At 47.9% G+C, this 72089-nt stretch overlaps 2 protein-coding genes across 2 annotated transcripts in view; one reads left to right on the forward strand and one right to left on the reverse strand.

Annotated features, from left to right (window-relative positions):
* LOC119448056 (fibrillin-1-like) overlaps nucleotides 1-5927 on the forward strand; it is a 176793-nt gene extending 170866 nt beyond the window's left edge. The window contains exons 26-27 of the mRNA XM_037711550.2: nucleotides 5168-5248; nucleotides 5613-5927. Of these exons, the coding sequence (XP_037567478.1) occupies nucleotides 5168-5248; nucleotides 5613-5779 (248 nt within the window). The 3' untranslated portion in view covers nucleotides 5780-5927. The remainder of the gene's footprint in view (nucleotides 1-5167; nucleotides 5249-5612) is intronic.
* Nucleotides 5928-18710: 12783 nt separating this feature from the next.
* Nucleotides 18711-60016, reverse strand: LOC119449362 (uncharacterized). The gene is made up of 4 exons (XM_037712535.2): nucleotides 59794-60016; nucleotides 27363-27578; nucleotides 24370-26433; nucleotides 18711-20779 (listed from the first exon to the last, which is right to left on the reverse strand). Exons 1-4 carry the CDS (start codon nucleotides 59837-59839, stop codon nucleotides 20343-20345), a joined length of 2763 nt encoding a protein of 920 aa, XP_037568463.1. The 5' UTR covers nucleotides 59840-60016; the 3' UTR covers nucleotides 18711-20342.
* Between the last annotated feature and the right edge of the window lie 12073 nt (nucleotides 60017-72089).

Here is a 72089-nt window from a genome sequence, read left to right on the forward strand (position 1 = left end):
TAGCTATACTATAAAATTCTACGCATAGCGTTGATTCTCACAGTGCGTACGCAATCCTTCTTTTTTTTTTTCTTTCTTTTTGCACGAGTGAGCAATCAAGTAATCGTCATTTGACGGCAGACGTTCAACCTGCTTGGTCTATGCACACACGGTGCCGGATGCATCATTGCAAAAAGTAACAGTGAAACTAAAAATAAAGAGGGCAGTAAATTTTCACCGTGACATCTTTCAATGAAAACTACACATCATTCATTATCTAAAAAAATATATTTACGCTGAAACATCGTTTAACACGATTTTTACAGCATTGCTCTTTATAGGATGAATTTTTTTCGTTATTACTGCGAGCGAAGTTAATGTTCTTTTCATTACTGGCCTCAATTAGTACTCGTATGCAGCTTCACCACCCACGTAAGTGCAGGCAGATTGATCACATATGCAAAGTCAAATTAGCCCTAATTTCTGTAAAAGTTATAGCTGCTCAACAGGCCACTCGTGCAACTCAGCTGGGGAAGTGCTATAGCTATACTGTATTACTAGTAGAGTTCATGCTTGTATGCGTCATGCACGGCTGCATGCCTTATTACTTATATTTCCGGTTTCTTACACAAAACTTACACGACTAACACCGCGCTGCGCATAAACTTGCGTTCAAGTGAGTATGTGTGGACAACCATTAACACGCAAAGACAAGTTGCACTCGGACACACAGACGCGCACAGTGGTCGTCATCGGCCTGTTTTTATTTCCACTGCAGGGCCTTTCACAGCAATGTGCAAATATCCCGGTCTCGAGCTAGCTGGTTCCAAATTATGCCTAAAAATTTCCTAATTTCATCACAACACGTAATTCTCTGCCGTCCTCGATTGCGATTTCCCCTTTTTTTTTTTTTTTTGCATTCGTTCTGTGACTCTGATGGTCTGTCTGCCTGTTACCACCTGTCGTATGCATTGTGCATGCCCTGTCCAGCTTCATTTCTTTTTATCCTAATGTCAACTAGAATATTATCGTCTTACCCCGTTTGCTCTATAATCCACACCGCTGTCTTCCCGTCTCTTAACGTTGTGCCGAGCATTTTTGGTTCCATCGCTTGTCACGCGGACCTTAACTCTTTCTTGAGCTTATTAACCTCCAAGTTTCTGCCTCATGCCATATGGTTGTACGGCGCAGTGCGGTAGCGGTCAGCAAAATGTCCGATAGGTTACTAAAGTCACGCAACAATACTGCGCTGAGGAGAAGCCGACGCAACTCATCTAGGCAGCGGCCACCGAGACCGGAAGTACAAAACTGAATTTTTATGTGGACACACTGAAAGCAGTCGTATTTCGCAATTTCTTTATCCGTAAAGTATCATAAATATTGTTACCGTTGCTGGCACTCTTATTTATTTATTTATTTATTTATTTATTTATTTATTTATTTATTTATTTATTTATTTATTTATTTATTTATTTATTTATTTATTTATTTATTTATTTATTTATTTATTAGAATGACCCTCAAGGTCCACAGTACGTTACAAGGGGGATTGGCTACATGATCATTGTAACAGTTAAAAAAAAAAAAAAAACTCAAGCGCATCTAAGAAAAGAGGTTCGTAATGATAGTCTTGATGACTTGCTAAATTTTGTGGCAGCAACGGAGGGGGGAAGATGATTCCAACCTTTGATAGTCTTTGGCAAAAACGAATGCAAGAAAAGATTAGTGCTACAAAAAGGAAGTGCCAGTTTGTTTGGGGTGGTCCACGCACGGTGACAATTACGATGGTTCAAAAATGAATTCACGCTGAAGGGTTTGGTAGGGAAAAAAACATTCTGAAAACTAGAAAGACGAAAACATTTACTTCGTATTGCCAGGTCTGGAAGGCCACGGGAAGATTTCATTAAAGTGTCACTCTAAGGTCGCTTTTAATCCTCGAGATTAAATCTATCTTATCAGTTTTGGACAGATTCTAAAGCATCAATTAACACGTTTTGGGGAGGATCCCATATTACTGCAGCATATTCTGGCTTCGGGTGATTTATTGTTTTGTATAGCAATAGTTTAGGACATGGTTGGGTTTGGTTAAAAGTTCTACGAAGGTCTCTCAGTGCGCGATTAGCATTGTTGGTAACATAGGTTACGTGTTGATACCACGATAGGTTACTGGTTATCGTGTCTCAACCCATATTTATGGGTTCAGACACGCTGCAATTCAGCTCCGTTGATAAAATAATCTAACAAAACTATAAATGGTGGAGAGGTGAGAAATAGTCATGCTTTTGCATTTCCTTGTGTTAAGGGTCATTAGCCAATTTGTTGCACCAGTCCGGCCACAGCGGCCGCATTTCGATGGGGGCGAAATGCGAAAACATCCGTGTACTTGGATTTAGGTGCACGTTAAAGAACCCCAGGTGGTCCAAATTAATCCGGAGTCTCCCACTACGGCGTGCCTCACAATCAGAACTGGTTTTGGCACGTAAAACCCCATAATCTTGTTGCACCAGTCGGACAGGTTATTAAGATCAGATTGAAGAACAGAAAATTAATTTATACTGGTTATTTCGCTATAAAGATGACGGAGTAGTCAGCAAACAATTTTGTGGAGGAGGTAAAATTGTTTCCAAGGTCATTAATATAAATTAGAAACAGCAAAGGGCTGAGGACAGAGCCCTGATCGAACAACAGATTTAACAGCTCAGGGGGAAGAAGAACAAGTCTTAGCCGTCGTATATTGAGTGCGATTAGACAGGAAACACTTACTCCATTTTATGATATTCGGGTCCTTATGTAGTGCGCTCATTTTAAAGAATAGTAAAGGGTGGGACACTTTGTAGAATGCTTTGGCGAAATCAAGAAATACGCATTCGACCTCCAATTCCTTATCTGCAGCTGCAGTTAGGTTACGGGGGAAAGATAGAAGTTGTGCTTTACACACGTAGTTCCGGTGAAAATCGTGTTGAAATTTGCTAAGAAATGCGTGAGATTCTAGAAACCTTATTAGATGAGTAAATGTTACATGGTCGAGTAATTTACAGGGTGTACTAGTTATAGATATTGGCCTATAATTTAGGGGGAAATGTCGTTTACCAGATTTAAATATGTTATTAGATTGGGAAATAATGTTCAAATAATTTAGTGGCAATACTTGTTACAGGTAATGGCCTGAAATTTAGGGGAGAATGTGGTTTACGGGATCTAAATACAGGGGTAACCTTTCCCACCTTCGAGTCCAAAGGTACAGTGGAACTCCGGAGTGACTGTGTGAAAAGATGTGATAGGAATTTTGGACAGTGCACTGCAGTATTTTTGAGAAATTTCGAATGTATTTCATCAGTGCCGCAGGTGGAGGACAACATAAGTTTCTGGAATAAATTTCGAATGCCTACGGAGTCAATCACAAGGGGATCCTTTGGATATATAAACGGCTGTTGTGTAGCTGGGGCATTGAAACTGCTCATGATAAAGAAAAAGACATTGAAATAGCATCATTTAATGCAGAACAGTCTTCGTTGCGCACAACGTGATCATCATAATCAGTAAGCGATATGACATTTTGACCTTTATGCACCGTGCATTCGCCGCTCAGTTTCCGTTGAAGCGATAGACCGTACGTACCTTCGCCCGCTGCTGCGGCGTATGCGCTTGCTGCCAGCGTTTTGACAGTCGTTGTCTGCAGTCATTCAGTGTGATCTATTCATGTTTGTTTGTGCGCGCTCACACCACGCTTGTTCAATCAGTTAGTAATAGTCGGGCCACATTTTCCAACGCACGCTACACATGCAATGCTGCCCGGGTCGGCAGTGCAGCGCTACAGGTGTGTCCCTTCGCACGCGCTGCCCACGGGAAGCGCTTCTCATCAACACCACCGTTTCACACGCGCCTTCTCGTGGTCATCGAGTCTCTCTTCTTGTCGGTCTACTTACGCCGCAGCACACCTGCTTACTTAATCAGCTCATATTTACGACAATTCATATTGCTACCAAAGCCGCTCACCTTACTTCGTATGACATTACTGGGTTTGCTATCGCATTCATTGCTTCGCCCTTAGGGCGAAACTGTGACATTTTTTGGTCTTATAAACTGCAATGAGCATTCGCTTACTAATTACATTTTAAAGCATGGTGTCACGCGAGCACGGGCAAACATGAGCGGGGGGGGGGGGGGGGGGGGTATCCTGTAAGAGTCCACCTAGTGGACTGTCCACTTGGGCTGTCTCCGTTGGCTCAGACCTCACGAGCGCGAAGGTTCCAGCCAGTCTCCTTCGCGCTCGTGAAGCTGGAGCCAATGGCGACAGCCGAAGTGGACAGTCCCACTAGGTGGACTCTTGCAGCATAACCCCCCAGATCTCACTCGATGACCGTGAACACTCGCTATGACGACACTGGCGCTTTGAAGAGCTTCAGCAGCAGATAGCAAATTGCTCTTCGAGCTGCTTCAGCGAAACGCGGTAGAACACAGCACACACGAAGCCCTCGGTGAGCGTAGCTTTTCTTGTACTGATTTGCACCGAAAGCAGCTGCTGCTCAGCTGCGCCATTGGCAGCTGCACCCGTAGGTGACCGATCTTTACAGCGTCATTGCCCCGCTTTATGCAAGTGGCTCCGGTATACACGGAAGCATTGTCTCGAGTCTAGTGCAGTCTCATGCTCGAAAAGTGCTGCAGGGCTCCTTTAAAGCTTACATGACGACTAGCAGAACGGAGGAAAGCGTTTCCTGCCGGCACTGTTTTCCGCGTTTCGTTGGCAAAGCCTCCAGGTCCGTGGGACTGAAATGGTCCAAGTGATTTTAATATGCGTGCGAATAAAATGTCAAGTAGAACGACGGCCTTGTGCGGTTGGCAGTAAGTACGTATTTTGCTTATGTACGAGGAAGTGCATATTAAGCTTGATATCTTAGAAAAAAGGTTTTGGTGCTTACCGCTGCTTTGTTCAAATTTCGCAGAAGAATCGCATTTCATGGACTTGATTGTTAATTGTTCAATATCCATTGTTAAATATCAGATTGTTCACTATCCACGTCCGCCGGTAGGAGACTGTCGAGTATCGACGCACGACGGCTGCTTGTTTTGTCTCACGCGCTCTGAACGTACTTGATGGGGCAAATGCGCCTTTGCTGCAAACGTTAGCCACTGTGCCGCAGAAAATAATCGGTTCGTCTAACCCTTCAACACTGTTTCACTTGTGCAGCGTATACTCCATCCTCGGCGACGGGTTGCCTGCCGGGGTCCGAATTCTTCGATGAACTCGACGGGGAAGCCAACGTATGCGGTAGGCGTGGCCAAGGCCTCATTTTCACTCTCCCACTTTAGAGTACTACAGAGATGTTAGCTTAGATGCGGTGGTTCAACGGAAAAGCCGGACGAGCTTGCCCAACAGCTGAGGGATTGCAACTCGAGCATAAGTAAAACCTGTAGAAGCTATGTAAGCACTCAAGGCGACTCTTCACCGTTGAGAGAGCGAGACATGGGATGCGCAGACCAGACACGGATGTAGTGACAACGGATTACTTACTGACTTGGAAGCTTTATGGCGATACGCAGTCGCGTTATTCTTTTCCAACAGAGTTTAGAAATGTTAACACATCGCAGGGCTGCCTGACCAGTGATTCCTCTTGCCTCTTTGCATGGGACAGTGGAGTGCCCTGCGGGGATGTACTGGTCGCAGGACGTGGGCCAATGCTTTCTCTGCGAGCCGGGATTCTATCAAGACAAACCTGCTCAATCCTCTTGCAAACCATGCCCGGCAGCAAACACCACGGCGGAACTCTCCGACGTTTTGGAACAGCAGTGCTCCTCGTGATGCGAGCACCGACAGCACTCGCCACGCGAGTCTCGCTCGGCGATCGCAGTGAAACTCGAGCCTGCTTGTTTTTGCTCTGCTGTGCTTCACCGATAAATAAATTAATGAAAAAAAGCGAGCGACACGCATCGCGATCCTTTCTTTTGTAACTCATCGGTTCTGCGCTCTGTGGCCAATCACTTAACCCAGTTACACCAGGAATTCAAGCTCACGGTCGTGCCTGACGCCATAGAGCCTCGTGTACAGTGTTCGCTGCTGGAAGTAGAGCACTGCACGGGCCGATTTTTTCAGCCCGGGCCCGGCCCGGGCCCATTTTTACGTTGGGCGGCCCGCCCGAGCCCAATCAAAACATTTACGGCGAGACCAGGGCCCGGCCCAGGCCCGGAAATAATCTACGTTACCCGCCCGGCCCGGCCCGCCACCCCTTTACCTTAGGCCCGAGCCCGGCCCGAGCCCGACTCGAAACGGGCCCGAACCCGGCCCGAGACCGAAAAATAATGTTTTTCAGAGTTGAGACGCCCGAAAATAACTCGCTGCACGTTACATGCACACCACCAGAAAGCCCGAGCCCGGCCCGGGCCCGCGTCAAAAAACCCGAGCCCGGCCCGGGCCCGAGTCAAAAAGCACACGCTGTGACCGAGCCCGGCCCAAGCCCGTGAAAAAACTGTGCTACCCGGCCCGGCCCGGCCCACGGGCCGGGCCGGGCTCGGGCTTTCGGGTAAGCCCGAGCCCGTGCAGTGCTCTAGCTGGAAGTCAGGCCTGAAGCATATTCCTAGCCGAAGACCGACTGCGTGCATGGTTTACTGCGCAAAAAAAAAAAAAAAAAAAAGAATACGCTATAAGCTCCGAATCCCGGCTATGTAGTTAACATTTCGCTCGAAGACTTCGATTGGCAACATAAGTAAAATTTAAAAAATATTATCATCATTAGTTCGGTGCGAACAAGCATCCCACGAATAGGATGGACGCGCTCTTCTGCTACTATAAAATTGTACTAAATTGCCCGAAAAGAAATTTCGTTGTAGCCGGGCTCTTATATTTCACAACTGGTTTTAACAGGCGCTTCATTACAATACCATCAGAAAATATGAAATATTTTTTGTTGTGATAAGAAATATAAAGCTGCAAAGTGTTGCCTAGTAAACAAAAATTTGCTACGCTTCTGGTTTACGAGTGCCATGAAGCTGTGCGTTTAGAAGAGTGGAACACCAGTGCGGCCTCCGAAACCACAATCTCGGAGGCCACTGCTTGTGTCACGTGGGCATTTCGAAAGCATTCGAACCGATATGCTGTCTACTCAGTGGTGAAGAGTTTTAACACTCGTCGAGTCAACATTCTATCGAGTCGACTGAGTCGTGTGGAAATCTATGGAAATATCACTGGCCTGCGAGCGGCGGACACGAGCGCCCTTTTCAAAGACGTGTTTACACTGGCGCGCCGTAAGCAACACGTTTGAAGAAAATGAACAAGAAACTGTCTACCTCTTGTAAAAAAAGCATTTATTTTCGTGCATAAGCAGCGAACGCCAGTCCCACGTCATGAAAACGCGTTAGTAAGACCAATGTTGCCAAGTTTCTCGATGGCAGCCAACTACATCCGAACAATACGTGCGAACACGTATTTGTATGCGCCTTTTGTATACTTAGAATGATATTCAGAGCTAGTCATTTTAGAAGATAGAGAGTTGTCGCTGGCGACAGTGGGGCCACAACCCTTTGGTATCGATAATATCAGGAAAAAATTTCAACGCCAGTCACATTGGCTGCGAAGGAAGGTTACACTTTCTTCGAGTTTCATAATTTGGTAGCCGATAGAGTCGACAGCTGTTGAGATATGCCCACGGGACAGGACCATTGTCAATTCCCTGCAGGCTTGTACGTAATCACATGTAATTATTTATTGCATTCAATTACATTTCTGAAAGTTCTTGTAATTGGCCAATTATGTTTTGACTCGGTGACGATCACTCTATTTAAATTACTTTTTTCAGGAACCAATTACCCGTAGCCAGTTACTTTATTGACGAGACAAGCTATAACAGGCAACACAGCTCCGAGCACTTAAATTGACACTTGAAAATACAGTGGAACGCCCGCTGTCGTGCCATGCAGCACCCTCAAGAATGCGCATGTTCAGGCAAGAGAAAACCCACGCGTTCAGTATTTGTTTACTCATCTTAACAGGACACCACCTGATGAACCAATGCTGCTATGGCTTGATAGCGTTGCCCACTTCGGACTTTGATGCCATGTAGTCATTCACGCGTACAAGCTTTCTTTCAACTTCGCATTGGCACTACCGACGAGGCCTTCTTCGAGGCCCAGCAAAACTGAAGCATTAGGCCTGGTAGAGGACCCAGACGCGAGCGTCATGGCATTCAGTAAACACGCGAGATGTTAGGGCCCAGAAAAAAAATGAACGCAGAAAAAAAAAAGCGCAGCAGCGCAACGCCTTAGCTGACTGAGCTACCGCGGGGGGTGAGGTTAAGGAAATGGGCCAGAAATTAGATACCTCTGATATGCTACCAGATTAATGCACGGGGATGATTTTAGCAGTTTTCCACTCGGCAGGAAGTGAGCCAGTTATTAGTGATTTATTCAGATCGTTACAGTTCAGAAAGTTCTCGTCAAAACGAGGCGAACAGAATGCCGCGAATACCCTATTGTGCGTGGTGCCCAAATTGGAGCTACTCTTGAGCCACTCCACCAGCTTACGCAGTGACTGTGCTGCGTGTGCCGCGCAGGCGTGGGACTTTTATTGCGATAGCAATTATATGGACACTCCAAAGCAAATTTCTGCCGTCGGCGGCGCCATCGTCGTCGCCGTCGCCGTTGCCGTCGCCGTCGCCGTCACCGTGAGGTTCCGTATGACGTCAACGGCGATGAAATCGTCGCCGCGCTCCGGACGCCGTATGTGCGAGTGAAATGGGGCGAGGGACGCGCGCTTTCACGGGGAGCGAACGCACGTCGAAGAGCAAACGCGCGTTCTGCGCCGTGCTCCCTGAAGGGCTGCAGAATTAAGCGTCTCTTTCCTCCTTTCCATATATAGAGAGCAAACGCAACTTTTTCCGTCGCGCGAGAGGCTGTGGGGGACGGGAGTGAGGGAGGGGAGGCGACGTTTAGCTGCGGCACCAAACACGTATTTATATAAAAACGCCGCGCGCGTTCGGTGCGAACGCAGGCAAACGCCGACGGCGTCTACAACAGTTCTGCGCGTTGCTGGTGCTGCTGCATGTCGAAGTTTACACAGCTGATAAAACTACTATCCTTACTCCGTTTAGCTCTCTACTAATTTGATATCGCAATTGGTGCATCGCCTTTTGGGTGAAACTGCGACAAATTTTTTTCAAGCAACTGAAAAACAACTTGCGCTCTACAGTGTCTGAGGAACGCAAGATTGGGCTGGCGCTTCTATACGTTGGGCGAAGTTTGTCCTTTAGATAGTGAAGCAGCAAAAATCAATGCAAGTAATAAGCTCTGTTCCTTCAGGTCCATAAACGCGTAATTATAAAAACGTGTGACTGTTCATTAATTTTTAAAACCGCAGAAATTTTTGCGGTTTATTGTAACAGTTAGCTTCATGATCAAAATTATGCAAATCCGAAAATTACGAGGACATCATGCAATAACCAATTTTGGCCGACCTTGCTCATTGAAAGCCCGGCCCACGCGGCGTTTCCCAACAAACACGCTCGGGCAGTTCACCTTGCCGCATCATTTGTGGCGTTCGTTTGGCCTTTCCTTTTTGGCTAACTGCGTTTACTCCTTTATTGAACCAAACCAATATCCTTGTTTAATTTCTGGTGCACAATAATTGCTGTCGCTGTGCAGGAAGTTAAAATACACATTTTCGTATTGATTTCTGCATTATTCCTCTATTATTCTGTCCATATAGTGCTGTCGCGGCCGCAGCATGGCCCGAGTACATATAACGATTTCTGCGACCATATTTTTGTTCTTGCCTGGATCGTCTGTTTTTCTATGCGTAAAGTTTACTATCTGTGATTGCGCAACATGTTTATTTGCCTTGTTCGACGCATTATGTACAATGACTTTTGCTTAGATACGTAGATTTATAAGTATATTTAAATGTCTTGTTGCGAGGTTTTGTGTATACATGCAGTTAACTTTGTTTCCAGTGATAGTTTTTTTTTTGCCATTTATCAAGCTGTATCTTCGCATTCGTATATTCAATTTTATCTTCGCATTTCTAATGTATATTTTGCAGAACTTCTTTTTATGTGTGCTATCTGTTGCGACTATAATTTCGGTGCAATTACTCCCAATACATAGGAACCATTGTTAAAAGCGCAAAACCACACAACACAAGATAAGACCAGACGAGCACAGGCGCAAACTGACAACTGATTTATTGCAGGCCGATCTCCAGCTATATATACATACAGGCTGCGCAGGCGCATCGTCACAACAACCCTCCGGAAACATCAAACATATCGCGAAAGAAAATAAATTTCAGCTTTATACAGCGCAATAGAAGTGTCGCCGACACACTCTTCACCTGCCTTTCTGATTAAAAATGCTTCCAACGTTTCACGCGCCGTTTTTTGTCTGCTTCTGCCTACAATTTTTGCACATCGGAAACGTGGCTCACAATTCGGGCAGTTCATGCAGTGGTCGACAAGATGACTTCTCTCCTTGTTAATTAGATTTCTTGCGTGTTCCCTGAGCCGGTCATTGAGGCAGCGCCCCGTCTGGCCGATATATACTTTGCCGCAGGTCAGGGGAATCTCGTACACAACGTTGTTGGCACACTGAACGAAACGTCGTTCATGGTTCTTTTTACAGCCTCCCTTTTCCTCGGCACAGGTGGTGCAACGGCTAAGCTGAGCGAGCTTCTGGGGGGCCGAGAAAGCCAACGGCACGTTGAACCGGCTAGCCACTTTTTTCAGGCTATGTGTGACCTTGTGTATGTACGGCACCACTTCTGGCCTCTGGAAGCCCTCAGCGTAGCCGTCGCACCACCTGTGCCGAGGAAAAGGGAGGCTGTAAAAAACATGTGGTTCATCCCTCTTATATAGGAATCGGTATAGAACACGAAAGTGAAACGTGTCTTCACAGAAGTAGTGTAATGTTTATTGCACATTGATATATAATGTCTATTGGTGTTTTGTGGCTAAAGCGGCCTTAGGCGTTGATGCACCCACGCTGACGCCTGGTGGCACGTCTCCTCCATCACGACTACCAACGTCGATGACCATGAGCAACCGTCGTGCATATGGAAGCTGCACTACGCTGCACACGCTAGCACAACGCGAAAGACGAAGCACGTAACTGACACACTAATACAACGCGCAAGACAAAGCACGTAACTGAATCGTCACCGAGTCAAATCAGCGCGTACAGCGCGTCGTAATTGCAGCCTCCGCGATCAACTTCAGAAACATTTTCAGAGATAATTGCGGATGCCACGCTCCGCTGTGCTGAGTACGGTGAACGCCACCTAGGTGGCGTTGGTAGTGCTTCTTGATGCCAGCGTCCCTTCGAATGCTGGCATCGAGGCGTCGTAGTGCTGAGACCACCGAAGCGTTCACTGTCGGTGCGCGTTAGTGTCATAATGCAGTACTTCTCTTTTCTGCTCGTAGGCGGCGGCACCGCCCCGAGCAAGAGCGCGGGTACACGGAGGAGTGTTAGATATATAAGGCGCGTCTGTGTAGCTCTCTGCAAATGCATTTGTGGCGCAATGGGTTAAACGCTCGGCGATCTATCGTCGCGGACCGAGAAGTCGTGGGTTCGATTTCCAAATTTTGCATGTTTGTGGAACTTTTTCTTCTGGTTTCTTTCTTTGTATTATGTTCTATGACGTATTTCCGTGACGGAAATGCGTCAGTGAAGTCTTGGTGGACCCCGGCATAAAACACTTTCGTGTTAAAAGAACCATGAACGACGTTTCGTTCAGTGTGCCAACAACGTTGTGTACGAGATTCCCCTGACCTGCGGCAAAGTATATATCGGCCAGACGGGGCGCTGCCTCAATGACCGGCTCAGGGAACACGCAAGAAATCTAATTAACAAGGAGAGAAGTCATCTTGTCGACCACTGCATGAACTGCCCGAATTGTGAACCACGTTTCATGTGAACCACGATTTTCTCGGCCGCGGGCGCCAAAGCCGACGCCGGATTTTCTGCGGCACGGGGCCCTAACCGCTATAGCGTTCAAATACATATTTTACTTGACAGTGCGTAGCGTTCAAGAATTCGTTTGTATTATCTAATGCACAATAGCATTGGCAACGGCAATGCAGTTATTATACATGTATTTGATCCCTCGACAAATTCTAAAAGGAGGAGGCCATGCTGCAACGTAAACCGCCCCCCCCCCCCCCGAACAAAATTTTTGTTCGGCGGGGGCGGGGGGGGGGGGGGGAGGCCAGTGTCGTAACTGTCATGCCACAAGGTTTAAAAATATGCAAATGCCACGTATGGAGATACTCAGATTATTTTAACACGAAAGTGTTTTATGCCGGGGTCCACCCAGACTTCACTGACGTATTTCCGTCACGGAAATACGTCATAGAACATAATACAAAGAAAGAAACCAGAAGAAAAAGTTCCACAAACATGGAAAATTTGGAAATCGAACCCACGACCTCTCGGTCCGCGACGATAGATCGCCGAGCGTTTAACCCATTGCGCCACAAACGCATTTGCAGAGAGGTACAATACGTCAGTGAAGTCTTGGTGGACCCCGGCATAAAACACTTTCGTGTTAAAAGTTCCACAAACATGGAAAATTTGGAAATCGAACCCACGACCTCTCGGTCCGCGACGATAGATCGCCGAGCGTTTAACCCATTGCGCCACAAACGCACTTGCAGAGAGCTACACAGACGCGCTTTATATATCTAACACTCCTCCGTGTACCCGCGCTCTTGCTCGGGGCGGTGCCGCCGCCTACGAACAGAAAAGAGAAGTACTGCATTATGACACTAACGCGCACCGACAGTGAACGCTTCAGTGGTCTCAGCACTACGACGCCTCGATGCCAGCATTCGAAGGGACGCTGGCATCAAGAAGCACTACCAACGCCACCTAGGTGGCGTTCACCGTACTCAGCACAGCGGAGCGTGGCCTCCGCAATTAGCTCTGAAAATGTTTCTGAAGTTGATCGCGGAGGCTGCAATTACGACGCGCTGTACCCGCTGATTTGACTCGGTGACGATTCAGTTACGTGCTTTGTCTTGCGCGTTGTATTAGTGTGTCAGTTACGTGCTTCGTCTTTCGCGTTGTGCTAGCGTGTGCAGCGTAGTGCAGCTTCCATATGCACGACGGTTGCTCATGGTCATCGACGTTGGTAGTCGTGATGGAGGAGACGTGCCCCCAGGCGTCAGCGTGGGTGCATCAACGCCTAAGGGCGCTTTAGCCACAAAACACCAATAGACATTATATATCAATGTGCAATAAACATTACACTACTTCTGTGAAGACACGTTTCACTTTCGTGTTCTATACCGATTCCTATATAAGAGGGATCAACCACATTTTTTAACACGAAAGTGTTTTATGCCGGGGTCCACCCAGACTTCACTGACGTATTTCCGTCACGGAAATACGTCATAGAACATAATACAAAGAAAGAAACCAGAAGAAAAAGTTCCACAAACATGGAAAATTTGGAAATCGAACCCACGACCTCTCGGTCCGCGACGATAGATCGCCGAGCGTTTAACCCATTGCGCCACAAACGCATTTGCAGAGAGGTACAATACGTCAGTGAAGTCTTGGTGGACCCCGGCATAAAACACTTTCGTGTTAAAAGTTCCACAAACATGGAAAATTTGGAAATCGAACCCACGACCTCTCGGTCCGCGACGATAGATCGCCGAGCGTTTAACCCATTGCGCCACAAACGCACTTGCAGAGAGCTACACAGACGCGCTTTATATATCTAACACTCCTCCGTGTACCCGCGCTCTTGCTCGGGGCGGTGCCGCCGCCTACGAACAGAAAAGAGAAGTACTGCATTATGACACTAACGCGCACCGACAGTGAACGCTTCAGTGGTCTCAGCACTACGACGCCTCGATGCCAGCATTCGAAGGGACGCTGGCATCAAGAAGCACTACCAACGCCACCTAGGTGGCGTTCACCGTACTCAGCACAGCGGAGCGTGGCCTCCGCAATTAGCTCTGAAAATGTTTCTGAAGTTGATCGCGGAGGCTGCAATTACGACGCGCTGTACGCGCTGATTTGACTCGGTGACGATTCAGTTACGTGCTTTGTCTTGCGCGTTGTATTAGTGTGTCAGTTACGTGCTTCGTCTTTCGCGTTGTGCTAGCGTGTGCAGCGTAGTGCAGCTTCCATATGCACGACGGTTGCTCATGGTCATCGACGTTGGTAGTCGTGATGGAGGAGACGTGCCCCCAGGCGTCAGCGTGGGTGCATCAACGCCTAAGGGCGCTTTAGCCACAAAACACCAATAGACATTATATATCAATGTGCAATAAACATTACACTACTTCTGTGAAGACACGTTTCACTTTCGTGTTCTATACCGATTCCTATATAAGAGGGATCAACCACATTTTTTTTGCATTCCGCCTAATCACATAATTAGTCTTAATTATTGAATCAACTTCTCAAATGTTATAGTTACATAAAAACTGTCAATGAGAAAATTGTAGAACAACGTGAAAAACTCCAGATACAGCTTTCTGTTGCTCAACACCGTGCTACATAAAAGTGTTTTTCCGAGCGTGAAAGAAGCCTGCGAATACGCGCTAAATTGCCCCGCGACTTGCTCAACCTAGCAAGTTTCGAAAACTTGGCGCCAAAAACGGCTCGAACACGAGAAAGCCCGCAATATATGCAATTGACCATGTAGCAAACACTGCATCCGCAACCCGGAAAGCTAAAATTTTGGAAACTCTCAGGCAGTGCACCAACCTTAGAATGTGAACGTTTTGCCTTCAGTTTCCTGAAACAGATTTTTGCGTGGACCCCCGTTTGCAGTTTTTTTAGAGGTTCGTTTTGTTGTTCTTTTGATGGTTGCTTCAATGTCCTCGTTGCACAGCGCTCCTTCAATAATCTATACCTTCAAGATGAACGAGCTTCCCCAAATCAAGTTGTTGCTACTACATAGTTCTTTTTACTTCAGCATAATAAGAATGATGAGGACATTTTTCCATTGTGTCAGACTTTGCCGGAAGAAAATTGTCGTGCTTTCATTTATTTTTTCGCGCGTTGAAAGTTTTCGCAAATATTACATCTTCAGGGCTCAGTCTTGTGCACCAGGTATGTACAATACCGGCCTTCTCTCCAGAGCGCTTATCGAGCGGTTTCTCTCTATGGCTGGTGATTTCTCTACAATGAAAAGTGGAAAATTTACCGACGAAACTTTTGAGAAGCAATTGTTAGTGAAGATAAAGAACGCGTAAATGGTAGCAGAGGACGCACTGAAAAAGCCAGGCCAGCTCGTTATACCGGGTGATCCATTTTACCTGCAAAACATGTACATTATTTAAATTCTGTTATATTTCGTGTAAACACCAGGATTTGATTATGAGACACTCCGTGGTGGAGGACTCGTGTATTAATTTTCACCCCCCCCCCCCCCCCCCCGGGGCTCTTTATCGTGCGCCTAAATGTTAAGTGTACGAACAATGTTGCACTTCAAGCCCCATCTCGATGCGGCCGCCGCAGCTGAGACCGAACCCGAGAACTCGAGCTTCACGGCGTACAACGCCATAGTAAGATTCCGTGGCGTGTACCAGGCTGTAGATGGCGTACTATAAAAGGCGATTCGTAACACCTATAGCGTCCCAAGCCTATGGTTTCCTAGTTATCATGACTGAATCGCCCATTAATGAATTTTTATTTAATGTTACCCTTGATCACTAGTGACCCAAGTGCAGCCTATCACTTGGTAGTGATCCCCGACTAGATAACGTTGCATTGCGTATCCATGACGATATGGTGCTTCGAATTCTAATTTACTGAGCATAATCAGTATTGATGACTGAGGAGATGGCTTTTGCTTACTCGTAATACTTACCTTGTCTAATGACTCCTTGACATAGTATAGCAATGACAGCATGAATAGTAAGGCTGCTGGTGGTACAAACATGAGTGATTTATAATCAATGTTATTGCATGCCTGTCCATATATCATTTTTGACGTGAAACATCTTTCAGTTCGGTGAGAGGGGGTCGACTGCCAAAACCCAATGTAACGAAAACATGTTGCACTGGTATCGCTTATATGTTTGCCATCCACGCGCCTTATTCTGGCATCGTTGTGCAGAGGGAAGAGGCCGTTATGCACGTGTGGCCTGTGCAGACGGTCACGTCACGCATGACGCAATCCGAGCTTAATTCCGCCTCTCGCTCGTCGTTCAGGGAGGCAGCACTTTTCCCAATCCGAGTGGTCGCACGTAAGAGAGCTCACCCAGCCATAGAGCCATCAAAGCCAAACCTGTGCTCATCAAGTTGTGAGGCTTATAAATGTGCAATTTTTTGCGGAGATTTCGCGCTTTCTCGGCTAAGCCACCCCCGCGTTCGAGATGTCCAGGAATGGCGTGTACAGACTCGGGCAGGGATGCCAGCCGCCGTGGTAGCTTTGGTGCTGCACTGCTAAGCACGAGGTCACGGGATCGAATCCCGGCGGCCGCATTTTGATGGCGGTGAAATGCAAATAAGCCCGTGTACTGTGCACGTTAAAGAACCCCAGGTGGTCGAAATTAATCCAGAGTCCCCACTATGGCGTTCCTCACAATCAGATCTGGGTTTTCCACATAAAACTCTAGAATTAATTTATATTTTTTTAGAGAGAGACCCATTCGGCGCCACCACCTTTGACCACGGCGGGCCTGCTACGATTGTGCTGAGCGAGCACAATCGCTAGGTTACACTGACTGACGCCCACTAGCTGTAGCATGTTAAGCAGTTAAGCATGCCTACAGCGTGAATAAATGCCATGCGCTTTACTTTGGCATCGTTGTGTAGAGGATGCATTTGTCGCATGTGCAGATGGCGCCGTTGTCACGCCAAACATGACGCAATCGGGGATAAATTTAACATTACGCGCAGCGTTGAGAGAAGCGCAGCTCGGCAGTAAGTTTCTCCATTCGAGACGGAGTGGTCGCGTTCACTCAGCCATAGTAGGTACAATTAATATAACTCAAACTATTGCTCATCAGGAGTTATAGCGCCTACAAGTGTGCAATTTGTTGAAAACATTTCGCGCGTGCTCAGCACTGCGCTCCAGCAAATCTCTGCAGTATGCCGGGCCATAAGGGATCGTCACCAGGCCCCGTTGGCAATTTCATCGCTATTCGCGGCGTACATTGGTTTATAGCATTTATATGATAACACACCCTTCTGATTTACGTGCCACCGATCGGTTCTTTTCCAATGTCCGAACCTAGCGAGAAGACCTTTAACCGATAGGCCCGGTGGACTCGGCATTGTTTCCACCCTGCCACTGGTGACCAGCGTACCTGGTACGCGCGAAGGAGTCCGCCGCCGCATCTGTGGTGATGACGGTCATGTAACGGAGCACCAAATGTCCCCAACCTCGTTCTCTGGTGCATTTACATCCTTAAGCATCGCACGAGAAAACGCCAGCATTGCGCCATATCGTGTCAGCGTCATGCCGTCCTCGTCTGCTCGGGAGTCGCTGACGTCTGCTCTCGTGTCGGCCGCTCTCTGGTGTGTTCTCTCCTGGTCCCGGGGGAATATTTTACATATTCATGTCGCAGAAGCGCACTGTCGCCCTGTAATATGCCACCGCATTAAAATTAGGGCATGAAGGAGAAACTCCACTAAAAGGCGCCCCCCGTAATGCGCACCAATAAAACCATCTTGTCGTTCCTAAGTTAAGGAGCTTTATCTCTGGGCCAACTGCAATTTCCATATTTAAATAAATTCGAATACTTCGTGTTGTTTCTAATATATTCGAATATTTATTCTTTTAAATGCAACAACACATTGAAATCGGTGCAGCGCTTGCCAATGAAAACAATCAGTTCGTATGCCCATGTATTTAGATAGGAACTAACGAGATGAAAGAAGTACCAAAAATTATTTCAATGGCCTCCTAATTTCTTTGCCTCTCGCTGTCGCCACGCAGTTGCGGAGCTCCTTGGGCCACACGTTCCAGCGCTGACATTGAGTGTTGACGAGACACCGGGGATTTCATTCTTAAAAGCAATTAGGCAAAGGGAGTCCGCCGAGAGAGCTCAAACGTTTTCTTCGTTCTGGGCTTTTACGCGCCATAACCAGTTATGATTATGAGGCACGCCGTAGTGAAGGGCTCCGGAATAACCACCTGGGGTTCTTTAACGTGCACCACAACGCAAGCACACGGGCGTTTTCGCATTTCGCCTCCACCGAAATGCGGCCGCCGCGGCCGAGATTCGATCAAAATTTTTAATGAACATGAGGAAAACACTCGTGTCAACGCATGCTCCTTCTTTCCCGACGTATCTTTCCTGCTATGGTTTGATCAATTGTGCTTTTGCTGCAGTTTTTTTTTCTTATAGTTATTCTAGTCCGTGTCAATGTTCGCTGTCGAAAAGTGACATCCAACTAGCTGAACTTGGCAGTGTTCTGCACATTGTCTTTTTTTTTTTTTCAATCAGATTCGTCCTCTGGCAATCCAGCTTTTTTAGCTTCGCCGCCTTGTGCCTAATCTGATCCTGAAATGAGTGTTGCTTTTTAGGCAACACGGAAACGCCCTTAGCGAAACAGACGACCAGTGAGGAATAGACACACAGATGATACCTATGTAGTGGTCGCAATCTTTATTTATTGCTACGCGCCAACTAGCCGAGCGGTATGTTGTTAAGGATTCCCATGTTTGGCTAAAACGCTTGAGTTACCAACTTCTTTTGCTGCCCACACACCTGCGTTGCTCCCGCCCGACTTGTGATGCTTAATTGGTCAAGAAGACAAACTGCAGACTAACGGAGCCGTAGGGAATTACAAGCTCTTTATTTTTTCGCGAGACATATTATACATTTCTTGAGTGTAAATAAATACAAATTTTCGCATCGCTTGGCACATTGATACAAGGTAATGACAGGCACTTTTTGCTTCGATGAAAGAAAAAAGAAGAGCAAAACTAGACGTCAGCACATTTTAAAAACAGAAAAATATCAGGAAGTGACCCTGCGCTCGTTTATATACATGGAAGACGAGGACCCCGTATAAATAACACTTTTGCACTAATAAAACAACGGCACAGATTATGCACACACACTAACACGAACGCGCTACAAGATATCTGATGCCAGGCATGCATGAAAATGAAAGCGCTGCAATGTCAGAAAGGGCAATAAAATAAAGGTGGCATAAGAATGAGGAATGGCGCAATGGTATATCGCACTTGACGCAGCTTTCAGCAAAATGCTGTTAGCGAGAACTATTAATTTGTGCTGCTCACTCGCACTGCCTACGCAATGCAGCCAAGCAGAGTAGCTGAAGAGCTACAATCAGAGCACTGTGTTTGTTCCAAGTCGTAGTGCAGTTCTCACAGCTCGAGTAAGCTTTTCTTTTTACGCTGCACACTCCGCCTTGCGAAGGCCCAAACACAAGTTTGTACACATGCTGGATTTGTACCAAGGCACCAGTTCACTGTCGTCTTTTCAGTGTGAGCTCGTGAGTGTTGTGAGGGACTTCTTTAAAATGCTTCTGACGCACCGAACTCAACATGATATCAAGACAGGCATGAACTCATTTGTTTGTACTCGCTTAGTGTCAGGCATGAATTAAATTGTGTTGGACATAAAATGCGATAATCAGCTTAACATACGATCATACTTACTACAATTTCAACGCTAAGCTTCATTTGGCACAAAAAGCTTCCTCTATACGCCTCTCTGTGACAGTCGCTGGTGCGATAAGTGCTCGCCCTTTTGAGTTGGCGTATTAAAGGAAGCTGGGCTTTTTACAAAGTAACTACCAGGGCAATAAACAACGAGAGCTATCCACGTAGCTTTCTTTTGATTGTCGGCATAAAGTGCTCGAAATATGAGATGTTACCTGCTTGCAAAATGTAGGCTACAAATTCCCAGCGATGTTTTCGGAACACCATCGCGACGAAAGCACTCTACTTTTTCTGTGAAATTATTAAGCCACAAATCACTGCAACAGCTCAGGAGCTTTGAGTAGGATCTCGAGAGCGCGAGCGAATTCGGCTTCCTTTGTTTTTTTTTTTTCTTTCTTTTCTGTTTTATACTTTTCAGAAACTTGCATCCGTACTTCTGGCCGAGCGACGCGTAGCATCTACCACTAAGCACCGGGTGAATCCACCAAACACAATTCGTGTGGCATTTCACACGAGTCTAGGGCATGCGACGCGAACAGCAACGGCCAAAGTCCAGCTGGTTGTGTACAAGCACAGAGAAGGCCGGTTCTCTTTGGACAGCGGTGGTGCGTAAAGGCACAGAATAAGAAGCTCGTGTAACTCTGAGGCGTCTCAGGATGCGCTTACTCCCCAGTTTGAGGCAGTGAAGGCTAACGCAGTGACATCACGCCAGGAGCAGCCAACTGGTAACTGCTACAGTTACGAGGCACACCTGTGGTGATCGGGCGAGGTGTGCGGCCTAGCTCCGGACGCACGTCGGGTGCTCGCCAATCCACTGCCGTTGCCGGCAGTAGAGGGCGTCCGCCTTGGCGTACTTGAGCCCGTAGCCCAGCAGGCACTTGTAGCGGGCCAGCACGTAGTGGCTCTGCGGTGGTTTGCCGAGCACCTTGCGCTCGTACTTGTACACGTACGCGTGCTTCACCTTGGGTGCGCTGAGGAAGGAGCGGCCAAGCTTCCGGTCCTGCAGGCAGCTCTGGTCGTACGTCGCCTTGTTCGACGAGTGCTTGCTCGACGCGTTCTTGGACTCGGAAGACTCGGACGACGTGTCCTCGGTGCTCACCGTGGTGAGCGGGATGTCCTCCGAGGCTTGGTCGCCGAGCATCTCGTCGTCGTCGTCGTCGTCGTAGTCGTCGTCGCCGGGAGAGTCAGTGGTGCTGTCCTCCTCTGTCGATAGAGCTGCGTGTGAGAAGACATGTATGAATAGTTATCAATCGTGCGGCCACGAAAGTATGCACTCAGAAATGAGTACAATCAATCAGTCGGCATTTAATGTGCCGAGCACAGTACATCCGCGAAAATAAGGGAGGGAGGGAGTGGGATGCAGCAAATATTGTAGCTTGCAAAAATCACCTTTCACTTATTAAGGCCAATGAGAGTGGTAACTAGCTATGCCAAATACAGCTTCAATCAAATCAAAGTGCAGCTTAACTCTGACAGCAGTGGCAGTAACTGGAGTAATGGTAATCTTGGAAGCACGCCACCGCTGCTCGTGTTGCCGTTTCTTTTTCCCTTTGCCGCTCCTCGTATTCACGCTGCTCCTCGGGAGTCCTAACTATGCGCTGCGTACCCATAGTGGTGCTACAACAACAATCAAATCAGCTGCTAGGCTGGTTCTTTTATATACAAAAGGTTACAGACGTCACTCCCCACGTCGCAAGCTGCCATCGCCGCGGCACCTTGCGCAACCGTAATCTTTACCGGGAAACGTATGCGGGGAGCACTACGTGCTTGACATTGTTATCAGGAGCGCCTTATCATCATTTAGGTGGTTCGGGTGCTTGTTTTGTGCTCGTTCTTTATTGAAACGAATGCTGTTCTGTATGTTGCATGCGTTATATCCCAAAGAATGTATGCACTTTTCGCTTCACTTTGCCGAGTGCTTGAAGCCTCTGCCTTACGGGGGTACGAGCCACTGCTCCTGCCCTGCACTGCCGCCGGGGTCGGCGCACATATTTGTTAACGGGCGCGGACACAAAAAATGCCGACCGCCGAGAGGCTAACAGTTTCGCTGTAAAATTATAAAAAGGAGTGGTCCTAATACTGATCCTTGAGGGACGCCGCTAGTTGCAATGTAAAAAGAAGACGTTTGGCCATTGACGGTAACATAACAGGATATATCAAGAAGCTAACTGCGCAACAGATTGACAATTGACGAGTCAACACCAGCGTGAATAAGCTTGATCAGAAGCAGTGAGTGGCTGACTTCATCAAAAGTTTTGCTGAGGTCAGAGTAAATGGTGTCTGTCCACTTGCCCTTCTTTAAGTACGGTCGCGGAGACCTGTGTCATGAAACTTGCGAGATTTGTGATAGTGGTGCGGCCGGTGAGAAATCCATGCTGATTCGGAATCAATTAGTTTTTCACAGTAAAAGACAATATGTTGTAAAGTAGAAGTTCAAGAACTTTAGACGCTGCACGGAGAAGAGAAATCAGGCGATAATTCGAGACATCGGTTTTACAGCCAGACTTAAATACAGGGAAAACATGAGCAGTTTCTTTCCATGTAAGGGAAAGTGGAAGTATTCAAAGAGTTACTAAATATAGATGTCAATACTGGGGTAAATATACTGCCGTAAGCTTTTAGAATTGCCATCAGGGCCGCAGGATAGGGAAGGCTTCAAGTGCTTAAGGCATTCGCTGATGAACTTTTCATCAAACAACACAGCAATAGATGTAGGAACCGTCGTGTGCGGCTGACTGACACCAGTGTTGAAACCTTAAGTTTTATATAAGGATGAGAAATGGGCAGCAATACAATCCGCTACTGCTGGGACTTCTACTCCTCTAGAGTCGACCAGGCGAAAACACTGTCCAGGTTTACTATAGCGCTTGGGGATATATTTCCAAAATTCCAGCGGCCGGTCGTAGGCACTCTTTTCGAAGAACGCAGTACCAGTCGTGATCCCGCTTAAAGAGGCGTTTGCACAGAGCCCGAAAAAGGTGGAATTCTTCTGTCCACTCATTAGGCACAGGGCTTCTAGATTTACGGTGCGCGCGATCGTTATAGTTTAGGGTCGTTGTAAGTTCAGATGAGAACCAGTGGCCATATTTAGAGCGTTTAGGACTGTACTGGGGAATGTATTTGCACATACTGCTCAGCACAAGCTTCGTAAACTGATCTGCTGGGTCATCAACATTGGTTTTCTCTGTAACCAGTGACCAATCAGTGGTGGAAAAGAAATCATATAAACCAATATAATCATCACGCTTGAAAGCAAAGGGAATCATTTATGCCACTGGAGGAGCTCTGCATCAGTGATGATGCAGAGGCAGTTACCTTTAGTGACGGGTGAAACCTAGCGGGACGAGCAAGGAAAATGTCGGAACGAGAGACATCTATAACATGAGCTTGAAAATAATGATGATGATGATGATGATGATGATGATGATGATGAAACAGATACAAATACAGAAGAATTGCAGGAAACGCTGCAGTTTCAAGCTGCAGCCTAACAGCTGCAGCTAGATAAAAAAGGCTTTATCGCCCAAGCAACTATGCATTTTTACCAACTCACTCAGGTTTCTGTCTCTCTAAACGAAGAAATCAAGGACACGGGAATACGATGACTAGCACTGGGCAGGTTAAGCCCTGATAATAGATTTTGATTGGTGAGCTGCAAATGAGCTCGTGCAATTTAAGGAAACAAGTTTTGCTCGCATCGTTATTCACGCGGTACCAGTTGATTAGCTTCTAAACTAGTGACTTCCACACTTTTACACGCTGCAGAATTTTACAAAATAGGAATGTTCCGCACCACGAACTTAACAACCAAGCTGCACAAGACGAGGCAAGCGTATATCGACATCTGCTCGGATATTGCTGTTATTTTTTTTTTTTGGCTTCTTTAAGGGTGCTTGCATGCACTATTGAGGACTTCTTATTCCCTGGATCAGCGAAAGGAGCTGCTATACAAAAGAAGCCAGAACAACGCAAATCCCAGGTGAACCAGCCGGAGACACCAAGAGTCGAACAAGCAGAAAATACCCCAGCCACACTAGTAGTGCTTGTTGGGATATTCCTTGCGCACACTTGGTTCTCGGAGCATGGGTTCGCTGGCTGGCGTGACTCACAGATCAACCACGTCCCTGTGCCGCCTTATGCCGGAGCAGCGTCAACAAACATATGGTGGGGCGGCTTCTGAACAGGCAGGGTGTTTATTAAACAAGGACGACTCTTTCAGCACGCATCCCCTTCCCGGCGATAATGCGCATGGTTTCGCTTAGGCATAAAGACGAGCATTGTCCTAGGGCACGTTCCCGGTGTTATTTTTCCTCGCCTTGGCTACCGAGTGTAAGTGAACGGGCTCGTTGGTCTGCTAAGGCTTCAAGTGAGAAAAAAGAGCTGCGGCAGTATTGTGGTGACCCAGGCTTAAGCTAGAAAAGAACACGACGCTCTTGCATATCCTAACCGTTCACGTGAGCGCTGACTGTTCTAGCATGCTTGAACAAGGTCTTTAGTGTGGACGGGTGATTTGATCCCCTAACGCTCTTGAGCATCGAGTGCTGCTGTTGCGTGGCCGCTGTAAGGCGGTGACGACTTCTATATTACGGGTGTACGGAGCTTTTGCATTCAAGGTCAGTGACATTTGGTGCAAAGGGAGATACCGTTTTGGGGAAACTGTCCCTAACATCGGTAGCGTTGCATGATCTTTGATACAGGACGCGCTCCTGGCTTCTGACCCAGGTGCCGTTCAGTCGCACCGAACGTGCCAGCAACATCTTCCGCTACTAAGAGTCACGCGTCGCCACCCTATAGGGCGTACTTACACTTGGTATGAAGCGATGCGTGGCTGCGGTATCGGCTCAGGAACTGGTTGGCCCTCTCCGGGTCGGTCTCCTCCTTGATGCGCGCCTGACGCAGGTCCCTGAGAAAGCTGGCGCGCAGCTCCGGCGACAGCCGGCTCATGAGCTCCATGTCCTCTCGGCTCAGTCTCAGCGCTCCGCTCGTCCCCTGCTCGCTCCACTGGCCGTGGTGGTGCCGGTGCCGGTGGTGCACCTCCTCGGTCGGTCTGCTTCTCGCCTCCTGGAGCGAACCGGTACGCTGGGCCATCTCGTACTGTTGCCGCAGCAGCTCGGTCTGCTGGCCCGCCTTTTCGCCCGTGAGAACCTGCACGGGCCGGCCGAAGTGGTCGAACGGGGGCGAGCTCGATGGTCCGGGCTGCACGGGCCGGCGATCAAACTCCACCGGTCTGCCCTCGGCGTAGTCCGGCTCGCTGGGCCTCTTGTTGAGCCGTGCCTGGTACTCCTCGTACTGCCTCCGGAGCATGGCCTCGGCCTGGGCAGCTTTGTCTCCCGTAAGAACCTGCACTGGCCTGCCGAAGTAATCGACGGGCCTCGATGTGACCAGGTGCCTCGCAGGAGGCGGTGTGGGCTCCCTGTCTCCCCGTTGTCGAACGGCAATGTCGCCTCGCCGGTCGTCCTCGCTCACTCCCTGCCTCGGAAAGTACTCGGCGTCGGGACGCTTGCGGGCCTCCTCGAACTGGTTGTCCCGCATCCTCTGCTGGACCATCTCGTACTGGCGCTTGAGAAGCGCCTCGGCCTGCGCAGCCTTCTCGCCTGTGTGGACCTGCACGGGCCTGCCGAAGTAGTCGATTGGCCGTGACGTCACCGGCGCGTTGTTGGGTGGAGGGTCAAATCGCACCGTCGATTCCTGACGACCCCTGAACTCTTCGAGCTTAGCACGCTTGTGCTGCTGGGCCATCTCGTACTGGCGCCGCAACAGGGCGTCTTGCTGGTGCGCTTTCTCTCCGGTGAGCACTTGCACTGGACGACCGAAATAGTCTACCGGGGAGGACCTTGAGACGCCGGAATTCTGGTCGTACGGTTCCCGATCACCCTTGGGTCCCCTTTCAAAGGTCACGGTACGCGGAGGAAACCTGTTGCGGTCTTCCTCGTCGTCGTAAGGACTAAGGTCGCCTCTGTGCGTGGACCTGTACTGTGTAGTGTCGTGTCGGTCGTCCTCGTCTTCATCATCATCGTCATCCTCGACGTCGTAGTCATCGTCTGAGTGAAGATAGCTCCTCTTGAACGCACGGCTGACCGTCTTGTGAGTCGTCGTTTCCTCTTTATCGGAGCTGAGTGTGTGGCCACGATCTTGCCCCCGCCTCTCCGCACTATATCCTCCAGAGAGACTCCTCCAGTAATCAGATATGTCCGATTGCTTCCGCCAAGCTTCCCTGGGAGCAGACTCCGTCGCTGGGAGCGGAGTACCCGAAGATTCAGTGGATGTCTCGACGTCGTCGTCATCTTCACGATCGCCTTGCTCCGCCGACGTGGTGGACGACGCATGCTCTCCCGAGGAAGGGTGGCGGCCATGCGCCAGCCTTGACACGGAGTACCTTGCGCTGTGGTGCTTGGGGCTGTCTTCCTTCCACTTGTAATGTTTCTTCGAGTGCGGCGAGCTGTCGGCCGAATGCGACGTCGCGACGCTGTGATGCGAGATACCGTGCTTCTCGACTTGTCGAGGTTCGGGCGTCGGCACCTCGTTGTCCTCGTTTGCGGTGTTCGATTCCAGCGCGTCCCTTTCTGTGGACTCGCGACCGTCCTCGCCATCCTGCCTGCTGTCCCTGCGAACGTCCTGTTCCTGGCGGTGCCTCATCTCAGCGATCCTGAGTTCGTCGTCTATGAGCTGCTGCTCGGTGGCCGTCCTCTCGACCGCTTCCTTCGAAGACCCGCTCACAGAGAAGACGCGCTGATGCGGCCTCCTCCACTGGCCATTGATGAGCGGCAACTTGTCCTCCTTGTACATCGAGTCCCACTCGAACGGCTGCCTGTCACCATGACCGTCTTTCCCGTCGCCATGGTGAGGCAGCTTCGCGCCACGTCGCGTCGCTGCGAATTAAAAGAAGCAAACGTCACAACTTCGGAACAACTTGGACTTCACAAGCAAAATTTTCATCATACCAGTTTTAGCTACACATTCCATGTGCGTCGCGGTGTGGACAAATCTAAAGAATTAAAAAAAATCTTGATTCAGCATGTACCTCGGCGCCATCTCTAGCAGAATTGTAGAACCGCGAAAAAAAATTGGAGGACGCTTAAGCTTCGCTTTAAGAGTGGAACGCGATAGCATTCAAAGATCCCTGGCTGCTGATCAGGCTTTCCGGCAACTACAGCGTTCTTTTTTCTCCAACTTCGCCTCCGCGAGCGCCATCTGGATAATACTTTTGCGAGGAGTAAACCGCGGCGCGCCGCTATATCCAATGCTGGAAAAGGGACTTGCATTTGAGTTTCCGCGTGAGAGAATTATGTTTTCTGGTATATTCAAATTACAATCCGACGCTATCACGTCTGTGGATTGTGGTTACGTCGTACGTTGCGATTTTTATGACGCATTTTGCTTTGAGAAATTGCATTAATTTACCAGCGCCTCTGCGCCACGCGGAGGGCCTGCGTGGTCGGGGTGGTTCGGGATGATTTTTCGCGTCACGAACGCCGGCGCTTACGCCGAGACCGACGTAAGATTTTCTGCCACACGGGTCGCGTTAATACGGAGTTATTTCGGTTAAAGCCAAGGCATGGCTTTACGTGTTTATTGGCCATGGTGCGCAGATTGTGGTGCGACCATAGTGCAAAAGAGACACGCTTGCCCCCGCAGAGTGTTTTTCTCACTGCGGGTAGGGGTCTTTGGGGTTGGGCCAATACTGAGAGGGCGAAAGCGAGGCGCTTCACTGCCGGCCTTCGCTTGCGAAGACGTGACGCCTTCCTCAATGGTTGGCTGCCACGTACTTGCGTGCCATTGACAAGGGAGAGCGGCGTACCGTTCTTGGCGAGGCACAGGGGAGCAGGCCTGTTCCAGCTGTTGTGGTGGCACACCGCCTGGCTGTGACCACGCAGTGTGAATCCCGGGTGACACCGGTAGCGCACCAGGCGGCCCCTGTTGAAGATGAAGCTTAAGCCATTCTCGGGGGAACGGGGCGCCGGGCAGCCCACGTAGTGGTCCTGACTGCGACCAGACGACGGGCTCGCATGCAGGGCTGCGGGAAGGCACACACTTCACTATCCATCAACTGGCCTATTCTTCATTGGAGGATATTGGCATCATCGAGACAAAAAAAAAAAAAAACCTTTAAAGACATATTACGCCTGCCTTGAAAACTATGTGAAGCGAAGCTTTCGTCGAGCAGTTCATATAAATGCTGCCCATCTCTGTTTGGTGTAAAGAAAGCTGGCGTGCCCGCATATGCTCTCGCGCGTACCCGCGCTACGCACACGCGGCGATTATCTCAAAGCGCTAATTGCTATGATTGGAGCATCGGGCTGCTCTGCCGAGGCATTAAGGTCCGAACGTGTTTGAATTTGTTTATTAATTTTTTATTGCGATAGCAATTATATGGACACTTCAACCGGATTTATGTCATCGCCGTCGCCGTCACTGTGAGGTTCCGTATAAAGTCCAACGGCGATAAAATCGTCGCCGCTGCCGTATGCGCGAGTGAAAGCGCGCGGGGGACCCGCGCGCTATCACGGAGAGCGAACGCACGGCGGAAAGCAAACGCGACCGTCGCGCGAAAGGCCGTGGGGGAATGGGAGGGAGGGAGGCGGGGCGACGCTGTGCTGAGGCACCAAATGCGTATCTTGCAACCGGGCTTAAGGGGAACTAGTCACTATATCTCCAACGCGAAAGCAATAAAGCGGGAAGGCAGCACGGGAGGGAGGGAGGGAGGGAGGGAGGGAGGGAAGGGGGGCAGCTTCTACTCTGCCAACTACTGGGCTTGTACTTTGCCCGCTCGTGGCGGTCGCCCTTACCGTCTCTTATCTCCACACGGCTGTGACCTTTGTATGCGCTGTGCATTCGCCGCTCAGTTTCCGTTGAAGCGACAGACCGCACGAACCTTCGCCCGCTGCGGCGGCTGCGCTTGCTGCCAGCGTTTTGACAGTCGCTGTCAGTCGTTGTAACACCACGATTGTTAATTCAATTAGTAAGCGAATGTGTCCAAGTTTATGCAGCCGATAAAACTACTATCCCTACTCCGAATAGCTCTCTGCTAATTTGATATCGCAATTGATGCTTCGCCTTTCGGGCGAAACAGCGACATTTTTAAGAATTCCGCAAGACAGAAGCACCCAGTAGCCACTGCCGGGAAGCACAGAAATGTTCGCTTGAAAAATTATGCTAGATTCTCTTCCATGCTGCACTGAAGACAGTTATACGCAAGGTCTACGAACGTAATGTTTATATTACTGCGTTTTGGCTGCGCCATAGAAGCAGCTATTAAAGAAATCAAAGTGGAGTGTTTGGCTGAGGGATCATGAAATAGCCATCTAGTCGATGCTACAGTGGGGCGGGAGAGAATTTACACGGCCAAGTTGCGACACTGGGCAACAAAACAACCGCAGTGGCAGGAAGTGCTATGACAAGAGAATACGGACTAGTATAAACATTTTGTAAGCTCCTTCTGCGACTTAGCCATTTGGCCACGCTATCAGAAGGGTAGAATCAATGTTTTCTGAATAAAGATACCTGACAAGAAACGAGTCCAGTTAGCAAAAATAAACAGTGCAGAACTGACAATTACAAGTTTGCTCACGCTCAAGTTTTCGTCGTTTAGAGAACGTTTGCGAATACAGCTCCTGGTGGGGCTGTTATACTGCCATACATGCGTAAGAGACGATAAATGTACCTTCAATAGATAGGATCAAACGAAAAAATGTACAAACGAATGGCGAGTTAGTTGAAAGCTTGAGAAAGGCTTGCAGCCATGCTGAGGCGTTCGAAGTGGTCAGCCGGGTGTGCCAACTTTTGTACCACACAATTGTGCAGCCGGACTTTGACGCTTAGATTCTTTCACCAAAAGTCCTGCAAGAATGATAGCGGAGCGAAGCGGCACACTGTCCTCCGCGGACAGAGGGACGTGCGTGCGCGCATCAAGCTGCCGTCTACGTGAAACGACAGAACGGTCAACGATTCTGGCGCCGTCGGAGCGCCGTATTATTCCGCCTATATGCGGGAGTGCTTTGTGTGCGCCAGCATCTTTCATGGTGATGAATGAAAAATTGCGCACCAGGAAGTGATCCGTGCTGCGCAATATCGATGAACGTGAGGGCGATACAAATCGTCATTCTATCACGCTGTTTTTTAAAGGCAAGCGCGAACAGAAACCAACATGGAGCCAGGGTTATCAAGGCGAGCACAAAGCCAAACGTCAAAGAGCTCCAACGTGTCTCGCTTCGCATGCAGCTGGGAAACAAGCACTTGCGGTTGTTGCCTATACACGCGAATCCTTGGCAGCATACTTACAACACAGCCGATGCGTAATCATTGGCCCAGCTGCAAGCGCTATTGCTCAAAGGCATACACATATGTTGGTTGCTAAATAAGGCGTAGGGTTCGCGCGAGTTTGTATCACATGATTAACGCTGCCGCGCAGGTAAAGGGGCAAAACAGGAGCCGCCGTGTGGCGGAAAGCACTGACGCCAAACTGCCTCCCTTTTAGACCGGGATCCGACAATGAGTCAGCCCTTATACCCACCGTGTACTCTACAGGCACGATGGCTTCGTCCCGCCTTTTCTCTATCGAGCGCTTCCCCCGCAATACAGTTGCGCCATCTGTCCCTGACGTCGTGTCCACCCGTATCGCGGCAGATTTGGCTTCGAGAGGGCGACAGCACCATATGGGGACGTCGCCATTGCGCCACCGCGTCCGCTGCGAGTGAGCCCCCGCACAGCCTCATGATGCTGTCTTCGGAATTAAACAAATTCATTTCTCGAGAGTGCGACAGCAATGCCTCGACAGCGATGGCTCGCTGTTTGCGTGAGAACCCGTACGCGAGGACTCGTTCCACTGACTCGAGCTTGCAGCCGCGGGAAATTTATTTATTTATTTATTTATTTATTTATTTATTTATTTATTTATTTATTTATTTATTTATTTATTTATTTATTTATTTATTTACAATACCCTCAGGGCCAGTGAAGGCATTGAGAAGGGGAGTGGATTAACAAGCGAGATAAAATAAACATAACTGAATTGTTTACACGGATAAAAATAGCACAGAGAGAAAAAAAAGAACAATGCAGTAAGATTTCACACAGCAACGCTGTAATCCTGTCGTTATATAATATTAGCTAAAGCGCTACGAAAAAGTGAGTTGTCGTTGATGGACACAATATTGGCGGGAAGGTGGTTCCATTCAGTGGATCTTCGAGGCATGAAAGACTACAAGAAAGCGTAAGTGTTAGACCTATCGATGCCAATTTTATGATGGTGATCCATGCGATGTGATAAGTAATGAGGTCGAAGAACGAATTCGTTGCTCAGCGTAGAATTATGATGCAGCTTGTGAAACAGGACTAAACGTGATATTTTGCGGCGTGACGAAAATGATGGAAGCTGAAGGTCGCACTTCATGGCTGTAATGCTTACGGTTCGGCTATAGTTAGAATTAATAAAACGAACACTGTACAAGTTCAATGGCACTAATTCGTTTTTTGTGACATGGATCCCATACAATTGTCCAATTGTCCATTCGTCCAAATTGGACTCATACTCCAATTTTGGACGAATTAGAGTCTTGTACAGCAATAACTTCAAAGAATATGGAGCGCTGGAAAAGTTACGGCGTAGATAACCAAGCATGCGGTTTGCGTTTTTAATGACGTATTCTATATGGGTTGTCCAAGTGACGTTGGATGAAATAAATAAGCCCAGGTACTTATATGAACTTACTGATTCTAAAGGAACGGTATTCAAATAGTATACATGCGGAATACTATTAATCCTGGCGACATGCATAGTTTCACACTTACTAATGTTAAGTTTCATTAACCAAAGTTCACACCAGTTAGCAATCGCAGTAAGATTAGTCTGAAGAGAGTTAAAGTCGTCAGAACCTTTAATTTCGCGGAAAATAACACAGTCATCGGCAAAGAGGTGAATGCGAGAGGGGAGGTCATTAATGTAAATTAAAAAGAGTAATGGACCAAGTACAGATCCCTGAGGTACATCAGAATGCACCTCAGTAAGAGACCGTTAACTGAGACAAATTGCGAACGATTAGTAAGAAAGTATTCAATCCATTTTAAAACATTAGACTCAATGTTAAGATGACTAAGCTTATGAAGTAGTAGTTTATGGCAAACCTTGTCGAAAGCTTTGGCAAAATCTAAAAATATGCAATCGACGAGTGATGATCGGTCGAGAATGCGATGAAGTTTGTGTGTGAGAGATACGAGTTGAGTTTCACATGACTATGACGTACGGAATCCATGTTGTGCAGGTGTTAAAGAACAAGTTAGATTCAAGGAATTCTGTCAGCGCTTTAAAGATTATATGTTCTAGTAACTTACAGCATGTACGTGTTAGAGAGATGGGGCGATAATTAATGGCCATGGCTTTGTTACCTGACTTGTGAAGAGGAACCACCTTCCCAATCTTCCATTGTGAAGGTAAAGTACATGTGTCAAGAGATTGCTGGAATATCTTCGCTAATATGATGGAACAATATGCGGACGTATTTTTCAAAAATTTTGCATTGACAGAGTCAAAACCGGGAGAAGAGTGATAGTCAAGATTTTCAATAAGTTTAGCAACACCACCAACGTCTACGACAATAGGGAACATGATCGGGTAGTCATAATTCTGTGATTCAGAAAGGTGAGAACTAGGAGCAAGGGAAAAATTTTGCACGAAAGTATCGTTTCATAAAGTTGGGCATTCTTCGTTAGAAACATGTTCGCCAGAGGAGCCCTGTAAAGTACTTAAATTATCCGAAGAAGAGTTAACTACGCGCCAGAATTTACGGACTTTGTTTTCAACATAGATGGCAAGGAATTAGATAGGAAATAATGCTTTGCGCTTTTTAAAGCAGTTATGTACGCGGAAGAAGCTAGTTTGTATATCATCCAACGCGAGTTAGTAGCGCATGCCCTAGCTGCTCGATAGAAGCGTTTCTCGAAATGATAGAAGCGTTTCTCGATAGAAGCGTTTCTCGAAATTTTCTGCCCGACCGTCCTTGCGCTGCGACAACGTTTCTGAATTTTGTACAGCCTACATTGCTTGATGGGGATCGTCGAATATTTAGAGTGTACGCGTGCGTTTGTCGATGTGTGTGCCATTCGTGGGCTTGTGTGACCGCAATGCTCGTAGCATATTTCTCGCCCAACGCCTCAAGTGCCATGCCAAGCTCCTCTCTACTGTCAGCACCTTCGCTGCAGTAGCTGCAGCGCCACTCATTATTAAAATTAGCAGTCAATATAAGCTCTGCTTAGACAGACAGCAGCTGATGCGCAAGAAAGGGGAAGGGGACTTAGCCGTTACCCAATATACACCCCGTATTATATCTGAGGCCATGGAAAGCTTGGGCAAATATGCGAGTCTATGCGGTACAGCGTCTCCGCACCGTGTGCAGAGGCGAACGACGGGCAGATCGAGCGTATGTAAACTTGCCTTTTCCATCAGTCGAAGCTCAGCCCGAACGATGTCGCAAATTACGGCGCTAATGGCAGCTCAACTGTGGCAACGCCCAAATATCTCCAAGGGTCAGGGACATTACGAGGAAACGTCTGGCATGTACAACTATCGAAGCAACGTCACCGCGCAGGAAAAAGACAAAAAAAAAAACGGAAACAACAACAAAATTTGTAGGAAGGACAACACGAACTACCGGTCACAGAAAGAAAGCCTAACAGCACAGGCTAAAGGGAAGGCAGCTAGAGCGCCGACCCATCAATCACGGACACGGTGTGCGCACTCGGCGAAAGGTAAAGGCATGACAATTAATATTTTTACGAGATAATCGAAGGACTGGGCTTACGCACTTGTTCTGTGCCACGCCTCGACCATAAGGCGTACTCCTTCGCTGGACAGCTTTAGCTGAGCGTCGCTTACGCTCCGCTCCGATCAGATTTCACGCGCTGAGGCACTGCAAGGAACAGCGTGGATCTCGCATTGTGACAAGCATATCTTGCTGAGACAAGGTAGCGCTGGTGCCGTCGAAGCCCATACGTCCGGCAATGGCGGCTTGCGGAGGTACAGCAATGCCATCTACATTTCGCGGGGCCAACTTCTCGGCGGAAAAAAAATCTAGATTTACCCATTCGAGGCTTGTTACGCCAAGTACTCTACTGCGCCAGCTCACATCACATCGCTATGACATCGCATATACTGAGCACGCAACAATTCAAATGAAGCATAGTAAGTGAAAACATTCGCCACAACATCGCGTCACAATCCAACGTGAATATTCCCATCCATATTTATAGACCTCATTCTACAACCGAACACATTACACTGGTAAGCCTTGAGAGTTTTGCATGAATTCAGGGCAATGGGTTCACCAAGATTTTGAATGAAGTAGCATATCCATGTGTCTTTAGTACCAACACACATCTGTTATTTCGAAGTTACTTTGAATGATTACTTTGAAAATAAACATTACTTTGAAATGATTCACAAAAACGCACTTTATTCTCCTATAACATAGCACGCGTGCCGCCTGTAGCTTTTCTCGGGTACTGAAGACAGCTAAAACGTAATATTTAGTGAAAAGGCAGTTGAAAAATAATGTTACTGAATCAAATCTTATCAGGTTAACACTACACACACACACACACACACACACACACACACACACACACACACACATATATATATATATATATATATATATATATATATATATATATATATATATATATATATATATATATATAGTCATTACTTGTTATGGCTACGCATGAGAGAGTTTTGACGACATTACAGTGTTGAATACGGCAATGCAATCTCGGCATATCTCAGCACGCATCGCCACGAGCAAACTTCAGAAAGCCTGCACAGTTTCGTATTCATACTTATTCGTACATGGAAGCAAGCAGCCTGTGACTTCACATTTTCCTATTCTACTGGAATTGTCTGTACTTTTTCAAATGTTTCCATTGGAGATGCATAGTTTTCGACAACTCGTGTCCTGCCCCGCGAGATGTAGGCACGCTTCAATCGCACGACTATAATTGATGTCGCTGCTCACTGGAACCGTATTTGAGCCTCGCGACCATGTGAATTGACCTTGGCTGAGACGCGAGGGGCGACGCGCTGACTGCAACACGAAACGAGCCAAGCAATGGGATTTTGGCGATCTTCGTTGCGCTGCCGGCACGAGCGTTCTGCGCGAGGCGGTCGTGTGAAAATTGCTAGCACAAATGCCGTCGGTCTGAGCGGAATGCAGACGCTCAACTAAAACGCCTTTGTCTCAATAGAACTTTGCTGTCTGCAAATTTTACACTTCCAATCGCGATCGTGCATCGAACACGTAGACGGCGTTCGACCGGAGAACGATCGTTCACGCTAAATTAATATCCCATGCAACAGCCTGTCTGCCTTATGCATAAGAGCGACCGCAGCTACAAGGAACTTTATAAACTACGTACGTCTGTATGGGATCCTATATTCTAGAATTAGTGCTGGCCTGACGCCAACAGCGCAGCTGTGGTCATCGGAGCGACTTCAAGCCACTGGACTCGACGCACGACTCTAGAAAGACCCCAGCGCATAGAGTTTCTAAACAAAAAATAATATGAAACTCTATGCCCCAGCGTGATGGACATGTATATACGCACCTCTTTATCTTATCATCATCATTCATCGCTGTTTTTCTCCCCCCCTTCCCCAGTGTAGAGTAGCAGGCCAGCGCAAACTATCGCTCAAGCCTGCCTTTCCTCAAACAAACGCCTCTCTCTCCGTACAGTGTCTGAAAGGGTTTGTTTAAGCGCCAAGCTCTTGACTGCTAACCCTCCCTGACCATGGCTGCTGTCTTGCCGAATAGTTCTTACGTGGAAAAATTCAAGTACGGGCCCGAAGGTGGCATCGGTCCCCGAGCCCCATCCATTCGGCCATAATCGCACGTCGTGCCGACGCCAACTAACTGCGGATTATGCCGAGTTCGGTCTACAAAGTGACGCTGAACCATTCTTGAAGTAACCAGCTGCGGCATATCCCCTATTTCAGTCAGAATCTCTACACGACTGCCGGATTGGAATTCGTCGCCGCATCAACGTTCTTCCTGGGATCGGCCACGCATGACATGAATGGAATATGAAATGGAACGTCACAAAATACGGGCCCGGGTTATTTGTAACCTACGTGGAAGATGTCAACACATTGCGTGAATTTTTCTCCGTAAATAAATGACTTATTCGATAAACCCTGCAATAATGTGCATATTATTTTTGGTCCCCGCGTTATTGTCATCAAAAAATATATTTCTCTTGAAATGCGTTAAAGAAACACTAAATGGGAAAATTATTTGTTCTGTATCAGTAGATTACTCTTCCACAATACCGAAAACATCACTCTTACCGCGATAAACCGCTTGGTAAGTTAGAAAGAAACGAAAAACGCAGAAGGCCAGTGGCGACGCCACCTTCAAGTTCCCGCACCAGCTCACCATGACGTCATTTATTTTATTTATTTATTTATTTATTTACACAATACTGCAGGCAGCAATGCTGCCCAAGCAGGAGAGGGTTTACAAAAGAACATTTTTTAGTAGTTTTTCAAATGAAACATAAGATGTGCATTCAACAACAAATTCCGGTAAATGATTCCATTCTTCGCTCGTAAGTGGAAAAAATGATTTCTGAAAGATATTAGTGCGGGCAAAGTACGACTGGACTACTTTAGAATGAAAAATACGTGCCGACCTGTGTGGAGCAGGGGTAATATATGTGGCATTTGCTAAACCAGTTTGATTATGAAACAATGAGTAAAAAAATTTCAGCCTGGCGATTTTACGGCGCACATGGAGCGGATCCAGTCCAAGTTGGCCTAACATACCAGAAACTGACGACGAAGTTTTGTAGTCAGAGCAAATAAACCGTGCAGCCAGGCGCTGAATTCTTTCAAGTTTATCAATTTCCTTATTACAGTATGGGTCCGACACTATGGAAGCATACTCTAGGACTGGGCGAACGAGGGAAAGATAAGCTTGCAGCTTGACAGATGAAGGTGACTTCTTTAGCTTTCTACGTAGAAAGCAAAGTTTTTTGAATGCATTTGACAGCGTATGCATATATTTTGAATGCATATGGATATTGACAGCGTATTCTAGGTCTCAGTTAATTCTTTAGCGGTAAAGATTGACTACATTGTGTTCTAAAGGAGCCGAAGACTAAATATGGCAAGTTTCGCCAACTTTTGCTGAGCCAACGTGGCCTAAATACGAAAAATTACTTTAGAAGTCGTGACGTCACACTGAAGTGCTGACGTTCCATAGGGTTTTCCTCGCGAAGATTCACAAAATTAACCTTGAGCTTCATTTTCTCTTCAAATAATTTCCCTGTTGCAGTGTAATTAACGACAGCAGAGTTTTCCAAGAATACTTTATCAGTCTAAGTTGATTTATTATTTTGATTTAGTGTCTGCAATCTGCAAACAGCTGGTCTCAGTTAAATTTCCTCAGAACAGCTCTACTGCCCACAAAATAATAATAATAATAATAATAATAATAATAATAATAATAATAATAATAATAATAATAATAATAATAATAATAATAATAATAATACATTGCCCGAACTTAGAGTATAAACATGCGGATATGCTCCCGGTTGTGAAAATAATAGTAACATAACAAGGAGAAACACTTTTTTCCTTTAGGGTAACTGCTCGGTGACGTAATGGTACTACCTGTTGGCAGGCGCAGTTAAATCACGTGGATGCGGCAAAGCGTTTGTGGCAATGCACCGACGTTCTTTTAGAGAAGCGTCACTGAACACGAGCGTCAGCAGAGACGCCGATTCTCTCGATGGAAGCGCGGCGACAAGCACGTCTTCCATTGGAATAGTGACATCAAATAATGCTGAAACGCGCTCTTTTGCCGGTGCTTACACTCATGCGCGCATGAACATGGAGATATATTAGCCTGGCTGGTCAGCATGGAATGCTACACCACAGGTGCTAGGAGAGATTGTGGTAAGATACCTTGCGCGTGACATAAGCGAACACGCCCGATGGTCCTCCAACATGGCGGCAATAGGATGACGTGGATGAACACTGTCACGGGTGCAGTGAACTGGAGCATAGAAGATTCTAGTAATAATACCACGGGCTGTTCTACAATGCCGTAGACGCATGCAGTCGGAATGCTGCTGGCGTATGTGCCAGAACTACGCACAAACACCGCGCGAAACGCCGGCGCACGCAGCTTTTCACCATGCAGGCCCTCCAAGATGGCGGCTAGGAGAGGTTACTACACGCCAACTACACACAGCGATCCCACAAACAGCACATGCACCCCACAGATTCGCGCATGCAGGGTAGAGATAATGGATACCTTTAGTTCGGCATAATCAGCAGATGTGTACGTATAGTACAAAATAAGGAAGCGCGCCGCAACACATTGAGTTTAACGTGACGTGATGCGTTTTTCTCAACTAGACATGTCATATACGAGGCGTAAGCGTTTTAGGATGCTTCTCAGCGCCACCGATCGCCAGAAGCATACACTAAGTTTCACTAGCGGCTTGGCCTAGTGCAATCGGCGCGCTGGACGATCGAGGAGGTCATGGCCCCAAACCTCCAAGTCATTGCGTACGGTGCTTCGTGACAGGTAATCTAAACTCGATGCGCACACGGCACTTTCAGTGCGTCGCTGTAGCGCCGGGAGAGCAGAGTGCAACGCGGCCGTCGTCCCCGCCGAGGGCATCGTTCCCGCCATCTGGTCCAGGCCCTTGGCAAAGAGCGGCACCGTCAACAAACAGGAACTGCAGGCGCTCGAGGTTCGCACGCACTCGGTGCCAGCAAAGCCGTGCAGCACGAGGACAACGCCAGCCAAAGCGATCGAAACACGAGGCACTGCTTTCTGATTGGCCGGCTCTCGTGCTCGATTCAATCATGCTAGCAGCCGACGACCCAACAGCGAATGCCAATCACGACACGGGCTCGCATGCGACTGCTTCCTTCGAGGCTCCTGACGGGCTGGTCCATGTGCGCCTCCAGCAGTGATGCACGCTTTTCGTGGGGTTTGGTGGCACGGCGGCGGCGCCCCCCCCCCCCCCTCCCCCCAGCGCTGAACGAAGAAGCAGAAACGAAATGGCAAGGGGCAGGAACGAAGCTTCCGGTGAAAGATAGGTCGACTTCCGGCGCCGTTGCGGAGAAAGAACGATTCGCGCAGAGCCGGCGCGTTCTTTGAGGAACCGCGGCCGTGGCATATACGACAGACGGCCTAACTTTACAGTAGTGACATCAACAAAATTTACTCCATTCCACGACGGATGTGGGCCGACGGGCACTATAGATGCATCCCCGTTATAGTAGATGCGTCCTGGAAGAAACATCTTGCGTTGCCGCAATCGCGACTCATATAGTGGGCCCTCCACATTTACTTTACCTGCAATGTGCCGTATCTTCTACAGATTCATCTTATTTGTTTCTTTATTTATTTATTTACATCATACTACAGAGCCATGGTCCAATAAGGAGGGGCAAGGTACACTGATAAATACGCAATAAAAAATAACATTATTTACTATTATTTATTTATTTATTTATTTATTTATTTATTTATTTATTTATTTATTTATTTATTATTATTATTATATATAATATAACGCTACAAGAAACTGAAATAAAGTTACATAATATAATGCTACAAGAAACTGAAACCTTAAAGTAACGATAGAACAGCACGCAATAGCAACTTGACCTAGAAGAACATATTGAGAACGTGAGTTTCTAGTGATTCCCCGGAGGCAGGAGGTTGAAAAGGTACGGCATTTCATTCTTCGATGGTTGCGGGAAAAAAGGGAGGAGAATTTCAATGTCTTGGTAAAGCAAGGACAGAGAGAGGGCAGAAACGACGGCTTTGTTGGGATTCACTAAATAGGCTCGGACCTAGAGAGAGGTTATGGTTTAATAATGGATGTAAAAATTTAAGGCGCTGATATACTTTTCGCCATCTTCTCATTCGTACCATTCATTGTGCCGAATGGTACGGCGGCCCACGAGATTCAATAGAAAACGAATCGTTGTAAAGTATTGTCCTGACGTGAATTTGGGCCGTGCATGTTTAGGAATATATCAAGATCCTCGAAGGTGCCTTGTGGCAGCATCGCAGTCCTTAATTATTGTTTTTGTGTGACCACTCACAAGCTCCATAAGAGGAGAAAAAATTACGCAGCTCCAATGCACATGGTAGATTATATATGTGACACGACGCTTTAGTGACGCTGTTACTTAAATTATATGCAGCCAACGGCAATGAGTTTACTTTAGTCTTATGCAACATGTAGTCTCATGCGATGTTTATGATTGTGCACATTAACGTTATCTAGGTCAATTACTAACAGGGAACCCTGATCACGAGAAAGAAATTTACAGAAGAATAAAATTGGGTTGATGTGCATACGGCAGGCATTGCCAAATCCTGACTGGGAGCTTACCACTGTCGTTGAAAAGAAAAGTGTACAATAATTGCATTCTACCGGTGCTAACATATGAGGCAGAAACTTGGAGGTTAACAAAGAAGCTCAAGAACAAGTTAAGGACCGCACACAGAGCGATGCAACGAAAAATCTGAGGACTAACGTTAAGAGACAGGAAGAGAGCGGTGTGGATCAGAGAACAAACGGGGATAGCCGATATTCTAATTGACATTAAGCGGGAAAAGTGGAGCTGGGCAGGCCATGTCATGCGTAGGATGGATAAGCGGTGGACCATTAGGGTTACAGAATGGATACCAAGAGAAGGGAAGCGCAGTCGAGGTGGGCAGAAAACCAGATGGGGTGATGAAGTTAGGAAATTTGCAGGCGCAAGTTGGAATACAGGGGTAATTGGAGATCGCAGGAAGAGGTCTTCGTCCTGCAGTGGACGAATGATGGCTGATGATGATGATGATGATGATGCCGACATTAACGTTCACAACTTTATTCTCGTGCTTTTTTCATATTTACTAAATACTGGGTTCACCAGCTATATCAAAATATAAACGCCAAATCAGGCCGAGGCGTCTGCGCAGGTATGTCGCGAGGACGAACGCGACGTATGATGCGGACGACGTATTATAAATGGCTTTCTAGTGGAGCACAGCTCAGCCCGTCATCATTTGTTTCTGTGGTCTTTTTTCGCTGGGAGGAGCGGCGTTACCCGTCTTGCAGCGAGTCCCCGTCAGGTTCGCGATCTTCCATCGAGGAAAACGTTTCCAGTTCTTCGGGTGATGATTCCGCGGAGAACGAACACGTGACCGTCTTGAAGGCAATCTCGGCTTCGTGCGAGTCTTTCCTGAAGCCTGTACCTCAACGCTGGCCTGATGCCATCTTGTTTGTGCCAGAAGACTCAACGAGCAATCTGCGTGTCCTGAACAGGCAAGTTCTGTCATTATTCTTGGATAACACTGTTCGGAATGAAAATAAGAATGTCAGACTAATCAGCAGAAGAAACATTCTCGCTCATTTACGTCCACTTATTCCAAAACAAATTCAGTGCCAAACGTTCCTAAAGCTTGGACACGTGAAGGTCGCGTCTACAGGATCAGTGGTGTGTCCCCGGTGCGCAGAGAAGACACTTGTCATGCAACCATCTTCAAGTGCCCGAATTTACAGGGCTATCATGATGCCACTTCCTAAGACGGTCCTCAAATTAGGAACAAGTCCGCAATCCTCAAAGAAATTGTCAGGAAAAATTCGACGTAAAGAAAATCTACTGAATTTGTCCGAGGTCGCCGCCGTCGACACCGACGGTCTCCCAGACAGAATACGGCTGCCTGCAAAGGGACGTCTACATCCACATCCAGCGCATTCGAAGCTGGGGGCAGATCGGGGACCGAAGCGAACAAAGCTTCAGGAAACCATGGCCATGATCTGCTGCCACAACCACAAGGGGTCGCAGCGTGCTGCCTCTACTCTGACATGCGCCACACCTGCTGACGAGGTATACCAGCAGTGGCAGATCAAGGTGTACCTATGCTACGGTCATACACGTCCGTCATCCGAGTACTCTTAAGCAATCATGCACACTGTATTGGCGCAAAGAGCGACGTATGTGCTGGATTCGCTGAGTGCAGCGCTGCTATCCCTTGAGTGGAGCAAAGCACCACAAACAACCGTCCTTTCTTGGACAGAAAATATACGAGTGAGGCCGCCATCGACTGAGGCCACCCAGATCGCGCGCTTCCTTCGAGCTGCCTGGCCGAATGACCATGAACACTTGAGCGTGTTTTGACTTGGCGTATGTGTTGTGCTCTCGCTGGTGTGCTCTCTCTTAAAATCCACCATTTTTCCCTCTTTTTAGTCTCCGCGAAATTCACTAAGCGCAGTTTGATTTTTCTCGTCGTGTTCTTCCTTGTGCACAGTCACAGTACGTTCATAAGAATGCCAGCGTTTCTTGGAAGCTTTCAAAACTTATTTTTCCTCACTCAAAAAAAAGGGACTATTTTAAAGCCTTTTACCGCACGTATTGTTTCCACATCTTCCTACACCTTGAAACACCTAACATTACGGAGTTGGACAAGTCGCCTTTCCTCTCTCTCCTTGCAGAAACACGATGATGGGGTAGAGAAGCTCGAGTTTAGCCGTGGAGGCTCCAACGATAACATCGGTTCACACGCGCCTATATTTAGGGCTCACAGCAGCTTTCACGGCTCCCTTCCAGAAGCGCGCTCTTCACTGTCAACGCGGAATACGAGCGTCGCCAAGTTGAAGCGACGCTTGGCGCCCTCGTTTCACTTGTGTGCCGTCTTAGCACTGCTCTATTTGCAGGCTTACACCTCCAGCGCCGCGAAGGCACAAGGGCAAAGCTGGGCTCACACGTGCCTCTTCGTTTCGGTGCCTCGCCGGTATAAGAACAAGCAGGGAAGAAAGGAACTAGTGTTTACAGCTCCGACGCCCAAGTTCGAACCTAGACGAACCGAAGCTTCATTATGAAGGCTATAAAACTAAATTCGATGCGCACAACTCTGTGCGCAAACGTGCAAGTTCATGCAATTGTCATGTTCATGCACTACAGCGTTCGCAACCTATGCCGTTATTTCAGGAGGATGCAAAGCGAGAAACGCCTGCGCAGCGATTCACAGGTACGACACGCTAAGCACATTTTAGCAATCTTCCATATACCTCGCGTGTCACAGCGGCACATAGCCACTCTGGAGGATTGGCCTAATAATAGTGGCACAGTGATATCACAAATGTAAGAAACTCACGAAAATCGTTAAGTATGGTGCGCTGTTCCTATAAGGGGTCCGTGCGCTGTAGGGATACCGGTGAAGCCAAATATAAATGCACATGCGTTGTGCCGGGATTTTCGCGCGCGGTTTATTTTCACGTGCCCAATATACAGCCTCCATAACCACCGTGGCCTGGACTCTATGCAGTAGGCTGTAATGTGAGGATCCAGGAATTCCCTTAGCACAGCTGCGCTTCTTTAACGGAGCAAGCAGTATGCAAATGTGATGTCCAAGAGAGCCCAATATTTAAATCAGCTAGAATGAAGCGACCCGGCAGAAGCGAAGGCGCCTGCTGGAGGAAAGAAAAGAGAGACGGCTGGTGCATGCGAACCATCAGCTTTCTACGACGACCGTGCATTTGATAAAGTACGGCCAAGGCTATATAGTTAATTGTTCGTTAATATATATAAAAACATTTACACTGCACACTCTAGTAGCCGAAAATGCATATGGGAATTTACGTTGTTGTTTTTTTTTTTTTCACACGGAGATATGTCCAAATGATAATCCGCCCCGTCACAGCGACGCCATCAGTGGCACGGCCAATGTGTTTGAGGCGAAATTTGGGAAATATAATTTTGCTGCCATATATTGTGAATATGTGTTTTATTCCTGCCGAAGAAATTAGGGAACGTCCAAAGAGTAACTCACCGGTCAAACGCGATTTAGTACTCTGACGTTTATTGCGAATGCTGCGAATGGCGGAAAGCAGAACGCTGCACTAACTCTGCTCTGCCGAAGAAGCCGAACCGATTGAGCGCAACGTGACGGTGCGTCCGGACACTCGACTTTTGCGTCGTTTTGCAGTCAAGATGACCGCGCATGCAGGACGCGAACATACACTCGTGCCTCTGGGACACGTACTATTCAAGAACGTCAAGTCAACGCGGTTCTGCGCAGTGCGCGAAATGTGAGCGGAGCGGAAAGCGACGCTCAGTTAAAATTCTTTTGAGCCCGCTTGGTACCGCGCGAACTTCCATTCATGCAATACAGGTGGCGTGCTCTACCCTACGCGTTTTCAGGATAACTCAAACTGTAAACAGACAACGAGGAGTCATCGGAAAGAAAGCGAGAAAAAAAAAAGTTGGCAGATCCCACGCCCTGTGGGAATCGATGTTATGCGAAGCAGTGTGCGGGGAGCCTACCAAGTTAACGAAACGACCATGAGAGCATCAAAACGTAGGCGGCTGTTTCATGACCTGCATGACACGCATGTCATGAAATTCATGTCATGAGTTCTCAGGAGTCCATTTACCTACGGCTAAGAGACCTTAAGGCGAAAGCCTTAGTCATGCTCATGACTATGACTTCGTATATCAACCTTTAGCCTTTTCCTTCACTTAGTACCACATCCGAACCCATTCCATTGGCTTTTGAGTGCTAATATTTTTTCGCTGAGTGATTGTCATTTTTGCTCAGTCATGCTCACGACTACGACTTCTACCACCATCCTTCACTTAGTACAAACGTCCGGACCCATTTCAGTGGTTTTTGAGTGTTAATCCTTTTTCGCTGAGTCATTGTCATTTATGCTGAGTCATGGTCATGACTATGACTTCTACTATTATCCTTTAGTGTTTGCTTCACTTATTACCCACGTCAGAACCCATTTCAGTCGTTTTTGAGTGTTAATATTGCTACGAGAGAGGAATATTTTTCGCTGACTCATTGTCATTCTTGCTCAGTCACGGTCATGAATATGTCTTCGACCAACAACCTTAGCCTTTTCCCTGACCTAGTACCCCATCCGAATACATTCCAATGGTTTTTGAGTGTTAATATTTTTTCGCTTAGTCATTGTCATTTTTACTGAGTCATGCTCATGGCTATGATTTATACCTACCATCATTATTGAGTGTTTCCTTCACTTAGTTCCCACGTCCGAACCCATTTCAGTGGTTTTTGAGTGTTAATCCTTTTCGCTGGGTCATTGTCATGACCTACATGACACGCATGTCATAGTATACCAATTTTAGTATCTACCAAGTTAACGAAACGACCATGAGAGCACCAAGACGTAGGCGGCTGCTTCATCACCTACGTGACACGCATGTCATGACATTCATGACATGACATCATTTATGTTCGTCATATACTCTTGTCATAGTATGCCAATTTTGGTACATACCAAGTTAACGAAACGACCATGAGAGCACAAAGACGTAGGCGGCTAAATAGATACTGTCAAAATAGCAAATGTTCGCCAAGAAATGCTTCGCATTTAAAACATGTACGAGTATAGCAAACCTTATTAAATCAAGCAAGCTACATGACTATTTGTCACCACCCCGTTTCAAGCGGGATAGCATTAAACCATCATCGTCATCTTCAGTTCGCACGATACAATCACAGTCTTTCAGAACAGTTATACGAGACAGTCTCTACGCAGATGACATGTACGCTTGGGCTTCTGGAATCTCCCGCCCCCAAGTGCGCGTGATGTGACTGATGCCAAAACTATCTCGTATATACAGTACAAGCAGATATTACAATGTGCGCTGCGTTTTTTTTTTTTTAATAATAGAAAGGCAATTCATCAGCATCGGCAGTGCAGTTACTCACCGAAAGGTCGCGTAACCATCGACCGCGACCTTTCTCGGTGCAACCACGTGGCGATGCTCGAAAAGAAACTCGCAAGGCTCATGCACGCTCAGGAATATGTAGCACGAACAGAATCTGAACGATGTCGGCTCAGTTCGAATCGAACGCTATTCGTGGGGGACATGAGGCTACAGTTGGTCGGTGTACTTACGGACATGTGACTTTCACGCCTGGGTGCCTTGGAACGTTTGAAGCCCAAGCGTTGGGCACACGTGTGTCTGCGTCTCAAGTAAAGACGCACCAATGTGGATGCGAGCAACTGCAAGCATCTTCGCGTATGCATGCACTTGATAAGCCGTCAGGAAAATTACGCTTGGAAGACGCTCCATTACAGGCGTTCAGACAACGTTTTTTGTTTGTTTGTTTTCTTTTAGGGGCGAATCACCTTAGGATCGAGGCTTGTCCGTCCGTCCGCGTTGTCCGTGCTCACGGCCGACGTTAGCCGCGCCGTAGCCATAGCAACCAGGAGGGCGGAGGATGGCGGCGCGGCGCATGCGCACGCGGTCTCCTCCTCGCCAGCTCCTAGCTCACTTCCCGACCCCCGCTTCTCTTCTGTCCGCGGCGCGCTCCCTTAATGCCCACGCAAAAGACGTCGAACGAGATCCCATACTAACAAAAGCAGACGTTCTTTGCTTTAATAAACATGGAACGCGAGACCGCACATCAATGGATTCTACCCCGTCGTCTGCACAGAAGAAGCAGAACATTCGGCGGGTGGTGTTGGGATGTACGTGAAATTGCCAGAGACCGCGGTGGATCTCGACCTACCAATAACGACCTAATCTCACAACGGCGAACACGCTTCAATAAAACTATCCGACGGAACCGTCGTCATGACAGTGTACTTGGCCCAGAATCTCTCCCGAGGCAACGTATAAAAGTCATGCGCGAATACGAAACAAAGTACAAGAACAACCCCTTCGTACTTGTCGGAGACTTCAACGTAGACATCGCGGACAGCGACTGGCTTGTGAGGTATATGACGTCTCGATACGCTCTACGATGCATTTCGTATGACTGGAAACAACCAACAACCACCAGGGAAACGTGCATAGACCTTGTCTTTGCCAACTTCAGGCTAGATCCAATCGAAGAACCATTGGCTCTACATTTCACGGACCACAAATCAGTGATAATGAAGGGAAAACGGAATCCAGAACTCAACACGACATACGAGTTATGACAAATAAAACATTGTATACATATAGTGTACACACGCCTTGTCACTGATTTACATGCGCGAGTGGGCAATGTCAGGGGTGATTTACGGTAAGAACGATCCCCAGTGCTTCGCCAACTCGTCATGATTCACTTCGTGGAGATGCGGGGATCTTTTTTCTTTTTTTGCGAGACATCTGTCGTCACGAACTATTTATCCCGGCCACTTGCGCGTCTTTCAACTGCTGCAGGTTTAACAAGCAATCATGAATACTCATTATGCGGCCTGAAGAAACAACTCTGTAGCGCGTTCCTCCTCTGATAATGATTTGTTGGCAACCCCTTTGAAACTGGGCGGTGACAAATAGTGTACCTAGCCTGTTTGATTCAATAACGTAGAGCTTTTCATTCTAGCATTTTTGTGTACATCTCCTTGAGCATTTTTCTATTCCTGAAAACTTCTCTACCTTGTACCTATGCCTGTAACGGATCCGGTCGTATCAAGCTCTTCCCTGCTTTTTTTCCACCGATACTCTCAACGTCTTATCTCGACTGCTGACCAGTTAATGCTTCCATCGACTTTTAATACCAGCGCTTCTGGGAGTTGCACGTTACCTACGGTTCTCGCTGGGTTCGCATTCCCTTGAGGTGTGCTCAGTTGTCTCCGGATTTCGGCTACAGCAGACACATGCCTCTTCCTGTTGCGAATATGTGCACCGGTATGTTTTCATCCTTAGGTAACCAGCTCGATCCTCAAACAGCAAGGCACTGCCTTTTGCGCTATCTTGCTGATATGCCCTTCTAATTTGTTTGCGTTCTTGTAAATCTCGATGGTGTGTGTGCGTGTGTGTGTGTGTGTGTGTGTGTGTGTGTGTGTGTGTGTGTGTGTGTGTGTGTGTGTGTGTGTGTGTGTGTGTGTGTGTGTGTGTGTGTGTGTGTGTGTGTGTGTGTGTGTGTGTGTGTGTGTGTGTTTTCCACCCTTTGCGTCCAATCTACTGTGTCTGCTCCTCTCACTTTATATTTAATGACTCCAAGTCTTGTGGAGGAAGTTTAAGTTACCTTGTACTATTCTTTGCAGTCAAGTAACATCATTTGCTATCGACATTTTTTAGGGAAAGAAGGCCCACCATGGCTATTTTGTCTGCGCGCAGCCACTATCTTCTGTCTGCGCGTAGGTTTCTCGCATTGTGCGCCCCGAGGCCGCAGCAGCAACTCGGAGCCCGGTGCAGCATTCGCCGCGCTTATGCAGTTATGGAAGGAATTTAGGGCGCATATCGGGAGCCGGTTACGGTGACGAGCGTGCTGCCCGGTTACGGGCACTGTTACCAATTTGTAAGAAGAACCATACGTTGTGCACCTAATCGAGGCGATCTGTGTTTGGTTAGCAGCGCAGGCAAAGTCCTCTCACAAAAATTAAAGTTCGGTGTTTACTTGCAGTCAACCGGCGTTTTCGAACGAGCGAGGCAAGTTCAGTAGATGAGCCAGCCAGGAGAATGTAAACATTATGATCCGATAGTGTGCATCAACAACGGCTTTCGCTGGGACGCAGAGCTTCCGTCAAACCGGAAAAACTACTCGCTGCGTGGCCGCTGTGTACGCATCGAGGCGCGAAGGAGCGCCATGGCCTCTTGGTATACAGCCGCGGGAAGGAGCACCGTCATCAGTGATCTGCAGAATGCCACGAAGAAAGCGGTCTGCCAAAGTGTCGATCGCCAAAAACCGCAATGATTCTACATATTTCCAAGATGTGCTGACATCTCGCAATGTTCTACATCAGCTTCCTCAAGCGTGCACGGATAGGAGATACCGTTCAACACGAGCCAGGGCCGTTGTCGCGGGCTTCTAAAGCACGGCACTTGTTCCTTCACTCGGACAACCGGAAACCGTACGCGCACTTCCCGACAAACACCGTTCGTATAGACCTTCTGGAACGCGGCGATAACAGCGACGCTAATTAGAGGCACTCCCTAGGTGAAGGAAGGGCGAATTCCAATCAGGCGCCTGATTAATGGTACGACGGCACAAAGGAAGCTGGCACACGGTGCCTGTTCCGTTGCGTGCGGCGGACTTCGCAACCGTGGGTGGTGCGCCACTCGTGGCAGCTACTCTCTCGCCCCAGGAAACTCTTGGTCAAGGTTGTATTTCAACGGGAATGCGGTACAAGAGATCCGGCCAGAGCGCTGCAGGGAGAGTTCGAACCTACTCACCGTATAATAAAGCTTCCTACTTGGATTTCTCAAACGTCAAAAGTGTTCAGGCAGATTCACGCTGACGTAATTTCAGACGTGGCCTCCGAGATCTGCTGGAACGACAGTTGGCGCCGCCGATTTCGGGGTCCGTGCTCCAGATGTATAGCTCATCTTCGCCACAAGTATAAAAAAAAAACCAGCTACCCTATCTGTAATAAAGTTTTACCATACCATACCATACCCTATCTAGTAGCACCAGTAGAACTGGGCGCGTATTTACAAAAAGCGCTTACGCTACAATTGTTCGTAATAGAAAATTCCAACCAAACGTCACGCTGGACACATTGTTAGCGAAGGCAGACGGCCGGAAGAGCCAGAAGAACCCTTACGAACGATTCAACTTGTGAATTGGGCACCTGAATTATTGCAGTTTTTTTTTTTTTCGAGAATAGCGGTAAGCTGCTGCTTAGGACTCGATAATATCGGCTGTATATACGCTCCCACCCATGTACATTTACTTCTCACCATCCGCGTCCCCTAGTAACCAACTGGCCTAGTTAGACGCACTCTTGGACAATTTCTAGAGGGTGGCTGCCAATCACGAATTCTCTTTCATTTGCCAGTCTATTAAACGTTACGCTATACTCTTCCCCATGTATACTCTTATACTTTGTCGGCTAAGGCCGTCAATCACTTGTTGCAATCCATCTGCCGCGTTGCTGAACAGGACATCTGCAAACCGCGGGTTGATGAGATGTTCCCCGCCGATACGCGCATGTAATCCTTCTCAATCTAACAGCTCAAATATTTATTTTAAGCGTGCAGTGAGTATCATGTGAGAGATTATGTATCCTAGCCTGGTGCATTTTAATCGGTAATCTCGGGCGGGTTTTTTTTTTCGTTTTTTTTTTTTTTTTTTTTTTTGTTCTTGCGAAGAATTACGGTAGTTGTAGAATCCCTTTGTCCTTTCTGTTCCGAGCGGGCTACCCTCTACCATACCACATGGGCATGCCAAAAAATCCCCAATAACTACCCCAAACGAAACGGAACGCACGAGCAGTGGGAGATGGTGCTGACCAGCTCGGCACTGGAGGATAAGCGAAAGCTGATCGCCAGAGCCCAAAGTGCTGACACCACCGTTGGGGCCCTGGACTGAAGGCTCCACCCACCACGGGGATCTCCGTGCCCCATCAAAATAAAGTTTTCTCTCTCTCTCTCTCTCTCTCTCTCTCATAATGCTTCGCGAAAATGTTCAGTATGCTTCCTGCACTCCGTCACTATACGCACTGCTTCCGTGACTGATATCTCTGCTGCATGAAACGCCTTCTCCTTGTCTATGAAAGCCATACAGAGAGAGGTTGATTGAAGTTTTACCCGGCTTCCATTTCAAGTTGCCTCACTGAACGTACCCGAAAGCAGGCTAATCGGCCTGCAATTCTCCAATCATTTAGTGCTTCCCTTTTTACGGATTGAGCGTTCATCTAAGATTCTCGTACACCTAGAATCACGAGGGCCTATTCAATTGTTCCAGTATAGCAGAGGACGCGCCGGTCAGTCATCGCCGCACGCTCGCTCACCAGCTCTCGTATAACCTCGCCCCGAAAGAGCCCCGTTGAGCAAGCGCCGGGAAAGTTGTGAAAACCCCTGCAGTCCCGCTATCGCCGAAGCTAAGGGATACAAATGCGCCCCGAGCCAGACGGGGGGCGGAAGTCTCACGCGCGCGTGGTTCTTTGATCCCGCCGAGAGGAAGGATGCCGGACGTCCCGGGGGCGACGCAAGGCGGCGATTGCCTCCCTCGGCCACGCACAACAAACGCACTTTCTCGGCCTGCGCCCGCCGCTCGTCATGTCGCCCTCAAGCCTGTCTGCTCCCAAAGGAAAGCGCAACACACCGCATCTTTATTTATTTATTTAATACATACTGCGTGCTCCAGGTCCATGGAGGGAGGACATAACAAATTAAAAAGCACAATGCACCAAACATGTGAACAAAACAAACATCACAAGCTGTTCCAGTCAGCAATGGTGTGTGGAAAAAGAAAAAGGAGTATTTAAATGCGTTAGTTCTGGTAAAATAGAGGGTTCAAAGGCCCAGGTCAATAATATTGAAGGGATGCGCGGTATCGCAAGCAAGATTCTAGCAACACTTTCACTTGACTCACGCGTGAGCTCAAGGAATTGCACGAGCGTGTAAAATTCTGGCGACGTATAAAGCAGCTGCGTCAAGTCGCACTAAGAGCCAAGTTGTGTGCTTCGCTCATCGTTGTCCTCGATTCGGCATAGCCCAAATCAAGAGGCGGGGATTTCGCTGCGACGCACTGCCGCGAGTCACGTCGAAGCTTTGACGAGGCTCCAAGGCCTGCGCGACGCGGGCCGCTTGTCACGGCGCCTCTCCGTCGTGCGACGGCGCGCGTCTATGCACGGCCGGGTGCCTCGAGGGGAAAAAAAGATCCGCGCGACGCGAAGGCCGTCGTCTACAGTTGTCCCCGCCTCGCGCTCGGCACGCGACCACACGCGGAGCAGCTTTAATGGCAGCCACTAATTGCGACGGGCGTCGGACACTGCAGCGAGGCACTCGTGTCATCAACGAGCACAATGGTCCCTCTCGCAAAGCATCCACACAGGCGGCGCCGCGGCCGAAGGCGCATTAATGAAGACGCGGCTCATTAAACGTTACGATTCTCTAGTCTGCTCTGGCAAGTGGCTTAAAGAACGCAGCTGAGTCTCGGAGATGCCTCGGGTGATGCGTGCGTGATGCTATTTGGATTAGAGAAACGTTTTCGTGAAAGGAAAACCCAGCGAACGGTCGGATCACTTATTTTGGCGCACTGCAGGATCCGCTCTCTTCAACCAACTGTGCCGCGATTTCCTTCTTCATTGCGGTGGGTTCTCCGAACGCGAGTTTATGCCATCGATGCCAATCCCACCATCACGTGGAGCTACAATTCCTTGCTCTTAATATTATTCAATGTACTCGTGCAAGCTGCTGTCTCTCGTTTCAAACGTCTTATCTCCGTTAACCACGTGCATGCGCGTCCTCCACGCCGTTTCTGTCGCGGCGACCAGGCGAGAGAGAAGTTCCTTAATTTCCAAACTCGGTGTTCTCCTGCCCCATGCTGCGCAGTGAAGGCGGCCAGAAAGACAGCGAGCTCCTAAGAGATTATCACTTCGCACGTAAGTGCAATCGTGCGACAGCGATATCTTCTTCTGCTGTTAGTGGGCTGCGAAACAAGAAGGCGAACAACATACGGATGCATCAGCCACCCACTACAAAGCTCTCACCGACAATTTGTGCGCAAGTGAACTAACAGCGGTGATAGAAGATGAATCAAGTTTGGCCACGTCAAAGGAGAGGCGACAACTTTACTGCGCACTGAACGCTTACTTTCGTGCACTCGTCACGGGCCTCAGTTTTCTTCAAAATTTTCAAACTCCGAGGGTCGCTTTCGAGCGCTCTCGCGGTGCAGATTACACTGGGCTACTCGAAATCGAGCGCTCAGCCGGAACACACTTCATTCAGGGCGCCAGCTCAGAGTGCTCAGAGGCGCTCTCACCTTGAAGCTGGGAGCGCGACCGCGAGAATATTCCGATCGCGTAGCTCGTCCGACCTGGGAGCAGCTGAACGTTCTCTGCAGGGTTCGATCTCGAGAGGGCTCCGCATTGGTGCAAACCATACGCGACCCAGTGTACACCCTGAGCGTATCCTCTTTTAGAGAATGGTGAGCGCTGCGTGAGCGGTCAATCGACTGGTCGTCATCGGCCGGAAGAGAAAGCGCGCGCGGGGTTAAAGAAAGACGCAGCCGCAAGGAAGGCGGCATCTTGCAGCCCGTGTGGTGCGGCGTGCACGGGGAGAGAGCTGCACCCCCTCGGGTCGTAGAAACAGGCAGTGTTATTGTTGGGCGCGGCGGCTGCCCGAAATAGAGCACGTGGTGCTGCAGCGACCTCGTGCGAGCGCACAGCAGGCTTCGACGAGGCCGACGCACTGGAATGCGACGCCCGCGAGTTCGATACACGTGCCGTCGAAAGACAAGTCGCTGATAATCACCGCGTCGAAGAACACTCCCCTTGTCGCCGCCGATTTGTTGGCAGCATCAGTGGCTCCCTCGTTCCCACTTAGGTCGAAGCAACCGGTGCTTATGTAATGTCCGTTTACAGTGTGGTGACGCGTTACCTTCGCATCGTTTAAGCCTAATGGAACTGCGCGTGCAGGTGCAGACGGCGCTTCGTGAATCAGGAAAGAGGCGACGAACCCTGCAGGGTGTCGCGTCAGCGCAGACGTGTGGATTTGCATCGGAAGAGCACAAACGAAAGCAACAACGAGCGCAGTTAATGTCGGGTTACACGAATCTGCCGAGGCGCCGAAGCTGACCGGTGGAGCAGAGCGATGAGTAGCTCGCCTGCGGAACCAGCGTGCGGCGATTATAAACCTCGTTCTCGGCGATTTCCTTCCTCCTTGCTCGTCGCCCGTCTGCGTCGCTCGATGAACAAACGAAGCAATATTAGCTTAGGCGCCGCCGGGCATTTCGCGCGGTGATTTGAGCTCCACGAGGCCCGAGAACAAAAATAACACGAGAAGAGATGCATGGCTTCGGGTCATCAGCGAGAAGGCATCTTCCGCACCCGCGGTGCTGATGCGTGCTCTTACACCGACAGCTTTACAGGCAATAAGCAAAGCACGAAACTGAACAGTTGTCCCGCGTGACAATTTTTATGCAAGCTTGCGTGGACACGCGCTAAATGTCTTGCGCGCACAACACTGCTTTATCAATGACGGAATACTGCAATGAGCGACTTATCCTGCACAAAACACATCGACTGCGAAGGTTCTTGCGTTAATGGCGTAGAAGACTATCGAGTAATAATAAATAATGACGTGGAAGCACACCAGTCTCGCCATGGAATAGTTTTTGATTATTAAATGGAATAATGAGACATCCAACCACAGGTGGATGTCTCATTTTTGCCGCTTAATTACTTCTCTCCACCTAGCTGGTTTCCGCTAAAATATTTCGTCAGACAGTTGTTGAAATATGTTCGTATGTGCCTACGGTTAGTGAACATGCGCGGTTACCGCCCGGAATTATGCTAGCGGTTTTCTTGGTTTGGCACACCTAACGTAGCTTTGAGCTACGTCAGGCGTTGAAGCATAAAGGTGGCCACACAAGTTCTCAGATGCTTCTGAATTCAGCTAGTTCGCTCATATATCGGAGAGGATTCACCATGACGAATAGGCCAACGCAACTCACAGCCCTTATTCTCGCGTTGTGCACAATGCAGCAGGTGCAACGTCTATATATAGCGCATCAAAATTCTGTGTGAATCAATGCTCATGAACGTCTCTTTTCAGGCAACTGTTCATATTGTTCATATTTGAGGCAACTGTTCATATTTATTCAAACTTCATATTTTGAGGCAACTGTTTCATATTGTAATCCGCAACATCCGTAGCGCAGCTACGGATGTTGCGGATTTCCTTCTGTATGACGTCATACTACATCACGGCGCCCCGAGGCAGCTGCTCACTGATCGCGGCCGCACTTTTTTGTCCCGCGTTGTCGAAGATCTTCTTGGTTCCTGTTCTGCCGTGCACAATCTAACCACCGCGCATATCACCCCCAGACCAATGGACTAACTGAGCGGTTCAACCGGACGTTGACGGAGATGCTATCCATGTACGTTTCTCCGGACCACAGGGACTGGGACGACTTGCTATCCTACATAACATTTGCCTATAATTCGTCCCGCCACGAGACCGCTGGCTTTTCACCATTTTATCTGCTGTTCGGCCTCCATCCAATTTTGCCCTTTGATACACTTGTTCCACCCGCGACCAACATTCCAACTGAGTATGCCGGCGACATCTTCGCCCGGGCTCACACAGCTCGCCAGATTGCCCGCTCACGGCTCACAGCTTCACAGGTTGCACAGAATACGAGGTACGACAGCCGCCACCAGGACGCTGATTTCTCCCCTGGGTCCCTAGTCCGTCTATGGACACCAAACCGCCGCATCGGATTGTCCGTATTGCATCGGATTGTCAAGCTGTTGAAGGGCAGATTTTTTTCTACAGTCCCCCCATCTGTAAATAAACAACTTCATTTCATTCATTTCAACTTCTCCCACGCTACACCGGGCCTTACAAGATCCTACGCCAGCTCGGCGACGTCAACTACGAAGTGTCCCCGCTGGACTATCGTTCATCGTCGGCCCTGTTACCACTGATGTCGTCCACGTCTCTAGGTTGAAACCCTACTTCAACCCGACTTGGCCCCCATAAACACTACCGCCGAGACGGCGGCTTTCCGACCGGGGCGTGATATTACGGAGCAGTGGGGCATGGTGTGTCCATGAACAACGAAGACGATTGAGCTATAGGAGAGCGCGCGGCTGGTTCGGGCAGCCATCTTATGTATTCAGCGTTGCTGCAATTGTATAAATACGTGTAAATACACCTCCGCTTCACTATTTCTGCCCCGTGGCAATATATTCCTCAAAATAAAGCACGAATTCAATACAAGAAAAATGTACCGACCGCCCAGTAAGGTGATGCGAGGAATTTTCCAGTATTCCACCGAAAGTAGACTCATGCGAGTTTAATGCGCACACTGAGGCTCGATGTAGCGTTCACTCGACGTCATCTTCGTAAGATAGCCATACAAAATGGCCACAACCGTCGGGAACGTGACACTCCAGAGACAATATTCCACATTTCCTCTGCGACTGATCTGATTACCGCACAGAAGGCCACATTGTCTGGTTTGGACGACAGACCCCTTTCAGGACATTCCAGGGCCACGGAACAGCAGTCAAAGCGCACGGCGAGCCACTTGCATGCTTGGGATTTGGAAAGCTCGGCAATGCAGTCGGGCGCTGTTCTTCACGGAATACTCGCTAGTGCCCTCTGCATTTCGGAATATTTCTGTCGAAATTTACATGTAATTGCACGGTATATGTCAGCAAGCCATGAACACATACGAGTAAAATGAACACGCCCCTGCATAGATTAGTCCCACTTTTTATTTTTTTTCACACTTCGTGCACGGCTTATCTGGCATCGTGGTGGGACTTATGATATAAAAGCACAATTCTGGAAATACTCTGGCGTGAATCCATTGAAGAAACCTGTTTTCCTCATTTTCACTTAGGACAACCTGCAACGTTATGAGAAAGTTCTTGTCCCAGCATTAATTTTTGTAAATGAATGAATGCGAAATAAAGATCGATCGATCGATCGATCGATTGATTGATTGATTGATTGATTGATTGAAGAACTGGTTGAATTTCTGGCGTGCACATGTGAACCACAGAAACCTTGCTTATCATTATCAAAGCTCGGGAGTCGTGCGGTGTAATGTATGCCTGCACAAATGCGCGAGAATTAACCATCTTAATGAGGCTGAAAGCACAGCGCCTCGCACCTCGTTAAAGCGTGCGGTAGTTAGAGCTGCCGCTGATGAATCTTTAAGGATAAGGCCAGGACACTTTGGCGAAGTGACTGAAACATATGCTCATATAATAAACTTTTCCGATATCCAAACATTCGTACATCTCGTTTGCAAGAGCGTCTTCTTGTTTATTCTTTCTCCATTTTTTTATTGAAATGAAAATGAAATTAAAGACATGTAGTCACCCTATAATGGTGACGGCTACTCCTTTTCGCATAGCAGCAACAACAATATAAAAGATATATTTAGTAACAAAATGAAAAGAAACCAAGTCATAGGGCCAGAAATCCACAGCACACAGTCCTATGGATGCCCACAAACATATAAACATAAAAGGCAAATGAGTTTGTAAAGAAAGTCACAAAGATGCACAAGCGGGGATGATGTATAGACTATGATGAGCATGTAAACAGATTAGAATACACAGAATGCAAAAGAGTATACCATTTAATATACAAGCGCTAATAAATAAAAATAATAGAAGCAGGTTGTAGTTACACTGTGTGGCTATTCAGCGTTATGTCTAGTAATTGTTAAGGATGCCTGTGTCTTGGAAAAAATTCCGAGCCCTTCCCCTGTCGAGAAAATGGGGTAAGCGAAGCTTGTGGCAAGACGACACTTTTGCAGGCGTTCCGCTTCGTTTACCCTAAACTCAGGGTCGGCGGCTCTTCGCTGACGTTTCGCCTGGGCTTCGGAAGCCCTCACGCTAGAATCGGACGACAAGCTTCGCTTACCCCCATTTTCTCGACAGGGGAAGGGCTGGTGATTTTGTCTCTTCGGGTCCCGCGTGTGACAAGGGTAGTTCAAGGGCGCGTTACAGGTCCCCGAGCCCATAGGGGTATGTGCCATTGAGCTTGGACCCTTTCTACACCATCACCAGGAGTGGCCCACATTTCAGCGTGACACCACCGCCGACAGTTGTGAGCCTCTAAAGTTTCGCTTAAACGCTGTTCGACTGCTTTCCAGGCTTTTCGCTGCGCTATGTTCGATGGCCATGGGCCCATCAATTTTGCGAGTGAGAACGGTCGGTGAGGATCAGCGGAGTGTAGCTCTCGTTCTGGCTGTCGTCCTTGCGTCCCGTGTCAGGGGCATTCGAGCAGTAGATGGCGAGCATCCTCATCGTCGTTGCCACAGCAGCAAGCCGGGGAAGAAGTCCGTTTTATGCGGTACAAAACATGTTCGGTGTATGCTGTCTCAAGGTGCAGTCGATGAATTAGTGTCTGGGTACTTTTCGAAATGCTTACGGCTAGCTGGTATTTGAGTTGAGGGTCCACTTCGTAAAGAATCGATTCCTTAGTATTTTCATTGAACCAGGTTGACATACGCAATTCCTTCTTTAGTACTCTTAATATGAGTTGCTTGCCCATTGGTGATAAAGGGATGAGTTCAATTTCTGCATCATTATGGGCCGATTTTGCCAACGAGTCCGCTAATTCGCTGCCTGCTATGCCAGCATGTCCCGGCACACACTATAGTATCACTTGACGTTTTCTTTCAGTAGCCTCCATGGGTTAAACCGTTCAGTACTGCGTATGTTATTCGCTCGTGTGGTTGGCTCTCATCGATGTTTTCAAGACGTGCTAAAGCCGATAGGGAGTCCGTACAAATTGCCCACTTTTTTGGTGTCTTATATGTTTTGATAAAATAAGTGGCTTGGAGAATTTCCATTAGTTCCGCTTTTGTCGGCGACCCCGTGCGTCCTAGCCGACATGCGTACTCTACGTGTAAGGATGGTATAACAAACTGCAGCCGCACTTTCTTTGATTACTGAACCGTCCGTGTGGACGTGAATAAATTCCTGGTACTTGTCAAATAGCTGGTGCAAAGCTAATCATTTTGCTGCTAATGTGGAAACGTCGCTTTTATTTTTAAGACCTTCGATTAACAACAGTCCTCGTTCCCTCGGTCGGAAATTTCGTTGTTGTTGTGAAGAGAGTTGGGGAACACACATTCAGCACTTTCCAGGTGGTTCTTTATATCTGCCCTTCGATTGACGAGCACTAGCCAGTTGCCACCTTAAGGAGCCAACTTGTTCTTCAAGTTATCTGCAAGAATAGCGAACCGGGCAAGTTGGAAGGGATCCATAGTAGAAGCGCGCACTAAACAAAAATTTTTAAATCTTGTTTGGTCTTTTGTTTATGTTGTTTACGGAGCACTACTACAATGGATCATGGAAGTTAATATCGTAAACATAAAACATGCACAAATAGCAGCTACTTGCTATTCTACTTTAGGTAAATTTGCTTTTCCGACCGATGGAACTGTTGCCAAGCTTGTAGCGGTAAAGGCGTCCTATATGAACATTCGAGTGTGATCCATTCGTCCACGCCTCGTCATAATATCTAAAGGACGTCCTACTAACATGCTTTTTGCAAGCATCAAGTAGCCGGTGTCTTATTGACGTTCATTTTAATTTAGAATTCGTCTCTTTATGAACATTACATGGAGACGTCGTAGATGTACACGCGCTGCGTCATATCGGTTGGCTACATTTTAGGTTTTCTCCATGATTTACGTATTTTTTAAAGATGCGCTGTATCGGTTGGGAGGCGTAATTAAAGTTTTGCAGTTAAATTTTTATGCGACAAGATCGTTGAATTAAAGCTGAATTCCCCTAGCTTTATTGCGCATGAAATGTCATTCACATTGAATGTGGTACTTAAATTTCGCAAAAGTTACATGGGCTCAGGTCAGACAGTGAAGGCTCATAAAGAATTTTTAGACATTTTTTTTTTTTTCGAAACGTGGTAGCCCGTGGCTGTTGGGTTGCGCTGGTGATCACTTGACGTCAATGTATGTTGTAACAACCTGACAAAAATAGCTTTTTTGTTACCGCACCTGAATAGTTGGCCCCTTTTTTTCCAGTTTGCCTATATGACAGAGTTATGTTTTCTAATTTGTTCAAATTACAGTTCGAAACTATCACGTATCCATCTGGTATGTATACACGTCTATATTAGCTAGTCTCCCTATTTTCTGATTCAATTTACTTTTCTTAAACTTTCGTTAGCTTAGCATGTGCCAGAGTACGGGCTGCGCTTCCCCGTCGTGCACGCGAGATCTTGCCGTCTGCTGCGAACATTATACTGAATTTGTCCTTGATGGTACATGTGCTGTGGCACCTGCAGGTATAACTCGCTAGCACCAAATGGAAAATATCTACTAGATGCACTACAGACATATGCATGCCTAAAGTGAGCATGTATTAGAGGACACATGACTAGCTGCGATATCCTTACGTCACATCAACGTCATCTGGATCGGACTTACATTATCCATGATATCTATTTGTAATGTTCTTTGGCCAAACCTAGATATCTATAAGATGTATGCAATGTTTAAAGCACCATGTTCTATGGGCGTCTAGGGAACATGAATGGTTATCTGGGACATAAGCTGCGAAACAGATCTGGTTCTGAAAATATTCAGCTTTGTATATTCTGTAGATTATTCTATAGATTATTCCATGACGTCTCGCGCTGTGTGAAATGTGTGAAATGTGTGAAATAACACGTTGGGACCCCGTTTGTCCTCCGATAGCTCGGTGCCTTCGGTGAAAACGACGAAGCAATGCACGATACGCGCACTAACGCATTCTCTAACTCGGTGGATAACGCGCGATACGAGACGGCTACGAAGACTCACCTCCGAGGAGCGCGCAGAGCAGCCACGGCACTACGGCGATTCCCATGCTGTGCCGGCGAAGCGAGCACCACCACAAAACCACTCGGCGGCCGGTAGAGAGAGTCGAGGCGGTGGTCGACGCCGGGTACCAACCTACGTGCGGACGGACCACGGCAATCTGCGCGCACAACGCCGCGTGGGCTTCCTACCAACGCCCTAGTGATCCATTTGCTCCGCAAGTGCGTTTATAAGCGAGCGGCTCCCTGTTTTTCTTCGCGAGGGGGAAAGGGACCGACGCCGCCGAGCCCCCTCTCTCTGCTTGACTCCATCCCTCCAGTCGCGAAGGCGCAAGTGACGTCACCGTGACGTCACTTGTGTGCAGCGAAGAGAGGCGAACGGTGGTGGTGCAGAGTACTTCCGAAACGCACATTCCGAAAGCCGGCGTCGTCTGCTACTCGTGTCCCTCCTCCTCCCTCGTAGCAGACAAAGTCCGGTTCCGCCTGGGCTGTGCGCCGCGGCATCCTTCGGCACCGCGTCGCTCGCCGAGGGGACGAGATAGCGAAAGAAAAACAAGCCCGGTGCCGCGATCCTTCTCCCTCGCAAGAGGTCGGCGCTTGACGGATCTTGCAGTGCGCGCGAAAAGCGTTCCGGCCGGCTCGCGGCGGCCCTAAAGGATGTCGTGTGGGCGGCCGTGGTTCACCCCTCTTGTTTTGCGTCTCTCCGATTGAGTTTCGCTTTGTGTTTTCTCCTCTGGCCTCTTCTGATTTACGGCAGCCGCTTAATGAAGCGAGCACCGACGCTAGCTGGCCGGATCATGTGGAAAAGACGCCTTCAGGAACGAAGACCCGAGGGCGGCTCGAATGGAATGGTGCGCGCCATTCTTCCAACCGCTGAGGCGCGGTTATTGTTGGAACCTTACGCTGCCGGTGCGATGGCGCATATGAAACGAGAAGGTGACAGAAGAGTGGCACGATTCTTTATAGCGCCGCTTTAGGAGCTCGCGCTGAGTCACGCCCGTGAGCGCCGTCTTTCAGCGGTCGCGGATCGTGGCGCGCGCCAAGTTCAGTGTCGCTGAGAGCGAGGACGCCGTCGGTGAACGACGCGCCATTCCTACTCTTCACCATCTTCATCTCGACGAAACAAAGGACCGTCCGTGGAAGCTGATTCAGTTCACGAAAGAAACAGTCGCTCCGGCAGCGCCTCGTGGATTTCGCTGTAGTTAGGCTTTTTCGTTCAAGCAACGTCTTCGGCAAAGTAATTGACAACCCTGCGCTGCTCCACCCGGTTAGCTATTGACAACTGTGCTGCTCCACCCGGTTAGCTATTTCTATTATTTGCCTAAGTTTGGCGGAAATATCGTTCCCATGAAAACGTCAAGTACTGCGCTTTTGAGCTTAACATAAAAGCGTTAGAAGTTACAGTATAGCGCAAGAACCGTTAGCCATTAATTTGGCCCTGCTGAAAAATAATATGCATATACCAAGGATTGCTATCGCAATTTTATCGCGATAGCAATTAAATAGACACTCCAAGCGCATTCCTGCCGTCGCCTTCGCCGTGAGGTTCCGTATGAGGTCAAACGGCGATAAACTCGACGCCGCACGCCGTATGATGTACGTGCGAGTGAAAAGCGCGCGAGAAAGCGCCCGAGTGACGCACGCTTTCACGGAGAGCGAACGCACGGCGGAGAGCAAACACGATGTCTCCGGGTCGTTCGAAAGGTCGTGGGGGTATGGGAGGGATGGAGGGAGGGGAGGCGACGTTTAGCTGCGGCATTACATGCGCATTTTGCGACCGGGCGCAAGGGGAACTGGCGACGCAATCTCCCACGCGAAAGGAGGAAAGCGGGAAGGCAGCGCGGGAGGGAGGGTGCGCGGCTTCTACTCTGTCAGGAACAGCGTACTTGTACTTTTCGCGGCTGAGGGCTGTAGCGCGCACCGTATATTGAAAGCGATCTCCACACGGCTCTCACCTTCGTATGCGCTGTGCTTTCGCCGCTCAGTTTCCGTTGAAGCGATAGACCACACGAACCTTCGTCACTGCTCCCGTCGCGCTTGCTCACGCCAGCGTTTTGACAGTACTTGTCTGCGGTCATCGAGTGCGATCTATTCATGTTTGCTTGAGCGCGCTGACAGCATGCTTGTTAATTCAATTAGTAAGCGAATGTGTCCAAGTTTATGCAGCCCATAAAGCTACTATCCTTACTCCGTATACTCTACTAGTAAATTTGCTATCGCAAGGGATGCTTCGCCTTTCGGGCGAAACTACGACTTTTTTTAAATTTTCCTGGAAAATTCGGAAAGCTGGACAGAAGACTCAGTTTTACCATCCTATAAAAAATCAAATTATGGGGTTTTAAGTGCCAAAACCACGATCTGATTATGAGGCACGCCGTAGTGGGACGTATTTGGACCACCTGGGGTTCTTTAACGTGCACCTCAATCTAAGTACACGGGTGTTTTCGCATTTCGCCCCCACCGAAATGCGACCGCCGTGTACCATCCTTTCATTGTGCTCAAATACGCAGCTCCAAATTAAAAGGTTCAACCGTCTGCAGCTCATTTCTGCAAACACTCGCCAATAAGAAAGGCTGGCAGCAATTAGCTGGCGAAATATGCCGCGTTCACTTGACGCTCCACTGCGGCCCAGCATTAGTGCGAGGGTTCGCCTACTTCGCCTATAGCCTGCAGAAGAACGCCGTGCTGAAGAATATGTCCACACAATCAAGACAGTTCGAAAACACATTGCAGAATGTGGCCCATGCGCCAATGCGTACTTCTTTATTGAATGAATGAATGAATAAATAAATAAGTAAATAAATTATATGCTATATAAAGACTCACGCGTTAATTGCTCCAAATGATCTGTATCCGAAATAACCAAGTTGCTTGTGTGAGTGCGCGCATGAACCCCATTGTTCTGTTTACGAACATCTAACTAGATTTGATTGATTGATGCGGTAATGTTGAACGCTATCAGCGGTTCCTTATCGTGCCACTTTGTTCTGCGCAACCTGTCTCCTCTTAACACATCGGCGTTTTTCTAAGGGTCGGCAAGCGAACAGCGCTAGTACGAACAAGGAAGTCAACCACTGTGTATTGCGCACGACGAGGCAATATGTAGGACTGTGAAAGGAAAATGCACAACGGTGTACAAAAATTAAAACAAATACGAGACAAAACTTGGGCCCAATCCAGTTGTAGAGGAGAACTCATCTCCGCATTTTTACTCAACTTCACATCCTGCCTTATAATTACGCCTCTGTCGTATAATGGGCGTTGTCTGTTCTTTAATGTCTACCAACGCATTGTTTGTTTTTTTTCGACATATTTCCAGAACACATGCCTTCAAATACTACTTATACTCGTTTTGCATCCCCTAAAAACTTGCTTTTGCCTACAATTAATTGTAATTACGGCAGATCAACTTTGATTTTTTATTCTATTTCATTGTGAAATGCCTTAAATCCCGATTTGAAACAAGTAGCTTCTTTACAATTGATTAGAAGCGACAGTCTTTCTTGTTAAGTTACAATTATCCACATCCTGGTTTCGCCTTTGTCTCCTTAGCATGTTATATTGCATTCTCTTATTTTGTGGATCAAAATCAGAAAGCATATAAGTTTACTTATCTGTGTTTACAATGCATATTGTTCGAATAAATTTGAATTTGCAAGTACATTTCTTGACAGTAACTAGGAGAGATAGTGACGGTGGATGCACACAGGTGGTGTTATTCTGCTCGATGCAAAAGAAAAGCTGCAAAATCTTTCCGCACTCGCTGGTTACAGTAATATTTCAAATTCTGCATTTTTCGAATATAAAAGGGGGATCACAGCCAGTTGGAAGAGTCAGCAGAGAAAAGGCTACCCTTTTAGGTCGTGTTTCTGAAATACACTGCATGACCGGAAGAATGAAACGGACCACAAACGAATACAATGCAGTAGGTATGTAGCGTTCTCATAGTCAAGCCCAGAACTTAATGCTTAATGTCGATTAAACAGTGCGCACATCACTTTCCTCTCCGTACGCCGCAGACCTGTTTGGCCGATGTAGCAAAGATGGGTGCTACAAGGATCATCAAGACAGATATTCGATTTGTTTTGTCGGAGGGGGAGGCTGTAGGAGCTGGAGCATTCACCCCCGCGGGTAAAGATGCTAAAGGCTTTAAAAAGATGTCACGTAGGTGCTGTTCGCGGTACTATACTCTAACTATCTTGCATTTGTCAAATATAGGAGGGCAACCGCGCCTCTGACTATAGGTACCGAGATGACTTTGCGCGGACCATTTAAGTGAAGCTACATGTTGACGTAGGAGGTCATTGGTACATATTCCCGCTTGAACGATGTTACGGCGATTCCAAGTGCTTGCTAATTTAATTAGTAAGTGAATGTTTACTGCAAATCCAAGGGCCGATAGAACAACGCACCCTACTTCGCACGCAGTTGCGTGATATTTGCTATCACTACCAATGCTTCGCCTTTCAGGCGGAACTGCGACTTTTTGTACCGGCCTAATACAGGAAATCGGAAGTAACTTTTCATGGTATGGCTCATTCGAGGCATACTCACTCTTTCTGCTTCCACAACGAAGCTCTCTCGCTCGTTCAAGGCAATATTGCTCAAGTCGCCAACACGAAGCAGGTGCTCGAAAGTTTACCGCCACCGAAACTGCATTGCACCCACTTTAGTTTCCTCGCGTGGACTGGCCTTGGTCGCGTATGTACACTCCACACGGTCGCACCGCCGTCTCAACCTGCGCCTTGCTTGGAAGCCGTACACCATAAACGCTCTGCCATCCGCGCTGCGTTACTTGCGCAAATCCGCAAGCGCGTGCTCTAAAAGAATGAACACAAAATAATCTTTCAAGAAGAAAAGAGCAACTGCTCGCACCCTCGCTATATCGGAGCATTGTCAAAGTAAAAGGGATCTCTATAAGCTGATTCTCAGTATTAGCATACTGTTTGATGAAATTAATTAGAGTACTGGTAGCATGTCTCTTCGGAGATATTAACATGGATATTCTAACATAGATATTCAGGTATTATTTCGGCCAAGCGTTTTCCCGATCTTGCCGATGCGCTACCACATGGATTAACTGGAGAAGCCGGTAACCGTGGCACAAGATGTGTCCAGGTGCTCGTCAGCACGCCGTTGCCAGTGACAGACATAGTTATGCGCACTTTCGCGCGCATACTCGATTTCTTCTTTCCCTGCCAGAACCGGCCACAAAACTTTGACTAAATCTTTGAATCAAATCTAAAGCTTTGACTAAAAGAGAATCGTATCTCGCTATAAGCCACAGTTTCCTGTAACCCAATGAGGTGGCGAAATAAATGTTGATCAGCGTTGCAGAATGCATAGATGCTTTAAAAGTAGGCGCCAGAATTAATTATTTAGGGCTTCTTTAGTGCTGAGCGATTGCAGGGTAGTCTGAAGAATTAGTTCTCAAGCCATACTACATATTTGTTTTGCTATTACTGATGACGCATACCATCTACGTGGCAAACACCAAAAGTCCTAATGAAAAATGACACAGGCATTCATTCTGGCTCAGGAACAGCGAAAAGAATCGGAGACGAATCACGCAAATGAAGAATAACATATTGTGCTAAATTAATTTTCAAGGGCGAGTCTCTCCCCACGCACGTCAAGGTGGGCCACTTTGGGCCATCTATCCCACGGCCACTCTAGAATGCTGCCATTGTACGAGGCTGGGACACGTGAGCGCCGTGTGTGAGAACACGAGAGTTTGCGCACGCTGAAGCGAGCCCCACTCTTGTGCAGCCACGGTTCTAAAATGCACCAATTGTCTCGGGTCCCATGGTACTTCCTCGAAGGACTGTCCACGCATGCGCAGACGGTGCGGCACGGCTCATACGCGTCGAAACGCGGCGCGATCTCGGTGATCAGCTCCTCTCTGATATTGCGCGCCTGGGCTGCCTCGCGTCGGCGCGCCTGGATACGCAGCGACGGCGCGGTACATTCAACTCTCAGTGAAGCAGATTTATACCATGCAAGAAAGTGCTTCTTCCTCACTTTTTGTGCTGATATAAGAGCTCTAAAAATATAACAATTACGTTTATAGATTTTAAGCATTTTGAAACACTGTCGATAACGAAGTACGAAGTGGCATCTGCCAAGGCGCCAACGAGTGAGGCCAGTGAGCGCGCGCTGTCGCGCGTATTTGTGGATGCAAACCGCCATTCCTCTCTAGGCGCGGCAACCGCAAGGCGCGTAGACGCGAGCTTGCGCGCGTCCGCAAGCAGTAAGTGTGGTCTGGGCTTTAGAAAGCGACGCTCCCGACGCCGTCGCACTTCGAAGAACGCCGATGCCTCTGTGAAGAGTCCGCCACATCCGACACCTCCTCCTCTGCCCCCTAGGCCTGGCGGAATCCAACCTAAATCTGACAACAAGGTCATGGCGGAGAACAATACAACTTGGTCCGCACTACTAAAGCCGAAGCCACAGTGGAAGACACAACCGAAGCCACAGCTGATGCCACAGCCGGTGCCACGTAAAGTGATACAGCGCAACGCTGTAGAATGCACAGCACGGGTTCCTGACAAACTGCCCGAAGAAGACCGGCAAGCGGTTGTGATGCTCCGGTCTCTGATGAATACTTTTCGAATGCTCCTGAATAAGCTGCATACTCCGTCAGCGCGAAGTGCAGTGCAAGTGGTGGATGCTCTCACTTTATTGCTTACAAGTCTTGAGTAAGCATCATGGCTCACCCACGGCATTCTATTCGCACTGAAGTCAAAAAGGCCGCGGTTTACTTTAACGATATATTGCCCCGTACTGCAACGTACTGCTAACCATCACTGACCCATTGGTTATTCCAGGTGACTACAACGCGCATCACCAGCTATGGTGAAGCGCCAACATTAGCTTCAGACAGCAGAATGACGGCAGCTCAATGTATCGGCGGGTCACTTGCTTGGATTTGACTGATTTCAAGGCGCTTTGATGCGTGCACACATGGTGTTCACTCTCTACCGCTTTCCTCTTTCTATTCCCCCTTCCCCACTGAGTAGGGTAGCAAACCGGACGCTTGTCTGGTTGACCTCCCGCGCTGGATTAGCCGGGTGCCTAAATGGGTTACGGCCTTTTTTTCCCCCTCACTCAAGACACGCAGCACGAGCTCTCCCTCAGGCATCCACCCGCATGTTGCCCATGAAGAGGAGGTGATGAGAGCTCTTCTCCAGAGGCCGCCGACTCCACCCAAGCTGGATTAGACGGACACGCATCGTTCAGGCACCTCTGGACCATGAATGGTCACCGGACTCTTCCCAGGACCGACTTACGAGACCCGACTTCCGCGCTGTGGATTCCAGTGAGCTGTATTACAGGGGCGCGCAACCAACCCCCAGCCCTAACAGCACGGTTATTGACTCTCTCGCAAGGAACGCAATCTCATACCAAGGCCGCCAAGAAGTTGGATTACAAGGGCGTACCAAAGCCCCCAGCCATTTCAGCATGGTTCCTGTTCAACCGAAGGCTGTGATTCCCAGGTGAACATAGATCTTCCTGGGATGCAAGCCGGGAGTACTCGAATTCATCCGGCATCATTCGTGCATGCGCTGATCAACACCTTGCCCCCAAGGCACTGGGTTACAGAAGCTCGGCAAAAATTTCCGGCATGGCATAGCACAACGCAACACCAAAGATCCCCCAAACCCCATAATCTAAGTTTTTTGTATATAGTTTAAATAGTACATTTCGAGATTGACCAAATAATACATTGCTCTGCCTAATTAAGTCAAGAAAACAAATACGTAGGTTTCATGAAATGAGGCATGCTTAATTAACTACTGGAAACTATATCGAAAGGTGATCTCCTCCATGCATTTGCTCAGCACTTGTTGCCTATACGCGCAATAGACGTGGCTTCCCTGCAGCAGAATCACTCAGTCTTCAATTGCATCTGTTTTTCTTTCTGTGCACTGCCACAACTGTTGTGTTCCCTTGTAGTATTTGATAGAAACAAATATCGACAACTTCGGATAGCCAATTGCTATTTGATTCGTTTTAATAAAAATCTTGAATATTCGCACGCACTTGCTTAGTATAACTTGAATGGCACACTAGGGCCTATATGGAAACTGTGGGCTCTCTTCTTCGGGAGAACGGAATTTAAATCTGCAACTGCCGATGCCAGTCTTATGGCAATGCCAGCAACATCACAGGAATAGACAAGGGCCGGCAGGCGAACATACAGAGGAAGAACCCATTCGATATTTATGTACCATGCTATGGTCACTCTTTAAACGTGGTCGAAGCTTGGATTGTAGATTGTTGTGTCGAGGCAGTGAAATTTTTTCAGTCAAAGCACGAGAGAAAACAGAAATTTTAAGCATTTTACTAACGTCTCTATTGCCCTTAAGATTTATTCGAGTATTCCAGACGCAAACTTTGAGACCGAACGGTTGTTTCCAAACTTTTCATTGATTAAGAATCGCCTGCGCACCACCCCCGGCTAAAGAAAGCTGAAATAACTAGCCATTATGATCATCGAATAGGACTTGTTGAGGAATCTTTCTTTTAAGGAAGCAATATCAGAATTCGCTAGCCGCAAAAGCCGTAAAAGCCGCAATGCGTATCTTCTTAGATGTGAAATTTAATTTTGTCCATATTGTCACAACTTTTCTTTTTTTTTTTCAATTCAATGATGTAAAGTGCCATGAGCCTACTCTTTATTGTCATCTTATTTGATTGGTGACCACTTTAAAAAGATGTTGAGCGTTTGCATTGTCTCCTTCCCCCAGTGCAGGGTAGCAAACCGGACGTGCGTCTGGTAAAGCACCCTGCCTCTCCTTTCTTCTATTTCTCTCTCTCCCTCTCTCTCTCTCTACACACACGCTATACCCACCTAATCCCATTTTAGTGTTGAAGTAAGATTCGCATGCATGAGCTTTTGGTATTCACGTAGATTGTATATGCCACATATGCAGATCAGTGTCCATGTGTTACTAAAATGAATGTTTGCCTTTACAACACGCGGTTCTTTTTTTCCTGCGTGATGTCGATGGAGAAATTCGTGGATATGTGATTAACTTCACGGTTAAATGACAGCGTCGTTAGACAATAAGTATTAGATAAACTAACAGGAGCAAACAAACACGTTTTCTCAAAACGAAATATTTTTAAAGTTATAACAACATGCAAGATGTCCTTATATGCATGTTCATAGGCCTATAACATTTTCTGAGAATAAACTTGAAAACAGTAGGCAAGACCTGTAACAGCCTAATATTTCGCGCCGATCACCGTGACTGTCGTCATGGTCGGTTGAGCGTCTCTGCTCGGTCCCGCTGAGTGAAGTGGGCCAATTCCGGAGACAGTGTAAACTGGATCCATGCCGGAGGTGGGGTAATGAAAACTGGTCCCATTCTGGTTTAGATTGGGTGTTTGCTAGGGTAATGTGTGGGCGGGAGAGCATATCCGCTTGACTGTCGTTGTGATCAATGCGCATTTTTTTTTTTTTTTTTTGCTATCACTCATCCTTCAGATTTAGTGTTGTGGGGCCGAATTCCAAAGCTTTTGGTTCCTATGAACTGCTTGTGACTCACCTTTGCCCCTTCGCTGTCGGACGGCGCTTCTTCGTGAATATAGGCCCGATTATGTTTTTAAGTGAAGCTTGTATTGCCTCACTCGTGTCGGCGTCACTGTTGGTGTTGGTGTACGAAAAAACCCTAGCCGCGCGAAAATAAAAAAAAACCGGCAGATCCCACGCCCTGTGGGAATCGATGCTATTCGAAGCAGAGGGCAGATAGCTTACCAAGTCAACGAAACGACAATGTGAGCACCAAGACGTAGGCGGCTCTTTCATGACCTACATGATACGCATGTGATGACATTCATGAGTCCTCAGGAGTCCCTTTACTATTTCTGAGAGACCTTAAGGCGAAAGCCATAGTCATGCTCATGACTATGACTTCTACCATCATCCTTTAGATTTTCCTTCACTTAGTGCCCACGTCCGAATCCATTCCAGTTGGTTTTGAGTGTTAATCTTTTTTCGCTGAGTCATTGTCATTTTTGCTCAGTCATGGTCATGACTTTGACTTCTACCATCATCCTTTAGTGTTTCCTTCACTCGGTGCCCACGTCCGAATCCATTCCAGCGGTTTTTGAGTGTTAATGTGTTTAGCAGCTTTCACCGAATGGCGGGCGAATGCTGCTAACCACGCCGCCGAGCAAACTCGAGACATCGAACGCAAGCGGCAACGGCGGGCTGCAGGCATACCGTCAGTGACGTAGTTCTCTCCGTCGCAGCCGAACGTGTGTGTAACCTTATAATTGAGAAAGTCATTAATGTAGCGTCAGGATTAACCCAGCGATAAACACCGGGGCCGCACGTTTCAGCTTCGCGGGTTATCCATTTTCACGGAGTGGAAATGCCGACGAATTTTTTTTACAGAAGTTTGCCCACAACACAACTGACGTGCATACGACGTGCTCTTCCGCCTGCGCTCGTACGTACGGCAGGTATTCATGCACGCGCTCTGTTGCCACGCGACTTCTTGCGAAGCAGTTTACGCACATCCACTATTTCTGACCCGCGTGCATCTCTTCCCACCCACGCAAAAACGACCCGCGTACACACTCGCAGCCTTGCACTGCCGGGAGCAACTGCAGCACAACTCACGCCGAGGCTAGAACAAACAGAAGCGGCTCTGGTTGCGCGCGACCCCAATACGCTGGGCTGTTTACCGCCGCCCTTCCAAAACGGAGTCGCTGTTTAATAATAGGGCCCGGTAAATCGCGCGCACTCGAGGTTTTACGACGTGAAGCCAGCGAACCGACCCAACCCAAACCGCTCGGCTGCAGTCCGTCAGCCTACTGGGCCGCCGCGACACTATACGCACGGTCTCTATACACGTGGCGCTTCTCACTCGAAGCACCCGGGCGTCAATATCTGCAGTAAGATTTGAGCCTGACCGCTCCATACTAAGCCATCACCCGGTAAACCCTTAAATGAAATGAAATATATGGTTATTTCATGAGAAAAAAGGCACTGTACAAGTGATGATATACGCATCTGGATCTATAGTCTTTGGCTATAGTTGTGGATTCATAGAATACATATGTACATTACACTCTACGACCCACTTAGAAATATTTGCGTTTGTACAAATCCGTTAAAATTATCTCTGTACAAACATCAAAGTGATATAACACAAACACCTAAAACATCGGCTCACAGACGTCGCTAAAGCACACACACCTCTTAATGGAAAAGTGTATGATATTCAAAGCCTCCATAGACATTCTAAAATTTTTGTATGTTTTCCTGGGCCTTTGAGTATGTACACACCGGGTAAATGCCAGTCATGGTCAATCTCTCAGAATGGGTGGGTGCCATTGCCATACAAGGTGCATAAATGTGCTTGCAATATGCGCCGTGCTTCTCTCTGCATGCATCGGTCATCGCCATTATTCTCTCGACAAACATCGCTGCGTCGACGTCTAAGAATGTGCATCCGGTCTTGACATCGCAGGAAAGCTCGGGAGTGGCGTAGAACAACTGAAAACAATCTCCCTTCCGTCTGCGCCAGTGATTAACACGGCTATAGTCTGAGGATATTTCCCACGGAAAAAAAAATAAGATGTAGGGAAACCCAGCACACTGTCCAGAGTACTTAGTTCTTGTACAAGCCTTTCCCTAATTTGATCTTGTTCTGAGCGTTTTCTTTTTTTTTTTTGATAATTCTTGCTATTAAAAGAGCTCTCGATAGTTTCCTAGTGTAGTGGGGCAGAGAGTTGCGAACTACTGAGCGAGGACGACGTCCAGCAGCCCAGATAGCGCGAGACAGCGACCGACGCTCTTAGGCCAAGGCTGTTGTTACGTAGCCCTGCTTGTAAGTAAACCACCTCACAGTTTGGTGGAAAGATTCTGGGTAGTCTCCCTGTCTCCCAAGCTGTAAAGACGAAGCCGTACCCTGCCTCCAGCTCCAGCGATGCCGGAAGAAACCACCACCCAAGGCCTCTCTCAGACTCAACCCACCGTCTAGACGGTCCGCCTCAGCGTATTTCAAACGAAACTATGAGAATTGACTGTCATTAACACAGTACATGCATGTTCAAAACACTTCTTTGGCAGAATGAATCACTGTATTCCTACCCCAATCTTAGCAATGTTACGCATGACTAACAAAATTAATTGCTGTTTTAATTATTTTTAAATATCAAAATGCAATTCAAACTTTTTGTAGCGCAGTTGTACACATGTTCATGGTTTTCTCCCCGCTCTAACGAAACAGCGACACGTGGCATGTGTCAACCAGTCATGGTGATGGAGAAACACATCAACTT

Source organism: Dermacentor silvarum, chromosome 4 (assembly GCF_013339745.2).
Source record: "Dermacentor silvarum isolate Dsil-2018 chromosome 4, BIME_Dsil_1.4, whole genome shotgun sequence".
In the NCBI taxonomy this organism is placed as follows: Eukaryota; Metazoa; Arthropoda; class Arachnida; order Ixodida; family Ixodidae; genus Dermacentor; species Dermacentor silvarum.

What these genes read in the sequence shown, in the direction of transcription:
- LOC119449362 (XM_037712535.2), bottom strand. Translation starts at nt 59,839, where the DNA reads ATGGGAATCGCCGTAGTGCCGTGGCTGCTCTGCGCGCTCCTCGGAG. An exon ending in GCTCTGCGCGCTCCTCGGAG is followed by an intron (nt 27,579 to 59,793) that starts GTGAGTCTTCGT and finishes GCCTTCCCGCAG; the next exon opens with CCCTGCATGCGAGCCCGTCG. An exon ending in CGCATCGCTTCATACCAAGT is followed by an intron (nt 20,780 to 24,369) that starts GTAAGTACGCCC and finishes TCTCACACGCAG; the next exon opens with CTCTATCGACAGAGGAGGAC.